This window comes from Hermetia illucens, chromosome 6, assembly GCF_905115235.1.
Source record: "Hermetia illucens chromosome 6, iHerIll2.2.curated.20191125, whole genome shotgun sequence".
Classification (NCBI taxonomy): Eukaryota; Metazoa; Arthropoda; class Insecta; order Diptera; family Stratiomyidae; genus Hermetia; species Hermetia illucens.
The window spans coordinates 54,325,685-54,397,773 of NC_051854.1; positions in this window are offsets into that span (position 1 = coordinate 54,325,685).

Consider the following 72,089-nt stretch of genomic DNA (forward strand, 5'->3'; position numbering starts at 1 on the left):
ATTTGCTTGGATAAATGAGCTCGATGGGACTTCTATTTTCTATTACCTATGTTTTGCACCCTATCGACTGAATACACCTAGAATTGCCAAGATTTGCAGCTAAGCTCCTTTTGAATTTACATATATTCCATGTACTTATAGTTGCCTTTGTTTATCATTCAGGGTATGTTGTGTGGGTTTTCTCTATAATAGGATATTCGATTCTTATAGTCTCCTATGTAGAATGTAGAGCGTTAAATGCGCCTTCAGAAAACCATTCCCAATTTCTGGCAATGTGTTATTCTATCTAATATTTCCAGACGAAAAAGAACAGTTCAAAATGCGTTCTTAAAACCTTGACTGTAATCTGTAGAATTTAATCCCCAGGAACTCGAGGTTTGGTTGAAAAAAGTGGATGCAAGTTTTGTGAGGTATAAAGTAATACACCCAAGCCCGGAACATTATTACTGGGTCAATGGCAGATGACTCATTTAACGGCTTACGGGAATAGCTAACAATGCACAGCAGTCTGGAAGCGAAAACGAAACAAATCGTGGAGAGTACTCCCATGGGTTGTGTGTATGTGTGTGTGGTGGGGGAGAAGCTATAGCTTCTGAGTACACAGGCCGTGTTGGCCCATTGTACTCAACACCCCCATCTAACGGAACATCTCCGGTTCCTTAACGAATCGCAGGATTTCCAAAGATCTGATGACTGATGCGTCCATAGGCGAGGCATTCACATACGAAATGCTCCGTAGATTCTGCTTCCTCATCACATCATCTTGAATAATTCCTATTCTGAACATATGACCACCTAGTGAATTATGGGCTGTCAGAATGCCCACAATACTCCTGCAAGTGCTCCTGCTTTTCGACAGTATAAACTTTGCTGTATGCATGTTCGGTTCTGACAGAAAAAGTTTGGTGTGTCAAGCGGCATTTAGGCTCTGCCTATTCCCAGTTTTCCAAGGCAGCCTCAGTCAATGCTACTGGTACTCCAGTTGCTGGTTTCGATCCCGGCCTGGGGCAGATTCACTCCTTTTTCGCTAAAGCATTCGAGATTTCATTTCCCTCTACGCCACAGTGATCAGGTACCCAGAGTAGTTCCACCCTATTGAACGTAAAGATAGAGTTGAAACGGTTTCTGCATTCGTGAACGATTTTCGAGGTGATCAAAAGACTACTCAACGCCCTGGCTATCACAGCAGATTGCGGTGCGCTCGTCAATCACCGAATTTGCCGCCTTGGGATCGCATAAACTTCGGCTTGAAAAACCGTTGCATATTGTCCCAAAGGAAAAGCTCACTTCTAATTTTTATTCGAAAGATAGACTGTTTCTGTTTTTGAGCCATCGATGGAGAAGACTTCCATATATACCGTCGCCAATTCCTCTCTGACTTCCCAGTTCTCTCTACGCTTGAGGGTAACTTCATATCTTATACGAAACAGATGTATGGGGACACGAGAATCGGGAGGCGTTGTAAGAACTGGATTCAGTACTCCCAGTAACTCTACAAATGCTCTGTGCCCCCACATCCGTTTTTCCCCAATAGATCTAATCGAATTAGTCTATGAGCACTGCAATGAGTGCTTTCAGGGGCTGCAAATTAAGTAATGCACTTAGAGGTGTGTCGGATGTCGTACTCATGGCATCGGTGATACCCAGACACACAGTTCTTTGCAGTGCGGCTAGTTTACGGTGAAAACCTTTCCGTCTCTCCTTAACCCACCACCCTGTGGATGCATAAGCAAACATCGACCTAATAATAGCAATGTATATCCACATTACCACATGAGGCCTGAGTCCCCATGGCGAGGCAAAGGTCTGTCTGCAGAGCCCATAAGCTGTGAGAGCTCGTTTCAGCTTTACCTCTCATGTTTGTTCCAAAAAAGCCTTTTTTCTAGAGTGACTCCCAGATATTTCACTTCTTCGGAGAGTTGAAGGGGTGCACCCCCACTTCCAGATGTTTCAGCTTTGCATCTGGTATTAAGTGTTCTCCCAGATGTCTCGACCTACTTTGCACAAGTGCCGGACACTGTCCCTGGACGTATATAGAGGTTTCGTCCTCCTCCTCACAAAACCTGCAGGCAGTGTCCTCAGATATCCCTGGCTTCCCTAGGTGATAGTTCAGCTGACAATGACCATTGAGAATTCCAACTATGATTCGGAGATTCTTTTTGGTGAGGGTTAAGCAATCCTTTGTGCGCATGGGTTCGTATCCCCCAATAAGCACCCTGGACTGCTCCATTCCTGGTAGGCCCGCCCAATATAGTTACCTCAACTGTTTCTCTTCATTTCTTAGATTCATAGCTATGAAACCGTTTCCGATTCCACAGAAGGGTTCTGGCCCGTGTAAAGGTATCTCTGCTCCCTTCGTGGCTAGTTCGTCAGCTGCCTCGTTACCTTCCAATCCAGCATGGCCTGGGGACAGAAGGACATCCGGGGATGCCGTTAGGCATGTCCTCATTGCTCCACCGATACACACGCAAGCCAGCCTTTGGAGCTTATGTAATTCCCTGGCTTGTGTGCTGAGTTGGGTTCTTTCTGCCCAGATTACCGCTCCATAGGTAATCATTGGCCTAACTATTGCAGTATATATCCAAAGTAGTATCTTCGGGCTGCAACCCCATTTTTTTCCTGCTATGGATCTGTAAGTCATGAGAGCCCTCGTGGCTTTCCGACAAGTGTTTCCGACATGTGTCTTCCAGAATAATTTTTGGTCTAGCGTGATTCGCAAATATTTGACCTCTATTTCTCGTTTCACCTCCATATCATGTAATGTTATGGCTCTCAGGTGATCCAGCTTATGCCTCCTAGTGAGTGGTATTATGGTGGTTTTGGTTGCGTTGATCCGCAGTCCCACCTTCCTGCACCAGGCGCTAGTAACCCTTAATCCAGTTTGGATTGTATCACATAGGGTATCTTCATATTTGCCCCTACAGATTAAAACAATGTCGTCCGCGTAGCCCTGGACTTGTATTTTTTGTGAATAATACCATTGTTGTTTTCTTTGGATTATTTGAAACACCATGTCTGAGGCACCAAGTGTTTATCAGATCAACAGCACGTTGTATATTTCTATACACCGTTCCAAGACCCCGATCAACAGCAAGCACAGCCACGTCATCAGTATAAGCTTGAGCGTGTATTGGCAAATTTTCCAGTTCGCATAGTAGTGAGTTGATCAACGTATCCCACAGAAGTGGCGAAAACACACCTCCTTGAAGACAGCCTTTCGTTGCTTCTGTTGTTAGATAGCGATCGACACCCACCTCAGCGCACAGCAATCTCTGCGTTAGCACAGCATGGATCCACTTAATTAAAGCATCATCAACATCATGCGCTCTGGCGGCATCACAAAGTTTTTGAAAAGTCGCAAACACCCTTCTCAATGTCCACGAACTCCCCCCATCGTGTACCCACCCTTGAGAGGTGCATCCTCTATTTTTGTAACCAAAGAATGAAGAGTAGACTCATAGGACTTACGCTGGTAAGCATGTTGGTTTTTACTAAGCGCGTTCGACCTAAGTGCCTCTCAACGAATTTGACGCTCAACCAATTTCTCCAAACTTTTCAGCCAGAGCGAAGTCGAACTGATCTGTCTGAAGTTCTTTGGATTAGAATAGTCATCTTTCCCAGGTTTCGATATGAAGACTACCATAACCTTTTACCAAGAGGAAGGCACATAGCAGAGAGCAAGACATCCTCCAAAAATATTTCTTAGAAGTTGCTCTAAGTGCATACGCCTATAGCATTGCTTTATAGATGTCATCCATGCCAGGTGCTTTGCAATGTTCATAGAACAGTCGAACAGCTCTCATCTTTTCATAGATAACAACCGCTTTCGCAGTATTCCAGTTCACTTTGCAGCACTTGTTGTACTTCCAGAAGGGTCTGTACTAATTCTCGTCTAGAGCTCGTGAAAGTACCATCAGGTTTTCTAAGAGAGTCCAAATTGGCGAACTCATCCCTTTTGCAGACTGTTCGCCCGCAATAGTCAGATTGAATTCTAGGTATCGGTGATCTGACAGTCAAACCTTGTCTAGCACGAACCAGTGTGTAATCAACTCTAACTCTTTTGAAGTACAGATTGTGAGGTCAATTACTTCGCTTCTTCTCGGTCTCACGAACGTAGGGGCGCACCCTACGTTTGCAGTCATGAGATCAGCTGAAGTGACGAAATCAAATAGCTTCTCTTCTCTTGGATTGCATTCGCTACTGCTCCAACAAAAATGTTAAACATTTGCATCACAACATATTAAGAGTTCGAAACCACTTGATTCTGCATACGCCACCAGATCCCTAAGTTCTCGCATTGGTGGAGGATACAAAGAATCATAGGGTACATAAGCGGAGGAACTATGATGTTTTCCCTCTTGCCATTAATCTGATATTGTACGATGACCGTAACTAAACCCTAGGAACAGAACTGACTCAGCATGGTCAGCAACCGTCTTAACATCAGAACACAAGCTCTCGGTCGTATGGATCTATCATCGTTGAAGATCCTAGTCCCCTTTACTGATCCAATGCTGCAGATTCTGTTAAACCGAACCCACGGCTCCTGCACCAGAAAGATGTAGGGGCAGTCCTGCAGCTTTGCCAGTCTTGCTGCTAACAGATAGGAGAAGGTTTTGGCATGCTGCAGGTTGATTTGACCAATCTTTATGTTTTTCGACATAAACTTAGTCTAATATATTATGGAAAACAGTTAGAAGCGTATACCGTAGTTTGTGTGTGACGTGGGTTCCCCCGCAGGTACCGCCAAAGACTCGATCCTCCCCCTGTTTAATTTCTCTGAGAAAAGCCGCATTTGGAGGTACCGCAGTTCCCATGTCCTCATCCATGAAAAATCTCATCTCACCCCGCAGAGCATTCGTCTGTTTTCACTTAGTACCTTGACTGGTTTGCGGTGTCCTGTTTGCATAGGTTCGATCACTCGAACTGGCATCAAGTCAGTTCCGATCAAGTCTCTGGCTTCCCTTTCGTCCGCCTGTTGCTTGAAAGGTGTAGGAGAAGTTACTAGCAGGTAGGATTCACTCTGTAGTCCCTTCACCAATGCAAATCCCCATACGGGGGTTCCGCCACAGTATGCACTATCTTCTGCTGCAAATTGCTTTACATTGTGTGAGTCGAAGACCATCATTGTTCTTCGCTCTCTAAATGGAGATGATGCTGTACAATTTCCTGATATGATTGAATTTCAATCTATCTAGGAAAAAGTGGAGCACCATTTAATTTCCCAGAGCACATTTAGACTCTTTTGGTCCAGTTCGAATACCAAGTTGAAACCCTCGACGTGGCATTCATGAACTTTACCTTCCAGTGTCCAAAGTCCATGCCCGGGTTCCGTTTACCCAACATGCGGATGATGTCCCCTACCTTCCATCGAGGGCCCGGTAACCTACATCTGACATGTTCTGTCCTGCGTAGCTCAGTGTTCACAATAGCGAACTGCTATATTCATCAGCTAATGTTAGCGACTTTAGGTCAAGAATACTGGATTTTAAACGAGCCAAAAATGGCACAACTTATTACAAAAGCAATGCAGAACCATAAGCCCAATTGATGGGAAGCCTACCATCTTCTAGAGTGATCCTAAATCAACCATTTTGGGAAACCGGATTGGATTTTGGTCAATAAGAATCAAATACTCGAACGATGACGGAACGAAGGCTACCAAATTGTACGTTGCTATGCTACGCATCTGGAGTGAGTAAGCGACCTACCCATCAACACGATTCATAGCAGCATTCAATCAATTTTTATGAGAGAGAAGAGGAAATTGTAAAGTCATTTACAGCAATTGCGTAGCTAACTTGATAGCAGGAATACAAACTATGACAAGCAAGCATGGTCACATCGAGTGGCATCATATTCCATCAAGTAGTTTCCATTTATTTTGATTATGGGAGTCGGAATAAAATCGGAAAAAAGAAACCTAGTAAAACCCTTCAGAGAATCTCTCTTAAACTTTGAAGAGATGTACACTACTCTGGCTCAAATTGATGCATGCTCCAGCAGCAGGCCCATTAAGTAACGATGTGAATGATGGAGATGAGTTCACTTCTGGATATATTCTAATCGTTTGCGCTACTAGACGAAGTACCAGAAAACGTCAGGGAGCTATGATGATGCCAAGTAACACAGTAACTGTCAACAAACTGCTGTAGTCGGTAACAGGAATACCTTTCCAGACTGCGTCCATGGTTAAAGTCAATCACCAATCTACAACCATGCACGCTGATATTGGTGAAAAGTGAGAACACTATTCCCTTATGGCACGGATAATTGGTCATATCACTGCGGAGTGGTCATATCACTAGACCTCCAGCAGTGAAATTGTGTCCTTTATTAATAAATGACGAATACCCACGAGAAGTAATAAACCTAATGAATGAGGTCAATAGTGAGGATCCAGGTAAAATAACAATTTTCCAGGTAAAACAACAATTTTTATTTACAAAAAGAGCATCATAATAAACTTATAGCTAACTTAGGGACTACCTTAACAGTTAAACTTAATCTAAGGTATAATATAAAGCTTAACTTAACTTCTTACTAACAGGTTATGTAGAAAAAAGAAAATATATACATTGCACTTTGGAGGAAAAGTTGGAAAAAACCTCCACTCGTTGAGTTCGAAGAAGGTTAAATAGTGAGGATCACCACGACACTTAAAAAGACGATGAGGAATGACCAATCATTCTAATATACTCCCGTGGGTACCTCTTATACTAGTAATCATGATATCACTTTGCGGTTCATCAAATCGTGAGCATGGAAAATTAAAGTGGAAGCTTCTACTTAGAGGAACTAGAAAACGTGGTAATAAATAGAGGAATATTCAAGCTTAACATTCAAATGCCTTGGGCGAGATTCAAACCGACAGCATCAAAATTAAAAGCGTAATTTAAAACATGACGAGATCGTATGAACATAACAAACGGATGATGCAGGACATAAGTTGCGAGAGACTTAACCGTTAGCTAATATAAGTGACAACATTTAGTATCGATCAGAGTTGATACAATTCCTGATATCACGGCAAAATAGGGGAATCCTGGGAAAGGTTTTCACCGCTGCTTTTGGAGCCAGGTGACGTCCATCAGGAGATTAGGTGTCTCTCATTTAATCAGCTCAACATATTAAACATAGCAAAACATGAAGGAAAGGTTTTATTAAACCCGAGATACCCGAGATTAAAGAAAATATCCTCACACTAAACTATGGCGAACAAATGTATTTTGAAATTAGCCGAGGAGAACTAGACAATAGCTTCGGCTTGAATGCTAAAATTTACATGATTCAATTACAGACACATTATAATTATTATTATTCTGTTAAGGGAAAGTCGCACCGCGACCTTAAAGAACTATTGTGCCCCATTTGCTGGTTATAGTGTACCTATTAATCATAATATCTCAAGCAAGTCTATAACCGTCAGGAACTTTAGAATATTCACTACTTCCATATCTTTCAACTTTACATCTGGTATTAAGTGTTCTCCCACATGCCTCGACCTACTTTGCACAAGTGGCGGGCACTGTCCCAGGACTTGTGGGGAGGTTCCATTACACTCCACACAAAACGTGCAGGCAGTGTCCCAAGGTGATAAGTTTAGCCGACAATGACCAGTGAGAATTCCTATTATGATTCGGAAGTTCTTTTTGGTGAGGTATAAGCAATCCTTTGTGTGTATGGGTTTGTATCCCCCCATAAGCACTCTGGACTGCTCCATCTCTGGTAGGCCTGCCCAGTATAGTTCCCTTAACCATTCGTCTTCATTTTTTAATGTCATAGCCATGAGCCCGTTTCCGATTCCACAGAAGGGTTCTGGCCCGTGTAAACGCGTCTCTGCTCCCTTCTTGACTAATTCGTCCACTGCTTCAATGCTTTCCAATCCAACATGGCTTGGAACCCAAAGTATCCAGACCTTTTTGGACGAGCGGAGCGTATTGAATCTCTCAAGGCATTTCCATACCAGTTTAGAGTTCACCTAGTTGAACCTAAGTGCCTTGATCGCTGCTTGGCTGTCGGTGAGAATAGCAATGTTCTGCCCCCGTAGTTCCTTTGGAGATCAAAGGAGGCACTTTGTAATATTCAAACATTCACTTTCAAATGCCTACGATGAATTTGAAAAAAATATACACGTCAAGCATTTGGGTATTTACAACAACGTCACTAACGATCCCATACGCTATGGTTAATGGACAACGGAGCGAAATCATCCTTAAGGACGAAAGAATCATCCGATTGACATCAAACTGTCCACTATTAACAAACAGCAAATCTACTTTAAGTCGTTCGTGGCAACCACCAATTAATCAGTAGTAAGTGAAACATTGCCCTCACTTAATGAATCAACCCTCATTAATGCAAAAGAATTCTGTTCGATACTAAGGTAGGAAACGTATAAAAACCAGTTAATCCAGAATAAGAAATAGGCAGAAGTGCATCTCCACGCCCGTAGCTTCTCGGTACGTTAAACTAGTATGGTATGGGGAATGCTCAAGGAGCAGGTAATCAACCCTCCGCATTCCGCAAAATTTAGATAATCAACAATTTTTCTGCTCCATGACAAAATTATCATATTGGACATTTTTTTTGGGAGTACGATATATGAATGTTGAACGTTGAAGGTTTACGCGCAGAGTGTTGGACTGCCGCAACGGTACCCCGTCGGACTACCAACTAAACGTCTCCTTATCATCAGAGAACTAGCTTGGAACCGTTTGACACATTACTCCGCTTTAGCCCTAACACTTTCCGGTTTTAAGAGCTTTCAAATCAGGGAATTCCTTTCACCAACGGAGAGGGAGGAAGGGAGTTGTAAGTTCAGGGAAACCCTTGAGATCCGGTCCTCTGTCGGTCGAGTTCAATCTTCTTCGCATTAAGAAGAGCCCAAACATAATAGGTAACACGACTACATCAGCCAGCGCTTTTCAGAATCTCTCTGACAATGTTGTCTAGTGAGAGCTCGTCTTTGTCGGCATAAAGCTGCGGACGAAAGTCGTCCCACCTTTCACTAGAGAAAAAGGTGTGTTCGGCGTCGTCCGCCACTCCATTGCAGAACACACAATCAGGAGATCGTGCCTTCCCAATCTTGTGCATGTAAGACTGAAAACCTCCATGCCCACTTAGAAGTTCATCATCGTCATCAAGGGCGTAACAACCGGTATCCGGTCTAGGCCTGCCATAATAAGCAATTGCAGACATCCCGATTTTGCGCCGAGGTCCACCACTCAGGCAGGATCTGCCTCGTCTTCTTTTTCAACCATAGATATTGCCCTTATAGACTTTCCGGGCTGGATCATCCTCATCCATACGGATTAAGTGGCCCGCCCACCGCAACATATTGAGCCGGATTTTAGCTACAACCTGATGGTGATGGTATCGCTCACAGATTTCGTCACTATGTAGGCTACGGAATCGTCCATCCTCATGTAGAGGGCAACATATTCTTCGCAGGATTCTTTTCTCAAATGTGGCCGAGAGTTCGTAATTTTTCTTGCTAAGAAACCAAAACAAGATGACAAGATCATTGTCTTGTACAGTAAGAGTCTTGACACTATGGTGAGACGTTTCGAGCGGAACAGTTTTTGGAAGCTGAAATATGCTCTGTTGGCTGCCAACAACTGTGCGCGGATTTCATCGTCGTAGCTGTTATCGGTTGTTATTTTTGACCCTAGCTAAGAGAAATTATCAGCGGTTCCAAAGTTGTAGTTTCCTATGTTCATTCTTCCCGTTTGACCAGTGCGGTTTGATGTTGTTGGCTTTCGGTGCTGACGTTGCCACCATATATTTTCTCTTATCTTGATTGATGTGCAGCCCAAGATCTCGTGCCGTCTGCTCGAGTCATTGTTCCCACGATGTTGATATTATCACCTGTAGCTGACTATATTATGAGAACCCACTCAAGACGCCAAATTTGTTTGACTTCCAAAGCCAGTGGCTCATAATTCATCTTCTTCTCCATGTATTTTCGTTCAAGGTTGCTATTATGGCGGATAGCAACATCAATAATATACGCGGACCGACCTGTCTTGTCAGCTAACAGCACCTCCGGCTCGTTGTGCGATATGTGGCGATCAGTTAGAACTTATCGGGCCGAATATATGCTAAAAGCAGTACTATCAAGTACTGCTTGCGCCTCAGATCAACAAACCGCAAATGCTCTCGTGATCATGCCATGCTTGTATGCAAAGTTTTGATGAATCACCTGACATATAGCTTGATGATTCTTCGTGAATTGCACCGGTGCCATAACAGTACAGCCAGAAATGAGATGGCCCAACATCTCTAACGTCGAACCACATCTTCTGCACTGATCGTTCTCCATCCGCTCTTTCATTATGAGCCTTTTATAGGCTCGGGTGGCGACCACGCGATCTTGAATGGCACACATGAACCCCTCCGTCTCAACAACGAACCATGCAGCCATCTGTCTGACAAATGTAAATTGACAAATGGCTACCAAAGACAATTCACGTGTTTACCGTACATTATTTTCGACTTCCAGCTATCGCCCTTGGCCTGACTTCACCCCACTCGGAGGATAGAAAGATTAATCCTTTAATTGAAGAGCAGTCAGTTTACAGTCTGCCTTATAAACAGTCGCATGCAAGGGAGACAGTCGCCTGATTTTTGCTGTAAAAGCAAAGCGCGAAACTAGTCAACTTGGGGGTGATATCGTGCTGCCACGTCAACCACGGGTTTGCCGCGGATGTCACTAGGCGGGTTCATCCGCTCCACGGCAGAGTTTGGATGATGCTTTCAGAGTTTGGACATAATAGTCCATATCCGCCGCTGGACATCCTGAGTGGTTTTCATCCATGGTAATATTCCCAATGCATAAGCCACTGAAGGGATAGCGATACATTCAAAGGGCTTATTTTTTCCTTCCCCGAGAAATTCGATTTTAGTACCAGCTTCACAGATGGCAGGAATTCGTAGAGCGTCTTTCAGGTCACCAACCCGAGCGTGGATTCCTTGCACAATTCCTAGGTATTTGTGGAAGCCTGTCTCGGTCACAGCTTCAATTTGTTCGTGATGACCTTTGCGGATGGCTTGGATTCGCCACTTGTCTAATCTGAATTCCATTCCAATATCACGGCTTACACGCAGCATACTTCTAACGTGGTCAGTACCAGCATATAGCTTGATGTCATCTAAGTACATCGGATGTGTCAGCTAGCACGTAGCAAGTAGGCCCATCTATGTACATCGGGTGTGTCAGCTTTCACTAAGCACGTAGGCCATATTTGATTGTAAAGTTATGCGCCCTAGCATCATTTAGCAGCCATGGTAAGCAGTTCAGTGCCATGCGAAATTAAAGGGGACTCAACGGATCCCCCTGGAAGATGCCTCTCCGATTGGCACTGAGATTTTAGTACCCTCAGATGAGTGCACTGATAAGGTGGTATGCCACTCGTCCATGACTGTCGCCAAAAACTTTATTAGTTTGGGATTAATTCGATACAGATGTAGAACATGCCATTGATAATCGATATATAAACTAAAGAGGATTATCTGGCCTTGTCCTACAACTACCGAGTCTATAATATGTTGCTCTTCGCAATCCTTTGACCCAACTCCGCAGCCGTTCTGCCCCTCGGACAGAATATTGTTGGTCTCGAAGTGCGCATTGATCGTTCCACTAATAATGGACGCTATGCATTTGAAGAGGGTTGCTCAGCAAGAAATCCGCCTTGTGTCCGCCGGATCCTGCACTGTATCCATTTTTGGGACAATGTAGGTAATACCCGCTGGGAAGAAAGGTAGAAATTCATCAGGCTAACTAACGACCTGATGTATGCTGGGATAGCTGAGCGGTTAGAGCCCAAGGCTATAGCACGGAAGGTCGCGGTGCAAATTTCACTGGTGGCAGTGGAATTTGTATGGTGATTTGACGTTGGATACCAGTCAAATCAGCTGTGAATGAGTACCTGAGTAAAATCAGGATAATTATCTCGGGTCAGCGCCACATTGCCTCCTACAGGGTACTGTAATCCTGTAGTCTACCGTCACGGTCTTGAATGAAGTGTTCTAATACACTTCAAGGCCCTGATCCAATTGGATTGTTGCGCCAACGATTGTGATTATTATTATTACCGACCGAATATACTGATCAATTTTTTATACCAATAATTCTGCAGCCGATTCAGACCTGGTCCCCTCAAGTACTTCGAGCGGTTCGTGGCTCTTTGAAACTTCTCTTCGGTAAAATGCGCAAAATTCATGCCAGCCGTAATGGCATGGTGGGTGCCTTCGGCGGTGATCCAGCATGCTGTGCGGGTAACCCCCCAAAGTCCACCTCAATACTCTTGTTGGGATTCGTTCAGAATGCAATGAGTATACATTGCATTCTGAACTCGCCTGGAGTGATTTTCGCTATACCGTCGTAACCGAGTGGATACGACAGAAAGTTTCTGCTTTAGTCTGTCCAGAATTTCAACTACAAACGTCCCATGGGAAATGTCATAGCTCCTATAAACTCGCTACACTTTATTTTTCACATATCTGCTGGCATTGCCAGTGCTGATTCAAATCAATCTAGCAATGTCCTGCCTTAGTGAATCCCGCCGACGTTCTAAACGAATTTTCCATGGTGGACCTGTTCGGTCACTCAAACCAATAAGGCGAAAGCGAATCTTTTGATAGTTTAGTCTTACAGCCATAACTGCACCCCAATACACAAATGATTTTAGTTGCAGCAGCGACACATCAGAACACAGCCAACATGCAACATCATCATTGATTTGAAATAGAATTCTCGGGGTTATTGGAGATGCATAGAGCGTGGGAATACCTGGTCTATGCCAAGGATCCATTTCTTCCTTCTATATATGCTCTTTGGAATTCGTCCCAAAACTAAGAAGCGACTTCAGCTGGACGGTGAAGAAGAGTGCTTCGACGAGTACTGAAACTGTGGCCTGCAATGAGGTGTGGTGTGTTGATACCCGCCTCTACTTCCATCGACTCTGGTCACCAGTTTCCGGGATGATCTCAAGTGGAACACGCTTCCTGATGATGGTCGCGATTGTGTCGCTACAAGTAATAAAGCGCAGTCACGTGCCCGTATTGCGAGAAACACACGACTTATGTCTGGTACGACAAGGGCGGTAAGATGTTGTACCTTCCCTCGCCGTTATTTCGTAGTATGAGCGGATGATAAAGAGGTTCATTTCCGCAGTCCACTTCATCCACTGCTTACGCGAGCCTGCTGATATGTTTGCCACAGATTGTGCCGAAACAGCTGCAGCAGGCGGAGCCATGCTCGCAGTGACCGTGGAGTCTAGAAGTCGAACCGCCCCAAGAGTAGCAGTTTCGACGCCGTGCTTTCCATAATGGGACCTCGACCCAGTCACAAAGTTAAACAACTCTCGCCAGTTATCTGTACCGGGTCACAAATTCCTCTCTCTCCGCATTTTTGGGTTTGCATTTTATACCTAATTGTCAGGTGTAGAGACAGCTTCGTCATTGAGTAGTCTGCAAGATTGCAAAATTTCTTCACTGTCCTCACCTACTCCCTGAGACGCTGGGGTGGCGTACAATCATTCATTATGAGCTAGATGCAAATGGAACAAATACCCACTCAAATATTCCTATACAAGAACTACCAACATCTTTCATACCTGAAACGTTTAGCTTCCGTTTTCCCGACTTGTTTAATGGCTCGACAGACAAAACAGGCCCAATAACCATGGTGGCTAGGAGCACAAAATTTTCTTGGATGAGGTATAGCTCGGCTCTCACGACTAGCAACTTATGATGTTCATTTAGTAACTCTGAACCGTGGTTCGTTACAAAGCGTCCCGCGATGAGCTTCTTACACAGTTTCACAGTCCTTAAACGTAGCATTCACAAGAAAATTTTCACAGTATTTCGTGCTTCCTTCGTGTGCCTACTTTGGTTCAATCTAGTTTCATTCCAAGGACCCACTCTGTCCCACTATCCCCACTTCTCTTAAGAAGTGTTTATTATCTCACACGATAAATTAATCTTAATATTTTGCTATGGAAGGGTATACAGGAGTGAAACGCAATTCTCTGCTGGCGCAGTTTATGTTAATGTCATCTCCGAAATTTCACTACTTCGTATTACCGTATGTTTTCGACTGTTTTGCATTTTTCCACTTTTAAAAATTGTCACCTTGCGAACATGTTTACGACTCTAGAAATAGAACCTCCAAGGAATACATAATGCTTCCGAATCCTCCCCCTCTGCAACTATTTCGCATGGGAGAACCGAGAATATGTTTGGGAAAATAAAGAAACTTTGAATGAATTCCATTCCTTATTGAAAAGAGGAGCTGGTTTCATGAAATAACCGCTGGATTCGTTTAAAAATGACAAAAATTGCAAGGATTGCATAGAGGTACGCCCTTGATGATTCCCCCTTTGAAAAATGCAGCCTGAAATGATTGCCAGTGAGCAAGGAAGCTTCCTGGGTGGATGATGGCTTCCTTCATTTTGCTTGCCTAGTTGGCGCTACTCGTAAATTTTCTACTTCCTTCAGAATACGAAGTAACATCCGGAAAGAGTGTTAAGTATTTTGATCACAGATCGTGGTAACATATGCAAGTTAAATATTGTCAACCGAAGCATTTCCTTCAGTTTATTCCTATTCAGGACAACATCCTAGACACAAATCTTCTTCATGTCTCCTTATCAGCTCCAGACCGTAGCAATTCTAAGCAAATAAATGGCAAAAGTCAGGACCAACGCACACCTAACATAATTTGCTCCTTATTGGCTTAAACTGTCTGCTTCCTGCTCCACTTCCAGGATTTCCTTAAAAACGTTTTCCTCGCCATCTTGGCATGTGGCACGTTAGAGATAAACTCTGGCCGTAGTGCAGTCTCGCTGATTCCCCAACACTTACATCCCCCCTACCCCATATGCGAGTGGATAGGACTCTCAGCACTACCAATAGAAACTCCGGAGGTGGAAATGTATTCATAGAATATTTATTCTGAAGGTCGATTTCACCGTCGAGTCGTTTGCGTTCTTTGTTTTTAATGAAAGCCATTTTTTGAAAGTATGTCGAGTGCTACCGTGAAATAAGAAAAATGTTAAGAGCGTTATGATAACTGTCATAAAATGTTTATTAACTGTCTTCATGATGAAAACTCGTTTTGGCAGAGTAAGGAGCTGGTGGGTGAGCTAGAGTTCCTCAACAGCAACAATTCTAGATTGTTTTTCGCCTGACTTTATTATTCTTCCTGCAATGTGAGTCTCTCTGCCGTCTTGCCAGGATGGCAATAGGATGACATTGGTATAAGTGAATGTTATGCTTTTTGGATTGTTTTCAATGGAACGCTTGAATAGGGAAACAACAGTGGGAAATGTCTTGTGCCTCATTTGCGTGATATTGATTTCGAATGCAGACGACGGAATGGGTAATGCGCACTTTGTTCACTCTAATTATGATAAAGTGGAGATAAATTGGTATCCAGTGAGAGCCTTTTTATACCTGAGTGAGCCTCGTTTATTTACATTCTCTCAAAATGATTTAAGGAAATATCAGGAAATTGTGAAATGCTGGCTCCTGGAACCGGTTGGAATTCTGAATTAGATTCTTAGGATATATGATAACTTGATAAGATACAGCACTGATTATTAGAACGAAACGTCTACCGGCGGATAAAAATTACTCAATAGTGGGAACCTGTTGCTTGTAACCTGTATGAATTGTAACATCAAATGTTACAAGCACATGGGAGGGAGTACAACTAGTTCCATCGATAGACCCGTTCAGAGGAAGTTCGATTCTTCGCACATTCGCACATTTACGGGCAGAAGATTCCATGATTGAGAGTGGTACCTCAAATCTAGAGAGTGTGGCGAGAGGATACGGAAAGGAAAAAAGTTCGACGCGGAAGGAATGCCGGAATATGTTATTCATTGGGATATAAGGACCACGATAAGTTGCCATACGGAAAGGCCCAGCATAAAAGGGAAATTAAGGCATCGGACGAGAAAATAAGCCAGACAACATATGTAACGCGCATTCAAAACACGGGAGGGGAGAAACCCGGGAAGAGGTTGCATGAACGGCTAGTCAGAATACCGGAATCTCGTGCTTCCGGTATAAAGGTTTTGTGTTCATCTTAAGCAAGAAACTTCAAGGCAAATTTTTCTATCCGCATATAGCTACATGGTGCTCCGAGCTCGAATAACAACACCACCCAGAATTCCCTCTGACAATCAGGTGAGAGTTAACACTGAAGCCATCCACAACACAACCCTCCGCGACACATACAAGAGGGAAATGGATGCAGCAATAACCGCAGTCAACAGAGATCCTGGAGATGAAGCAACAACAAATGATCTCCACATTCACATGAAGAACGTTATCATTGATACGGCCACAAACATACTTGGCCCCAGCCGCAAAAAGAGTCGGAACGGCTGGTTTGACGATGAATGTAAGCTAGCAACGGAACGAAAGAATGCCGAATACCGAGTAATGTTACATTCTCACAGAACGCGGGCACGCGCAGAGACTTATCACAAACTCCGTCGAGCGGAGAAACGAGTTCATAGACGGAAAAAGGGAGCCTGGGAGAACGAACAGGTCTGTACAGGGAGCAACCGCACCAGGCGCGGAAGTCTTACCATCAACACCGCGATGTTCATCCTGCCGAGAGAAAGAGGGAAATCTGATTTCCGAAAGAATGGGGATATTGGAGCGATGGGTTGAGTACTTTGCTGAACTACTGAACCACCAGAACATTGGCGAGTTGGAGATCCCGCCAACTGAAGACGGCGGACTAATACTGCCACCACCAAGTATAGAAGAAACAGTCCGTGCAATTCATCGCCTTAGAAATCATAAATCGCCAGGAACCAATGGAATTACAGCCGAATTAATTAAATATGGAGGCGACCAATTACACCAAGTGGTTCATCAACTTGTGCTCAAGGTGTGGGATAGTGAATCAATGCCTGACGATTGGCAGAGAGGCATTATTTGTATCATACGTAAAAAGGGAGATATCACACAATGCAGCAATTATAGAAGTATGATATTGCTGAGTACCATCTATAAGATATTCTGAGCTATCTTACCGGATAGCCCCACACGCCCAGAAAATCATTGGTTCCTACCAAAGAGGCTTCACTCCAGGCAAATCAGCAACAGATCAGATTTTATTGGTGCGGCAAGCGATGGAAAAACTGTTGGAATATGGATATCGGTTTCACCATCTAAGACATCGACTTTAAAGCCGCCTATGATAGCACAGCCGGGGTGAAACTGTACACGGCCATGAGAGAATTCGGTATCCCAACTAAACTGATAACACTGACTAGGCTGACCGTGACCAATGTGCTAGGCCAGATAAAAGCAACAGGATCACTCTCAAGACCATTCGACATCAACAACGGTCTACGACAAGGGGATGCGCTATCATGCTTCCTCTTTAACCTGGCCCCCGAGAAAGTGATATGTGATGTTGAGGTATGCAAGGGGTACGATCTTCTTTAAGTCCACCCAACTACTGGAATATGCTGACGATATCAACATCATGGGAAGAACCACCCGAGACGTACAAACTGCCTTCATACAGATCGAGCAGGCGGCGCGAGATCTTGGGCTACACATCAATGAAGGCAAGACAAATTATATGGTGGCAGCGTCAGCACTAAAAACCAACCAACCAATAACATCAAACCGCACTGGTCAAACGGGAAGAATAAAGATAAGAGACTACAACTTTGAGACCGTTGATAATTTATCCTATCTAGGGTCGGAAATCACAACCGATAACAGCTACAATGATGAAATCCGCGCATATGTTTTCCTCGGAGAGAAAAATTGCGAATTCTTGGCCACATCCGAGGGAAGAATCCTCCGAAGAATTTTGTACCCCCTACATGAGGATGGACGATTCCGCAGCCTACGTTACGACAAAATCTGTAAGCGATACCATGATCGTCAGGTTGTGGATAAAATCCGGCTCAATAGGTTACGGTGGGCGGGTCACTTAATGCGTATGGATGAGGATGATTCAGCCCGGAAAGTATATAAGGGCAAAATCTATGGTACGAAAAGAAAAGAAGACGAGGCAGACCCTGACTGAGATGGAGCCATGGCGTTGGTCAGGACGTCGGACAGCTTTTAGGGATATCGAATTGGTGGACCTCGGCGCGAAACCGGTATGTCTGGAGTTCCTTATTCAGGCAGGCCTGGACCGGATACCGCTTGTTGCACCGTTGATGATGATGATCATGATGATGATGATGTATATAGCTACAAATCCAACATATTCCTTCATATTTTTCCAAACTACAAGGGATACGTACATATTACAGCCATAGATATTATCTTCACCCTAAACAAACAAACTACCTATTGCCGAATACTGTACATATATGTATATGCACGTATTTAAATTGATCGTGCCCATATTTCCGATTTACTTAGTGCGCAAACTCCATTAGCACCCAAATACTATGTACCCACATACTGACATGTCTGCTTGAAGTAATTGATATTCATATACAAATGACTAAAAAGCTAAAAAAATATGTAATTATTTGCGAACCCATTCATATGAAATCACTTCGTTGTGGTATTGACAAATTGACATGTGATGATGACGTCATACACGTTGTAGAATGCACGAAATTCACAAAACATGGTAAAGTTTTACACCTATAACTTTGTTAATGATAGTTGGATTTTCCTCAAAGTTGATCAAATTGCTCATTATGTTATCTTTTACACCCGTGCCATGTACTTCTGGGGTGGACATAAGGGTGGTTGCCGGGTAATTTTCTAAAATGTGGAAATATACTGTTATTAATTTTATTTGTGCAGATATCGGAACCGGATGTATTTTGAGGCCTAGATTTTGTAGAGATGCACTACTGTGATTTTTTTCAGATTTTTCGGTTGGTAAGTTCTGGGAATGAGACCTATTACACTTTTTTACTTTTCACCCGATATCAAACATGGAATCAGTTTCGAAAAGTACTGATTGAGCCCTTTTATTTGATACCCCCATATACACATTTCATGAAAAAAATTTTGCACCCTCTATTCACATGTATGGGGAGAAGCCCCCACCCCCGTGCGCCACTTGCTGCATGTAGAGGGAACAACAAATCACACGCCTTTACCAATTTTCGTGACAATCAGGCTAGCCGTTTCCGAATGAATCGGGTGTGACAGACAGACAGACGGACAGACAAACAGACTCAAAGCAAGATCAACCATTGATGCCATCAAATTGGTTACTGGCTTGGCCGAAGATGCAATTCACGGAAAGGGTAGTACCAGCAAATATTGCGTGGTAGTAACCCTGGACGTGAAAAATGCATTCAATTCGGTCAATTGGAATCTAATACGCAAATCCCTAGCGAAGGTTGGTATTCCCGCCTATCTCGCTGCTATCGCCGATAGTTACTTAACTGAAAGGAGGCACTGATGGCACTGATGACGGACCCCAGGAGTATGTTTTTCCACGGGTGTCCCACAGGGCTCCGCATTGGGCCCACTACTGTGGAACATCATGTACAACGATGTACTTAATCTTCCCCTTGACGACATAGCATTAGTTGTTGTCGCAAAGCATCTCGAAGATGCTGAGTTATACTCAAGCGAGGCAATCAGTGCTGTCAAATGCTGGTTGGAGAGCTCTGGTCTGACGCTTGCGGAGGAAAAAACAGAAGCGGTCCTCATCACGAAGCGGCGGAAGAGAAATTACGCCTATGTTAGAATCGGGAATCATATGATCACTTCCCAGGCGATCATCAAATACTCGGGGGTGGTGGTAGACAGTAAGCTTAGCTATAAGCAACACGTACAGTATGTTTTGATAAATCATCCACTGCCAGTATGGCCGTGGCGAGGATGATGCCGAACGTGGAAGGGCCACGGCATACCTCTAGGTTGCTTATAGCCAGGGTGGTGACCTCAATCATGCTCTATGCGACCCCAATTTGGAGCGAGGCATTGCGGATGTCAGTTAACACTAGCAAACTGAATGCAGTCTACAGGAGGACAGCTCTAAGAGTATGCTCTGCCTTCAGGACTGTCTCAAATCATGCAGCATTCGTCATCTCTGGAATAATGCCGATTGACATCTTGGCAGATGAGATGGCGAATATATACCATGCGAAGCCAATCTCTCCCTTATTGCAGACGAAGAACACTGAGAGGGAGAGATCCATAAATACATGGCGCTCGGGAAATGGTCGGTGGACTCACAGGCTCATTCCTGCCATCAAGGAGTGGTTGGAGAGGCGACACCGTGAGATTAATTATAATCTCACCCAGTTTCTCACGGGACATGGAGGATATCTCCAATACCTTCACAGGTTTAAATTGGAGAACTCACCCGACTGTCCAAATTGTGAGGGAGTCCCAGAGGACCCAGAGCATGTATTCTTCCATTGTCCGAGATTTGTGGAAGAAAGGAGGAATCTAGAGGAGACTCTAGGAGAGGTGCTGGTACCAGAAAATCTAGTGCCGAAAATGCTAGCACATCAAGAGAATTGGGATGCGGTCAATTCCATGATCGCATCTATTCAAGATAAATTGCGAAAAGCAGAGGAAAGGAGAAAAGCGCGGTCACGTGCGACGCGTATAGAAGAAATGGGATTAAGCTAAAGTGAGCTGACTCCGCCCCGTGATGTAATACCTTATGGTGGTTCCGCGGGGCAGGGAGGGAGTCGTGGCTGGTTTTAATGGGTAAAAATTCCACACGCTGGTGTGTCCAGACCAGTGTCTTTTGAAGATTTCCACCTCCTCAAAAAAAAAAAAGATAAACAGACGGACAGACAGACATCGATTTGATTGGGTTTACACAAAACCTTAAAAAAAGTTCAGCTCCCAAGAATGTTAAGCAATTATATAACCTATTTGCCGGAGAAAGGTAGCATTTCGGAAAAGGAGTGAAGGTTCTTTGCTTTGCTAACCTAATCAGTAGTGGACCAAGCGCCCGCGTTAATCCGAGCGGAGCCAGGAGCTGAAAAACAGACTAAAGAAGGCAGGATTTGTCGTAGACAATAGTAAAATGGTGCATTAGACATCATGGATGATAGAAACATCCTTTATGGACCTAGCATCGATGATTCAGTGTGAGCTACGCCGATAAAACTCGCTTATGAACGTTTTATTCAAAATTTTTTTGTATTCAAAACTTCGAAGTGTTTTCCCACAACCCATGTTTTCAAAGTCGGCGCCCCTTATAATTTCAAAATTACTGCACTGATCCTTTTGAAATTTTGCACATTATTTCGCACCCAAGCAAGGTAGAGTTTTTTTTTTTCAAATTTGTTGAAAATTTTTAATTTTTGCAATAATAAATTAGCTGACTTTTTTCCGCAAAAATCGCGTTTTCACTTCGAAGTATTCCCACGTTATGGGGGATAACGCAGTTCCACTTTTTTGGAGACGCTTTGATATTTTTTCATGAAAATTTTGCACGATATTCCTTGAGTACCACACCTTAAGATACTATTGGCTTTAATAATTAGATTTTAACTGTGTCATAAAGAAAAATCACAAAATTGTGCCTTGTTTTGCACGAATTAACGTTCAGGGGAGTCTGAGGGAGTGGAAGGAATTATGGTCCTGCACTTGTCAAATATGAGCAAATGCTGAGTGCTCTGATTCTGCTTCCAAGAGAACTTTGATTGAAAATCAATGCAATGGACTCCTTCCATCCAGTTTTCTAAGAGAGTCCAAGTTTTTAAAGACTGCACACTTGAGGTCTCCCTTTCCTCTTCCAGTCCGCCACACGCCTTACGTTCTTAAAGAATCTCGGTTAGAATTTCTCTCTCTCTCTCGTGTTCACGGCCAGATTTCCTGAAGTTTAATCTGTCTTCATTCTTCTTGTTTTTACAATCACGATTTAGAAGTTGATAGTTCATACACTATACCTATATACGCTACTAGATTCCTAAGTTATGTTGCCCTCGGAAGACAGAATAGGTACAGAGATGCAACTATCGTATTTCCCCCTTGCAACTAATCTATTATAATATTTTAGGATGGCCGCAACCAGATCCTGGAAGCAAAATTGTGGGTGATTGATTCTAATAAAGATAAACTCTTGATGCTTCATTCGAAAAACTGATCCGATACCACAGTCTTATTAAATCTTATTCACGGCTCTTGCACCAGCCTTGCTGCCAGCAGGAAATTAGAGGCACTTATTGAAAATTTATATGTAATAGAGGAGGGTTAGAAGCGTGTGCCATGGTCTGTGTTGTACCAGGTTTCAATGTCACTCTACGGTAAGCGATGCGTTTCCCCCGCGATCAACTTCTCTGAGCAGCAGTGCCCATCCCCAAACCCACCAAGAATATCGTCACTTCACATACAGCATTCTTCTGTTCTTCAGACTCTTTTATTTCAACCGAACACCAAGCCGACCCTCCTTGGAATTCTTGATGTCTACCATATATAATAGTATAGTATCTTCTATGCGACATGTTCTGTCCCGGTTAATTCGTTGTTCTGGATTTTGAGTCCGCCCTCATAACTACGGAATAGCTGGCATTATATGTTGGAGCCATTTTAAGCCAGCCATATTGATGCACACCAAATAGAGGAGTCCATTACAAAACCGTGATTATTAAGTCTTGGCTTCGGTCCAGGTTCTAAATTTTTTTTCCACAGACATTGGTATTTTCAAATCTTTAGAGGAAAATTTCACGCAGTGGTCGGAAATGAGATCTGTGTATGTATACGTCCCTTACTTTTTCACTTTCGTATTAGCATTCCTAAAGAGGGACCAAGCTTTACCGAGTTCTCTATCATGCAACCCATGTGCATATTCAAGGCTCTTCGCCTTTTTCCGCAGTACTTTTGTCCACTTGGCTCGGTCCATATGGATCCCCTTCCACATTTCGGCATTATTTCGGTTGCCTCAACATCAGTTAGTTCTACCTCTACCTAGCAGAGGGTTTTTACCGGCAGGGTTTGGCTCGTATTCCTTCCTTCCTTAGTGGCTGAAGTTTCCTTCTGCCGAGCCTCTTTCTTCCGCTTTCTGGGCGAATTAGGTAGTAATGCCGCGGTACGGCCAATTTTTTCCATAAAGTGCAGGCTTGTTACTGAAATGAAGAGAACGCCTATTTGTGGTGAGACCTTCAAAATCCGTGCCTTGGCCACTGTTAGTATTTTGTTCCTTTTCGAATTCATTGCACCGAAGGTCCTGATAGTCAATCTACAGCTTCGCCTTAGTCCCATACTGGTAAATATATGTAGCAATTTCCTTTCAACATTGTAATTTATTCACTAGCGATACACGACATTCAAACAAGGACCTTTTCGAATTTTCAAGATAAACGGTGTGTCATACCCTCCCATAACTAAATGCCTCTCACGTGAGTGTGTGTACTTATGTATATCGAAAGCTTTCTGGGAAAAGTATGTACAAATCCAATTATTTTCTCTCTTTTCGTTCACTTTCAAAATTTCGTTTTATTAAAGCGAATAAACAAATGAACACACGAACATTTTTAAATAAATAAAATCCTTCTTTCAGGATAAATTGTGACTGCTTCAAGGTATGCAAGTAAATAAAGGCTTTTGTGAAGAAAATCAGTTTAACGCGTTTTTTTTTAAACCTTGGATCCTCCATATCTCTGAATATATTATTACAATACACTCAAGAAAATCGGCTTGAAAGGTTAAAAGGTTGCACATCAGTTATTGTGTGTATCCTTCCATAAAACAGACATAATTAAGGCTTCAAAAATGAAATAAGGACTTTTTATTCAACTTTCATTTTATGCTCACTTCGAATAGCATTCTCCTCTGTTGGGTGTACTTTTCTTTTCTAGGAAAACGACCTGCATGACTATTTTCACTTCCAAAAAGATTTTTTTTTAAAATGCAGATGCTATTTCTTTAGTTTATTTGTGAAAGATATTTACGATAGTTACTCGTGAATTTTAGGATACAGAAGAAATATTTCCTTGGTGGATATTACGATTTGAAGAGCGTTCAAGTACCACCAAAACTCTAGTTTTTGAGGGACTTTAGAAGACATGACTATAATTTTTTTTATTAATCGCGTGTTAGATAGATTAATTTCATTGTGTGAAACTTTAAACGCTTGCCTTTCTGCAGACTTTAAAAGTAATGTTTAACATGTATAACAGAAATCTCTTACGGAACGGTTGAAGCCTCAACTGTGTGCAAGTGATGAGCCTACTACAAAGGAGCAGCACAAAGGCAAATACAAACGTCCATGACTATTTTTTAATTATTCTGGTAAAAGAAGTTGTTTTCGTGTTTCCGCGAAGGTCGGGAACTTTCCTTACTATTGGCGTTCCCGAACCCGATGTTAAGAAGGTTTGGGAGCAAATGAGCTACCGGCTCTACAACGGGCGAGGGACCGTCCCGTTGCAAGTGTCGGCTCCTAAAACCATTGAAGGAGACGCGCAGCCCTCGACATCTCCACCTGGAGCGTAGATGAAGTACCATATTTCCCAAATAAATTTGTAGCATTGCTATGTGGCCACTGCACTTATCAGTCGTCGGATCAATAACCGCAAGATATTTATATACAAGAACCATGGGTTGTTGGTGGGATAATCAGAGGCCTAAACTTCCAACATGCTGACCTGCTGTATGCCAAGGCAATTGATCGACCCCGCTCCTGCGTGGTTGTCTCAAAAGACTTCCAGGCTAATTTGGTTAACGACCTATGTGATGACGACACCACATCGACTAAACTAACTACGAAAAGTTAACCTAGAGATAAAGAGATACTATGGTGCTCTGCATATTTCCGGTATGACGCAGAAAAAGTTCCCAGAAGAACATTCATACGAGCTATCCAATATGTCAAAAGTAAAGGCATGGGGTAATAGCGGGATGTGACGTTCACACTCCCCACATACGATGGGAAGTTCCAGCATCAATGCAAGAGGATCGAGACTACTGGAACATCTGGTAGGAACCGATCTTCAGATCCTTAATTTGGGCAATAAACCCAATTTCTTGAATGTGGTCAGGCGAGAGGTCATCGTCATCACGGTGGTATTGCCTGACACTGCGGCTCTGGTCGAAGAGTATCAAACGATATCACTTTCACAGATCACATACGCATTGATTTCGTAATGGATATATGTCCACCTCCACCCACTCCATTTCGGAATCCGCGAAAGACAGATTGGGCGACGTACAAAATAGAACTGAGCGCCCGAGTCTCATTCCCTGGGAGGTGCATCAAATCCATTGCTGGAATTGAGAAGACAACTCGGATGATCACAGCTAATATGGAAGAAAGCTGTCCACTCAAGACACCAATGAAGGGTAAAACACCATGGTGGAACTGGGATTTGGCAAAACGCTGAAGAACGAGGAGGATGCTTCCCAACCGTGCTCTGAAGTGTGATTCCGCCGTTGGCTGGAATCGCTATAAAGGGACACAGCAGGCTCTAAAGAAGAGCATAAGATCGGCTAAACGATCATCATGGAGACATTTTTGCGAAAAGACTGCGGTTGTGGTTTTATTGGCCTAAAATGGTTTCCCAGGTCAAGGACTATATCCGCAATTGTGAAACGTGCAAGACATCAAAAGCTCCCAACCAAACGCTCCAGGCTCTAATGGGAATAGCGCTCATCTCCGATCGGGTATTTCAACGATTTGATCGGCCCATACCCCAGATCTCGCGCCGGAAATATAGGAGCAATAGTCGTTCTCGATTCTCTCTCGAAGTTTTCCGTTCAAATCCGTGGCTTTCAATGATCTTCCGAACCAGTATGGCATTCAACACATTACACTGCTTTATACTCCCCGCAAGCAATCGCCTCTGAGAGAGTAAATCGTTCACTGTTGGCTGCTATACGCGCTTATATCGGTCCTGATCAAAGAGATTAGGATAACAAGCTGTCATCCATCAACTTTGCCTTTCGTTCAGCGAAACACGTCTCGATAGGGACTTCCCCATATCACGTCGTTTTTGGGCAAAGCATGGTCACCCACGGGAGTACCTACGCCCTTTTACGAAGCCTGAACGCCTTGCATGATGCGACCTTGGGGGTCTGTTCTCAGGATAAACTTGCTATTCTGGGAGCAGAGGTTCAGGGGCGCATCCCCGAAGCAAGAGAGACCCAAGAAAAGGGTTAGAACTTACGATCCCGAGCTCATGACTTTCAAGTCGGAGATATTGTGTATAGGCGGCTCTTCAATTTAAGCAGTGCAGCAAAGCGGTACAATGCCAAATTGGATAGGAAATTCGTGAAAGCGAAGGACCTCGGTAGAGTCGAAACGGTTCAATACGAGTTGGAGGACATGGAGGGTCGTAACCTGGGCGTCGATCACGCGAAGGACCTTAAAGCCTAACTCATGTGTGGATCTTGGCTGCCTTTCCTCGTAAGCACGCCAATACTCAGTCGCTTATCAGCAGTGATTGTCTTACTGATCTTCAGCTGTCTTTCCTCGTGCGGGTCTCGGAAACCCAGCTGGCCTGTAGTGACCGCGGCTTAATTTACTCAAATAATGCATTTCATAATGTGCAATTACCCTAATGTTCGCCGCAGATTGCACATTATTGAATGCATTCGCGCGAATTAATCTTGACAGAAGCGAATGATTTGCCGCATCCGCAGGCGTATGCGCATGTTGCTGCAACATGAACTGAGCAGAGTTCAAAGCAACGTAGCGGCGAGTGAGGCCATTTCATTGGCAGCAGAAGAATGTCTGCGGAAAAAGGAAAGAATCGCACCATTCGAATCTGAAGCCAGTTGATGTGGAGTTGTAATCAGGGGCTGCTGAAACTTGATGAGCGGAACACTCAAACATCGCTGGTAATGAGGAAGATGACAGACTCGCTCGCCGAATGTCTGGATCCACAATGGTCGGGCTAGAACCACCTTTTGGCATCCGGCCATCCACTGTCAAGTCAACTCTGAAGACATAAAACCTTGGTAGGGCTTTTAACGGGACACTACCACATGGAAAAAATTGGGGTGATGATTTCGGCTATGTGCAGTCAATATAAGGAGGAGGAGGAGACGGCCCTGCATTATAAAAAAGGGACGAAGACGGCTACGTTTTCGTACCAGAACAGAGGCAACTCATCAGACGCTGCCCCACCTCTGCCGTGGGAGCACCTGGTTGGACCTAAGTGCCTTCATCTGCTTTATGTAATTTCTTTAGTTGTTAAAGGAGGCACTATGGCATATACTTCTGCCTAGAATATGCTAACGTGCTTATCCATTTTGTTCTAAGTATATTTTCCTTGGATTAACACCCCGGCGTCTGCTCCCTCTGCTGTGAGGGATCCGTCAGTGTTCCAAGTAAGCAGTTGCCGGTTTAATCCATATGTCACAGCCACGCTCTCCCAGTTTGTTCTATCACTCCAACGCGTTTCAAACTTCTTGTCGAAATTAAGCCTCGTTGTGATACTATCCCTTGATGTCAATAATTCGGGGTGCTGCCTAGAAAGAATATCAATGTTCTTTCGATGTAGCCAGCTCCTCATCTCACTGATAACCCCGGCCATCCCGAAGAATGCTCCCCTTGCCTGCATTTGTATGTGCAGATGGAAAGGGGTTAATCCCAAAAGGACCTCCAGGGATGCCGTTGTGCACGTTTTCATTTCTCTACTGATAAACAGGCAAGCCAGTCTTTGGAGTTTCTGTGAATCATTGGCTAGTGACCTAAGTTCTGCTCTTTCTGCTCCGATTGGCACCCCGTGAGTAAAGATAGGCCTTATTATTGCAGCGTATAGTGTAGTCTCTTCGGGGTGCAACTCCTTTTTTTTCCTGCTATGGAAGGTAACCTGCATGTCTTCAGAGCCCTCGTAGCTTTCCGACAAGTGTTTTCGACATGCGAGTTCCAGAGTAATTTTTGGTCTAATGTAATTCAAATATCGCACCTGAATTACTTCTTCCTGGAGGGGAAGTTGTTAAGCGGTTCGTCCCAGGTATTGAGTTCTACGTAAAAGAGAGAGAAAGACGAAAATCTGACAATCTTTTGGCATTTGGGAAAAATCAACACCAATAGGAGAACCAACAGGTCTATGAACTCGAAAAGTGTAGGGAGCAACCGCAACAGGCGCGGAAGTTTTACCAACAAGTGGCATGATGAAGCCTTATACACCTCCATGCTCATCCCACCGAAACAAAGATGAAAAACTGATTTCCGGCAGAATGGGCATATTGGAGCGATGGGTTGAGTATTTTGATAAACTGCTCAACAACCAGAATATTGCCGAGCTGAAGATCCCGCCAACTGAAGACGACGGACAAATATTGCCACCAAATATAGAGGAAATAGTCCATCCAATTTATCGGTTTAAAAATCATAAGTCGCCAGAAGCCGATGGAATTACAGTCAAATTGGTTAAATATGGGGGCGAGCAATCACACCAAGCGGTTTATAAACTTACACTCAAGGTATGGGACAGCGAATCCATGCCTGGCGACTGGCAAAGAGGCATTATCTGCCCCACACATCAAAAGGGAGATATCACACAATGCAGCAATTATAGAGGTTTCACGTTGCTGAGTACTACCTATAAGATATTCTCCGCTATCCGGATAGCCCCATACGCCCAGAACATCATTGGCCCATACCAAAGAGGCTTCACTCCAGCAGATTTTCTCTGTGCGGCGAACGATGAAAAAACTGTCGGAATGTGGACACCACCATCTATTCCTCGACTTTAAAGCCGACTATGAGAACACAACCATGGTAAAACTGTATGTGGCCATGAGAGAATTCGGTGTCACGACGAAATTGATAAGACTACGAAAAGTGGATGCCCTATCATGCGTCCTCTTTAACCTGGCTCTCGAGAAAGTGATCCATGATGCTGAGGTAAATGCAAGAGGTACGATCCTCTTTAAGTCCACCCAACTACTGGCCTATGCTGACGATAACGACATAATGTAAAGAACCACCCGAGACGTACAAACTGCCTTCATCCAGATCGAGCAGGTGGCGCGAGATCTCGGGCTGCACATCAATGAAGGCAAGACAAAATATATGGTGGCAACTTCAGCACTGAAAACCAACCAACCAACAACATCAAATTGCACTGGTCAAACGGGAAGAATAAAGATAGGAGACTACAACTTTGAGACCGTTGAAAAATTTCTCCAATCTAGGGTCGAAAATCACTACCGATAGCAGCTATGCTGATGAAATCTGCACACGGTTGTTGTCAGCCAACAAAGCCTATTTCAGCTTACAAAACCTATTCCGCTCGAAACGTCTCACCATAGGGTCAAAGCTCTTACTGTACAAGACAATGATCTTACCAGTCCTTATGTATTCCTCGGACACTTGGGTTCTTAGCAAGAAGAATTGCGAACTCTTGGTCACGTTCGAGATGGTGCATGGCGGAGGTCAGCACGCCATACAGCTTTTAGAGATATCGAATTCGGGATGTCTGGAGTTCCTTATTAAGGCAGGCCTGGACCGGATACCGGTTGTTGCACCATTGGTGATGGCGATTCAACGTCTAAAGAGTAAGAAGTTGTCAAAACCGAAAGTTCAATATATTGTTTACCGCATGTTAATAATACTAAGTCGTTTACTACTACACTAAGGGTGTAAAAACTTGTACATGGAAATAAAGGATTTAAACTCTCTAAGTGGTAAGAAGTCACAAACTTCGAATCCACCCGCGAACATGAACAATCTGGTCGCAGCCGAGGCGCGGGTTTTGGACGCCTCACCACATTCATGCCCCCTTATGGATAAATCTATAGAAGGTAGCATACATTTCGACTCAATCGAAAGCTTGCATTTAACGCCAACAGCGAAGCTAGCCAGAAAGGAAAGCACCGAAAGTCTCAACTTGTGAGAAACTGGAAATCTTACTACGGGCGTACCTCTGCGGTACTAAAGCCCAAATTTACTCGCAAAAGGAAGAGGAAGGCTCGGCAGAAGGGAACTTCGACCACTAAGGAGGGGGGACTATAGGCTGAATCCTGCCTGTCAGAACCTTCTTCTTCACCCTTGTAGGTAGAAGTAGAAGAAAGCGAAGCTGGTGACGTGGAAGCTACTGGTTTGACGCCGGTATGTGGGAATGGACTCAAGCGGCCCGGACACCGTTAACCTCGAAAGACCCCAAGCGGCGGCAGAAGAAGGCGCTGCGAAGGAGGATGAACAACCGTGGCAAAGAGGACATGGCTGAAGACAGCGCGGTAATGTCCAGAGAAATCGGACCCAAGGAAACGGAATCTTCGGTGAAAGGTGGGGATAAACTGGTAACCCCGGTGGGATTTACACTGGATGCACCAGAGTCTTCTGTCAACGGTAGTGCGCGCAAGAAGCGTAACACAAACACATCTGCGGTGCCAACGGTTAATGTGCTCCGCAACAGCGCCTACATCCACGCATCCCGCGGGGATTAGGACACTAGCCTCATAGAATGCCAAACAATTATAACCGGACATCGGTATTTAGTTGCAACTCCTTATCGACGCGATGATATCAAGTTAGGTAACTGTTATCATAAAGCATTATGGCATTTTTTGGCGAGGAGGAAAGTTGGGCGCAGGATGCTAAAATCAGTTAATTTGAGAGAATTTGAGTCTGGACCACAGATGAAAATTCTAAGTAAGTTGCTAGGAGATACTAGCAGAGAGGTATATTGCCCTCTGCACCTAAGTGCATTACGTCAAAATGAATTAGTCTAAATGAAGTAATTCACTGCCGGCCAAAATTATGGAACCATATTTTCAATATTTTTATTAGAATATCCAAGTTTGGACTTGAAACTCCATGCCAGATGCGGTTGAGATCGGAAAACTAGAACAAATTTGAAATTTTGTAGCGTCAGATCCCATGGACCCTAACAAGGCTGATAGTCCGGGCCTATAGTGAAAATAATGCGGAAAATTTGACAAAACTCCAGGGCGCCTTCTTACTTCAGAACTCTTGAAAATGAGCAAGGGTTTCACATTTTGTGATTAAAATACCTTTTCGATTCGGATAGCTTTTAACTCACATCTGGAACTGTTCATTAAACTTTAGTAGCATCATTTAGCATTATCAGCTACGTGCCTTTTCGCAGAGAGGGTCTGCTATCGTCGACGCGAATCCTCGAGTCAAGGACCAAGCAGTACGTTCCATCATCGCTCTTTGGCAGACCTGGGAAACCAAGGTACATACGTCTGGGAATTGGTTCAAGAAACCAGAGTGGAAGTTTCCGGGTTAGATGGAATCTCCACAGGGAAAACTCCATCGTTTGACAGGAAGACAGTTGGAATTAGAATTGAAAAGAATTTAGTTTGGCGAACCCATGTCTCAGTCCAATCTTAGCTGAGTTATTGATTCGTGAAGGGGAAATTGCTAAGTGGTTCCTTGCATATAACACGATCCCTGCTACTCTATATTTGGTTCTGCGCAGAAACGAGGGAGAGTTCGAGGAAAATCTGACAATCTTTTTGAATTCTTGAAAAAAGGCGCTGAAATGGGTAAAGAAAAGTAAGAACACCTGTTCGGAATCAAGTACGAAAATCCGACGATTACATATCCGAGTACTGGGACTCATAATGGAGGTTTAATCCGGAATATACTGATCACAAGGTCCATTAAATATTACCTTTTGAGTGGCCGTAAAGATGCAACCAAAATTATTCTCCGAAATATGTTCAGTGCTACAAACTCGATGTCTAATCTAATCAATCTTAAACAATTTCTAAGTTCTTTTCATACGTATGCGTTTTCTTACCCGTGATGGAAAACACATGAGTATGCCGGTGTCAGTTTGGATTCCACTTGTTTCACCAAATTTCTCTCACCCTCCATCGTCATAGACTCAGTCCCTCGTGTTTGGTATTGGGATTTCATCCCTCCATGCAAAAGATTCTATTGTTTCCGATTGAGTGCGTTCTCTGGTTCGCGGCACCTGGCCACCGCAGATTTGCTTCCACAAACTGTTATCGACCTATTTCCGCTCACACCACTGAAAATGTTGAAATATGTTGTATTCTTTATTCATAATTTTCCTCACTTTCCAAACAAAAATTATTATTATACTGATGTTCTTGGACTATGTTGCTGAGCAAAAACTTTGGTTTTGGTACGGTCTTTTTTTCAACAAGCACTCACGGAAAAGCGGGAAAAAGAAGTGGGCAAAGACTCCTTTTTTCCCGCTTTCGCGTTAGCATTACTATGAAAGGGAGTAGCTTCATTGAGATTTAATTACCTTCGAACAAAACCGGTTCTAGCCTCAGTGAAAACCGTTTCGGGAGGGGGGAGGGTACGAATACACTTAAAATAGTCGGGGACGAAAAATTCTGAACACCGATATTATTTCAATAAACGCCTAAAATTCTTGAAAAAGGAGAAAATTTGGTGCAAACCAGAATGGAAAAGGGCCGAAAAGTAGAAGATTCCTAGAATCGGAAGGCCATATACGCGAAATTACGAAGAATTCATAGAAAGGAAAAAGCCCTAGTGATTTCTAGAGAGAAAATTCCCATAGAAAGGTATGCAAGTAGAGGAATGGAAACAGTCAGAAAATATTCCGAACGATCCGTCTTCCGGTAAAAAAATTGATTCCAGATGTGTTTATCAATTAGACATAGTTCTAGACAGTTCTGTAGTATTTAAAAACATATTCGTTTCGGTGCTTGCGGCAGTTGACTGTCATCCACGTCTATCAAGCAAAACATCCTATCTTCCTGCTGTTCACTACTTACCAAGTGCTTGGACTGCTTTACTTCTCCGCATTTAGGATCCGATGGGGAAATCACATGCAGCCATAAGTATCAAACCAACACCCTGTCACCAGTTTCCTATTCAGACAGGCTTATTCAAATTAGTCTATTGATTCTGAACTGTTTGCATCTGTGCAAGGGCTTCCGGTTTTGAAAGCTAATTCCAAGGGACACTGATCGATCTAAACTTGATTTAAGCCCATTGCATGCATTGCATTGCTTTGTAGGCATTTCGATTGTTTACTGCATATTATGAACCATTTCCATTGTATAAGGGAATATTGCGATGCGATGTACAGGGACCGGTTTCCTGGAGAAGAGCCGCTACACCATATATTATAGTGGCCATTCAGTAAACCATGTGCTGCTTAGTCAGCCAAAAAATGAAACCTGCTGTTATCGGCTTTGAAAATATAAGCGAAAGGCTATGCACTCTGCGTTTGCAAGGCAAGTTTAGAAATATAAGCCTCATAAACATTCCCGCCCCTACAGAGGAGACTGCAGAGTCGGAGAAGAAAACCTTCTACGAGGCAGTTGAGCGGACCCTCGAAGCCTGCCCCAAGTATGATATCAAAATCATGCTTGGAGATTTCAACAGTCAGGTGGGGACGGAGCCCGTATTCAGGCGATCCGTCAGTTCCCATAACTTACACTGGGATACCAATGATAACGGACTGCGCATTATTCAGTTAGCAGTATTGAACGAAATGGTTGTTGACAGTACCTGGTTTGCGCGGGAAGTGGTCCACAAGCATATGTGGGGCTCTCCAGATGGGACCACTTTCAACCAAATTGACAACGTGCTGATTGAACACCGCCACCTCTCAGCCTTGATGAATGTCAGAACATATAGGGGGGCCAATATAGACTCGGATCACTATCTCGTCGGCATGGTGCTCCGAGCTCGAATTACGACACCACCTACAATCCCATCTGACAATCAGGTGAGAGTAATTACTGAAGCCATCCACAACACAGCCCCCCGCGACACGTATAAGAGGGAAATGGATACCGCAATAACCACAGTCAACAGAGGTCCTGGAGATGAAGCATCAACAACTGATCTTCACAACCACCTGAAGAACGCCACCACCAAGTATAGGAGAAAGAGTCCGTGCAATTCATCGGCTAAAAAATCATAAGTCGCCAGGAGCCGATGGAATTACAGGTGAATTGGTTAAATATGGAGGCGACCAGTTACATCAAGTGGTTCATCAACTTGTACTCAAGGTATGAGACAGCGAATCAATGCCTGACGATTGGCAATGAGGCATTATCTGTCTCATACATGAAAACGGAGATGTCACAAAGTGCAGCAATTATAGAGGTATCACGTTGCTGAGTACCATCTATAAGATATTCTCCACTATCTTGCTAGGCTGGATAGCCTCATACGCCCAGAACATCATTGGCCCATACCAAAGAGGCTTCACTCCAGGCAAATCAGCAACAGATCAGATTTTCTCTGTGCGGCAAGCGATGGAAAAACTGTTGGAATATGGACAACAGTTGCACCATCTATTCATCGACTTTAAAGCCGCCTATGATAGCATAGCCAGGGTAAAACTGTACACGGCCATGGGAGAATTCGGTATCCCGACGAAATTGATAAGACTGACTAGGCTGACCCTGACAAATGTGCGAGGCCAGATAAAAGCAGCGGGATCACTCTCAAGACCATTTGACATCAACAACGGTCTACGACAAGGGGATGCCCTATCATGCGTCCTCTTTAACCTGGCCCTCGAGAAAGTAATCCGCGATGTTGATGTAAATGCAAGAGATACGATCCCCTTTAAGTCCACCCAACTACTGAGCTATGCTATCGATATCTACTCATGGGAAGAACCACCCGAGACGTACAAACTGCCTTCATCCAGATCGAGCAGGCGGCGCGAGATCTTGGGCTGCATATCAATGAAGGCAAGACAAAGTATATGGTGGCAACGTCAGTCCCGAAGACGAACCAACGAACAACATCAAACCGCACTGGCGAAACAGGAGAAAAAAGGATAGGAGACAACAACTTTGAGATCGTTGATAATTTGTCCTATCTAGGGTTGAAAATCAAAACCGATAACAGCTACGATGAGGAAATCCGCGCACGGTTGTTGTCAGCCAACAGAGCCTATTTCAGCTTACAAAAACTGGTCCGCTCGAAACGTCTCACCACAGGGTCAAAGCTCTTACTGTACAAGACAATGATCTTACCAGTCCTCATGTATTCCTCGGAGACTTGGGTTCTTAGCAAGAAGAATTACGGACTCTTGGCCGCGTTCGAGAGAAGAATCCTCCGAAGAATTTTTGGCCCCCTACATGAGGATGGACGATTCCGTAGCCCACATTACGACGAAATCTATGAGCGATACCGTGACCGTCCGGTTGTGGGTAAAATCCGGCTCAATAGGTTACGGTGGGCGGGTCACTTAATCCGTATGGATGAGGATGATCCCACCCGGAAAGTCTATAAGGGCAATATCTACGGTACAAAAAGAAGACGAGGCAGACCCTGCCTAAGATGAAGCGATGGCGTAGGCGAATTGGTAAACCTCTGCACAAAACCGGGATGTCTGGAGTTCCTTATTAAGGCAAGCCTTGACCGGATACCGGTTGTTGCGCCGCTGATGATGATGAAGGGAATATTATTGTCGATCCTCGTTTCTGGATGGCAACATCAAGAATCACAGGTGACTATTTATGTGCAGGTTGGAAGTAGAGCTTTTATAATGGATTATTGTAATTTACCTTGACAGAAGTAAAATGAATATCCTTGTCCAAGTGGAGAGTACTTCAAATTGCGTATGGCCTAGTTTGTAAGTGATTAGTTAGAAGGATGATTTAAATGCCCTGAACCGAATGACATTCTGTTCATGATTCCATAATATATATAGATTATGCAAAACCTGTAATTGTTACTCGTTTCGGGCAATATTCTAAATAGTCCCTCTTTTCCTTGAAACTATTCTATTTTAAACTTTACAATACCCATCTCACTGCGTCCTCAGTCCTCAGAAATGACAATCGAGCTAATAAATTCAAACTAATATTCAAGCGTCTGTTTAATCTACCCAAGTGTATCACGGACCTGTGAACCTTTCATGATCCAGTACTTTGAACAACAGAGGAAATTTAAATATCGTAAATTTCCTGGAAATTTACGAGATTATTTATCTTATCAGTGCATCAACCAGGCTCTTCAGTTGACAATTTTGCAGCATATAAGTATGAGTGCGGCATTGAGGTTACCGGGATAATTTCCTTGCCGGTTATTCAGTCAGAAGAATACAAATCGCGGGTTACAGTACAGGGCTCCGAAAACCTAGCACCATCAGTTTTTGGGAGTGGGCAACGACCACAGTGGGTCAGATGATGTAAGACCCAGCCACCAATCAAGTCCTAGGAAACAAGATCATGGAGTTTTGCGAATTGACAAAAGAACGCCTGAATATTAATCAAAATATAAGACCCATTTTGAGCGGCACCAGTTTGATTGCAAGGCCGAGGACGTGAAGGGGTCAAGGAAAAACGTGTCCTTAGCGCAGAACACATCAAAGTGTTGCGTACCACAGATGTGTTGGTCTTGTTTCTTGCGCGCATTACCGCTGACTCAAGAATTTTATGCTTCTCCCATTAGTCTCGAGGTGGTTGCCAGAATGTCTTAAATTTCCGTCATAAAGGATTCCGCTTTATTATATCTAATTTCTCTAGTCATTTCCACACCTGGCGATGCAGCAACCTTTCCTTCTTTAAAACATGATCACCGCCTACCAATAAAATAAAGGATTTGAAGCAGAGCTTAGCTAAGTTCAGACAGGAAAGATTAGAGGCAGTAAGAGAGGAGGTTCATCAGTTACACTTACATAGGATTCGTCTCCTTACAAGATAATAACTTATCCCTGACTTTCAGTGCATATGTCAAAGAATTTATACACAAGTTAATGAAGATATTTTCGCCGTTAACAGTAAGTCGCGGATTAATTAGCAGCAATGGAATAAAATAATCAGTATTTATATGCCTGGTGTTGCTAATTTTGGGAAAGAATATCAGGTAAGTGCTAATGCTCAGTTGAATTTACAGCTACCTTTAGCAGACCGAATGATGGATGAAGAAGCCACCCTCAGCTAGCAAAAAAAAACCAAAGTCTTGACGTCCTGGATAAGAGATGCAGCATAAGATTGGATACCTTTATCCAAAAACCCCAATTTCGTCAACAGACTCTCTCTACTGAAAATTTAAACAATCTATCATTGAACCTTACAAAGCAAAAAGGAAAGCAAAATACACAAAGCTCATCGATCAAAAATAATCCTTAAGTCCTTTGAAATTTAAACTTTCTCTTGAAAAACTTTCAACACTTTCCCTTGGGCCCTAGAAATTTCCAAAACAGGAAAAGCACCCGAAACTTTTCTCATTCATTGATCCCGCTTAGTAAAATTTTAATGACATCGTTGACTTTCGGCCATTTCACGGTTTTGAACTGCTTCATTAATTTCTACCATCATCGCCTACTTAATATTCCAATCGTTGACTTTACATAATTTCACGAGAAGTTAACCTGGAGGATAAATAAAAAACCAAACACGGAAGTATGAACAGGATGGTTGGGAATGATGGTGATGGTAATTGCGGTGGTGGTAAAGAAGTGCTAACTCATCGTGGGATCATAAATAAAGTTTCAGTGAATTGTCTTTAAGGCAATTTGAAGTAATATTATATTTCCCGGATTGGAAGAAGACAAGCATTTCGTGAAAATTGCTCTTGTTCTTGGTAGCACAAGATGTCTTTCTAACATACTATATTTTTGCGCTGATAAAATCTAAACAATTTTCATGTTATCTACGTTTTGTAATACTTGCAACATCATTTAACGAAAACCACATTCAGAAAGTATTATTATTATTCTGTTCAGGGGAAGTCGCACCGCATCGTTAAAGAACTATTGTGCCGCTTTTACTGGTTATAGTGTACATCACAGTGTCTGAAGCAAGTCTATAACCGTTAGCCATTTTAGTAAATTCCCTACTTCCAAATCTTTTAACCTTGCATCTGGTATAAAGTGCCTCGACCTATTTTGCAAAAGAACCGGCCACTATCCCAGAACGTGTATAGGTGTTTCATGACACTACACAGAACCTGCAGGCAGTATCCGTAGATATCCTTAGTTTTCCTAGAGGATAGTTTAGCCAACAGTGGCCAGTGAGAATTCCCACTATGATTAGGAGGTTCTTTTTGGTAAGGTTTAAGCAATTCTTTGTAAGCTTCGTATCCTCCAATAAGCACCTTGGACTGCTCGACTCCTAGTAGGCCAGCCCAGTAAAGTTCCATCAACCGTTCTTCTTCATTTTTTAATGTCATAGCCATAACCCCGCTTCCGATTTCACAGAAGGGTTCTGGCCCATGTAATAGGCGTCCCTGCTCCCTTCTTCTCTAGTTCGTCCACTGCCTCATTGCCTTCCAACCCAACGTGGCGTGGAACCGAGACTATCCAGACCTTGTTGAACGAGCCGAGCGTATTCAGCCTATCAATGCATTACCATGCCAGTTTATATGATAGTTTACCTGGTTGGACCTAAGTGCCTTGATCGCTGCTTGGCTATCGGTGAGAATAGCAATGTTCTGGCCCATGTAATTCCTTTGGAAATTAAAGGAAGCACATCTGTCTATGGCACATATTTCCGCCTGGAATATGCTAGTGTACCTGCCCATTGGCTCAAAGTACATTTTTCTAGCACCAATGACACCGGCACCCGCTCCCTCAGTTTGTTTTGCTACTCCGAAGTGTTTCAAACTTTTTATCGAAATGAAACCTCGTTGTCATGTAATCCCTTGGTATCAATAATTCGGGATACCGCCCAGAAAGAGTATCAATCTTTCTTCCTTCCTTCCTTCTTCCTTCGATTAAGGCCGCTCCCCGCCTCACTGATACTCCTGACCATCCTGAATATTGCCCTCCTTGTCTGCATTTATATGTGCAGATGGAGAGGAGTTAATCCCAGAAGGACCTCCAAGGCCGTTAGGTGTGCTCATTGCCTCACTGATGCACACGCAAGCCAATTTTTGGGGTTTGTGTAACTCCCTGGCTTATGTGCTGAGTTCAGTTCTTCGTACCCAGATTACGGCCCCACAGATAATCATTACCCTTATAATTGTAGTGTATATCCAAAGTGGTATCTTTGCGCGGCAACTTCTTTTTTCCAGTTATGGGCCTAGAAGTCATTAGAGCCTTCGCAGCTTTCCGACACGCGTAATTTTTGGTCTAGCGTGATTCACAAATATTCAACAACTTTTTCTCGTTTCCTCTCCATGTCATGTAACCATGTAACCTTATGGTTCTCAGTTGATCAAGATTACGATTACGATTTAAATAATGTCGTCCGCGTAACCCTGGACCTTTATTAAAGTATTTGTTAGCACGTCCCACAGTTCGTCCACTACCACACTCCACACAAGCGGTGATTATACCCCGCCCTGTGGACAGCCTTGAGTAGAATTCATGACAATAAAATTTATTCCTGTCGGTACTTCTATTTACGCACTCTCTAGCATTTTGCCCATCCAGAAGACCAGGGTGTTTCCCACTCACTTGCGGCTCGGGCCTCTTGTATCTCTGTGTGCGATGTGTTGTCGAATGCTCCTTCAATATCCAAAAACGCTCACAATGCTATTTCCTTTTCTTTTCTATGTCATCCCGTCGTACATTCGTTAACTGATGCAAAGCAGTTTCAGTTAATTGTCCCGGTAAGCTTTTTGACACTGATGTAGGGGATTCCGCTTTAGATCGTTAGTTCTAACATAGTTGTCTACGACCTTTCCCACCGTTTTGAGTACGAACGATGTTAGGCAAATTGGTTTGAAAAATTTAGGGTGAAATGGATCCTTTTTACCCTTTTTCGGAATAAAGACTACCCTCCGCTCCCTCGGCATATATTCCAGGGCTATCCTGCCCCTTACCACCCACCGAAGAGACTCTAAGATTATTTCTAGACCTCTCTGGATTAGTGCTGGGAAAATGCCATCTGCTCCGATTTCAGTGGTTTAAAAGTTCTCCCTGCCCACCCTCCCTTCTGAGTATACCTGTTTTGCTAGTTTCCAATTCTCCGTTTTTCCCCTTTTGTTCGTTGCTGGGATGTCAGGCAGAATGCTGTCGCCTGCCGCTGTGGAGTCGCACCCAGGGGAAATGAGTTCTGAGAAGCAGGTAAACCATGTCCTTCTCATTTTAGGCAAATGCCCCATTTTCCTTCTTCAAACAGGCATGGTGCTCTGAGCCCGAATAACAATACCACCTAGAATACCTCTGACAATTAGGTGAGAGCAAACACTGAAGCCATCCACAACACAACCCTCCGCGACACCTATAAGAGGGAAATGGATGCCGCAATAACCGCAGTCAACAGAGGACCTGGAGATGAAGCATCAACAAATGATCTTCACAATCACCTGAAGAACGTTATCATGGATACGGCCACAGACATACTTGGCCCCAGCCGCAAAAGGAGTCGGAACGGCTGGTTTGACGATGAATGTAAGCTAGCAACGGAACGGAAGAATGCCGCATAACAAGTAATGTTGCATTCTCAAAGAACGCGGGCACGCGCAGAGACTTATCACGAACTCCGTCGAGCGGAGAAGCGACTTCACAGACGGAAAAAGGAAGCCTGGGAGAACCAACAAATCTGTGAACTAGAAAAGTACAGGGAGCAACCACACCAGGCGCGAAAGTTTTACCAACAAGTCAGCAGGATGAAGCCTTATACACCTCGATGCTCATCCTGCCGAGAGAAAGAGGGAAATCTGATTTCCGACAGAATGAGCATATTAGAGCGATGGGTTGAGTACTTTGATGAGCTACTGAACAACCAGAACATCGGCGAGTTGGAGGTCCCGCCAACTGAAGACGACGGACAAAAACTGCCACCACCAAGTTTAGGAGAAACAGTCCGTACAATTCATTGGCTAAAAAATCATAAGTCGCCAGAAATCATAAGTCGCCAGGAGCCGATGGAATTACAGCCGAATTGGTTAAATATGGAGGCGACCAGTTACACCAAGTGGTTCATCAACTTGTGCTGAAGGTATGGGACAGTGAATCAATGCCTGACGATTGGCAACGAGGCATTATCTGTCTCACACATAAAAAGGGAGATATCACACAGTGCAGCAATTATAGAGGTATCATGTTGCTGAGTACCATCTACAAGATATTCTCCACTATCTTGCTAGGCCGGATAGGCCCATACGCCCAGAACATCATTGGCCCATACCAAAGAGGCTTCACTCCAGGCAAATCAGCAACAGATCAGATTTTATCGGTGCGGCAAGCGATGCATATGAATATGGACAACAGTTGCACCATCTATTCATCGAATTAAAGCCGCCTATGATAGCATAACCAGGGTAAAACTGTACACGGCCATGGAGAATTTTGAATCCCGACGAAATTAATAAGACTGACTAGGCTGACCCTGACCAATGTGCGAGGCCAGATAAAAGCAGCAGGATCACTCTCAAGATCATTCGACATCAACAACGGTCTACGACAAGGGGATGCCCTATCATGCGTCCTCTTTAACTTGGCCCTCGAGAAAGTGATCCGTGATGCTGAGGTAAATGCAAGAGGTACGATCCTCTTCAAGTCCACCCAACTACTGGCCTATGCTGATGATATCGACATCATGGGAAGAACCACCCGAGATGTACAAACTGCCTTCATCCAGATCGAGCAGGCGGCGCGAGATCTTGGGCTGCACATCAATGAAGACAAGACAAAATATATGGTGACAACGTCAGCACCGAAGACGAATCAACGAGCAACATCAAACTGCACTGGTCAAACACAAACACGAAGAAGAATAAGGATGTAAGAATACAACTTTGAGACCGTTGACAATTTCTCCTATCTAGGGTCGAAAATCACAACCGATAACAACTACGATGATGAAATGCCCGCACGGTTGTTGTCAGCCAACAGAGCCTATTTCAGCTTACAAAGACTGTTCCGCTCGAAACGTCTCACCATAGGGTCAAAGCTCTTACTGTACAAGACTATGATCTTGCCAGTCCTTATGTATTCCTCGGAAACTTGGGTTCTCAGCAAGAAAAATTGCGAACTCTTAGCCGCGTGCGAGAGAAGGATCCTCCGAAGAATTTTTGGCCCCCTACATGAGGATGGACGATTCCGTAGCCTACACAATGACGAAATCCCTGAGCGACACCATGACCGTCCGGTTGTGGATAAAATCCGGCTCAGTAGGTTACGGTGGCCGGGTCACTTAATCCGTATGGATGAGGATGGCCCCACCCGGAAAGTCTATAAGGGCAATATCTATAGTAGAAAAAGAAGACGAGGCAGACCCTGCCTAAGATGGAGCGATGGCGTAGGTCAGGACGCCAGACAGCTTTTAGGGATATCGAATTGGTGAACCTCGGCGCAAAACCGGGATGTCTGGAGTTCCTTATTAAGGCGGGCCTAGACCGGATACCGGTTGTTGCGCCGTTGATGATGATGAAACAGACAGGATATTGCCCCGTCTTTAACTGCAGCCTTGTAAAACCTGGTTGCTTCTGTGATTTTTTCGATCCCTTTACATAATTCCCTGAAGCTGTTCCGTTTTGCTTCATTAATCGCGTTGCAATACGCAGTCAGTCCATTTTTGTACTTTGACCAGTTTCCGGTTTATTTTGCCCTTGTTAAGTGGTTTTCGTACCTCTGTTCTCATTCTACCTAGGTTTCTGTTCCACCATGGTACATCCCTTGATGACTTAACTGTCTTAGCATATGCGTCAATGACGACTGTGTTGGGGTTTTTCACCACTGTTTCTAGTTCCAGGTCGCTGCTGATGACTTAACTGTCTTAGCATATGCGTCAATGACGACTATGTTGAGACTTTTCATCACTGTTTCTAGTTCCAGGTCGCTGCTAATTCATGTGAATCCGTTCTCCTGGGATTCCTTATTATGCTTTTTATTTCGGAATTACCCTCAATGTCGAATCTGATTACTCTGTGATCACACACAGAGGGCTCATCCGACACCCTCCAATTCCGGATGTCGCCTACTGGGAAGTATCTCGATGCCACGACTAACTCTCGAGTGCTCCTCCCGGCTTCCAATGAGACTTGGATAGCCACAAGGTTCCCGGGCAGGAACTCTGAAGGACATATATATTTGAATGCAAGCTCTTGGTTTTTCACAAGGGAATTCCCAAATTGCCTGCATGCTTCCTCCTTGCAAATCGCGAATCTGCCTCCGGTACCCCCAGGGCTCCTAAGCCAGCACTATTCCAATGTTCTCTTTGGAACTTGTCCTTACAATTACCGCAGATGCAGCTTTTACATGTTGAAGGTTTATCTGTTAGTGCTGGCCATTGGCTCCGTTATTGTTTGAAGCTCTTCTCACCTCTCGGAGTATCACCCTCCTTCTCCGACTTGGCGCTTTCATGGGCGTCGCTGTCCATCATAAGCCCCAGTAGTCCTCGGCCTAGGTCGTCCATCTTCTGCTCTTCACTGGGCGGCAGATCTACTTCTCTGACTGATCCAGTCCTTGCCGCCTCTATGGCTTTCGAGAGTTCTTCGGGGACCACGGTATGCTTTTCACCCGGTGTCTCCTCCGAGCTATCTTTGCTCGGCTTTTTGCCGAACTGATAGTTGATATGGTAACTCCGACTTTTGATTGCCTCCAAGAATCGATCATCTACCCTGATCGAAAGGAGTCTACCCTTGTCCTTCATCTTCCTTCTGAAGGCTCTCCATAATCGTGTATGGTGATCCTCATTCTGAGCGATTAGGAGAGAAACTGTCACCATGTGTGCTCTTGATATATCGTCCTCAGCACATGTTGATAGTTCTGCTCCCTCCCAACCTGGCAATTTAGGAACTATGGTAATCCACTATGCAGTGTCTTCCGTCGCGCAATCCACCAGTATATGACGTGGTGGAAAGCGTATCCCGGTGAACACGAGTTTCGCAGTCCATCCCTTGCACATCTGCCTGGCGACAAGGTCCTCGATTGTTTCTTGCTCCTCACGAGTGAGTATTTGCTCGGAAAACATTTTTGGCGGTATGGCCAATCGACTACCCTTGACTGCACTAGCATAGCTAATGGCGGGCTTCCTGATTCCTGCCTTCACCCCTGACCTGCCCAGGTTTTCTCCCCTCTTGGGCTCAGGTTTGGATTTATTGGGATAATTCTCAACATGCGGGCTAATCTCCGCTGCTCGCCGCTCCCTGGGCTCCGAAAAAGGTGGCTTAGGTTTATCCTAAGCCTTCTTTAGGGCTTCTTTTAGTTTCAGGCCTTCGTTCAGATAACGCAGGTCCCATTTAGCACCTGCTGGTCCCACGAGTATGGGGGTTACGAGGTTCGCCGTGCCATTACCCCCACGTAGCATGATAAGGTCAAACCTACTCAATGAGGCACCCAGGTATTAGTGAGGCTTCGTTCGAATACAGACAGTTACCTCCAAATACAAGCTATCCCTTGAGCACGGTTCGCTTGACACCCTGGATTGAGAAGGTGTTTTTCAACTCCCCAGTTTAGATTCGTAGCGTGTTGTTAATAGTAGAGTCACCTCGTACAGACTGTGGCTATCACCGCTCACTAACGATATTAGTAAATGAGAGGCCTGACCCCTGGAAAGCCACACATCACCCTAGAGGAGAGTCGGCTCACCTTCAAAGAGAAACAGGTTGGCTCCAGGGAGCTATATTCCGCGATAATGTATCCTGCAGTGCACTGCTTGACCCCTTCAGATAGTTGAAAGGGCCTTTATTTAGCTTCTGTTTTATCCATAATTGAATCAATTAATTGATAATAAATAAAGCAGTAAGTTTTTGATCTGTTGCGTTCTTATTTTTTGATGATAGGTGTCGTTTCTGATGTAACAAGATTGAATTCATAACTTCTTGCGTCGACCGTTTTCATCTACCCTGTTCCACCGCCTACAAGCAATGCATGCTAACAGTTTCCCAGGTGGCCCGCTGAAATACATATTGCATCTAAATTGAAAATATGCCATTATGTATCTATCATGGGATATGCATAGTGCACATCGTGAAAAGTAAATAAAAGCCAAGCGCACTTTCTAGTTAAGCTGAAGTTACATCCACCACACCACCATCTTGTATACTACACTGACATTTGTAATTCCCAAAGAACCTCCTTATGAATTTTACATTCAAACAGGGTTTCCATCTAAAGCATGTTTGTACGAGATACTGTCCGGATGTTTTTTGGAAGTCGTTTTTCCTTTTCCTTATTACGAATCCTTTCTTATCAACAGCAATAAGGAGCTGCTTTGAATATCGGTCACGTTTAGACCGTTGCGTCAAGTGGTAACATCTCGAAAGGATTTTTTCAATCGAATCTTTCGACCGTAATCGTTCCGTCCTCGATTGCATGGAAACAGATTCATACGGTGTTGGGACGAATATGTCGAATCTGATTCCTTCTACAGGCACACCTATCTTTTCCTATAAGGAATGATAATACCAGAAATCTGCTTGGCATAGAGCGCCGACCCGACCTAGAATCCGTTCTATCGACGATAACTTTATTTACAGGATTTTGTGCTTCAGACAAAATCATTGAGATATGTGGTAGCCAGAGAAGGATCAAGAGGAGGAGGGTACCTAAAATGTTTTCCATGTTGATGCTTCTACTCAGAATAGACAGGTTTCACACAAACTCTTATATTTTACTACATTTAATATGCTTACGGAAAATAGTACGTATGAGTGGGATGCTGGCGGCTCTGAAAATTTAACTTCGTGTCTCTGAGTAGGCGCCAAGTGCTGTTTTTGTGTTTCGTATATTTAATAATTTATTATTAGATCCTGTAGACTTCAGGACACGCTTTCTTCTAATTTCTATCAATGAAGCCGATTTTCAGAACATATTCATGCGATACATAGAATATAGCCTTCGAAATTGAATACTTAATGGAGTCCTTTTTAAGGTTTTGTGTGAAAGTGGCCATTTTTTCGCGGGACTATTTTCAGAGCCCACCCAACCGAAGAATCTGAAAATAACCAGCAGTAAGATAAGCTATGATATAGAGCATCAAGTTTGGTAGAAATCGCACCATTACTAACAAAGTTATAATGGGTTAAATTTGTCACTTCAGTACAACTTTGAATATTCGTAGCGCGCGAATATGAATATTTTGACAAAGTTGCGTAAACGCGATGGCGGGTTCTCGCACGACCTTCGTACGGTGGGCGCCGGAAACTGTTGGAAGGACTAGAAGTGAACAAGCCTCGGCAAAGTGCAAATTTATCCGCCCACCAAGATCAGTTTGCATGCTGCTCATATTTTATAAGCAAGCGCATCTGGCGATGCAAAAGTTGATAATAGGACCTTAAGCTTCAAGTTTGAGAATTCTGAATACCTTAGCGACTTTTAATTCCAATTCAGACCTTTAGCCCCGTGACTGAGCTACCCACAGGTAGACTTTTTTCCCTGATAATGGACTTAGACTATCCAAACAGGATGATAGAAAAGGGAAAGGTGCTGATGCCAGGCGCATTATCAGGCGAAATGTTGACATCAAGTCGAAGGGCAGTGGGCGTCGGACGCAGCACAGCTAGCACGAGCCGCCTCCGAAATCGTGAACGACGAGTGTCCCGCATTTAAAAGCATACGAAGGCCCGATGAAATCCAGTATCAGAAGGATTCTAAACATGATTGGCGAGAATAAGGAGGCCGGTCAACCATGACGAGCAGGACGAAAAGGACTTCGCATAAATATCAGCCGATCGTTAAGAAATATAATAACAAACGCGTCGGAAACCAGCAAAAAACAAGACTTACTGACTTCAAATTCAACCGACCTCATGGGGAGATCGAGCATGAAAACAAATAGAATAAAATTTTCAATAGCTCGAAATTCCAAAGGCCGGCCAATAGAGCACGCATCATGAAAACATTTATAACTCCCTTTGCGACAAACAGGTATCGGAGGTATAGGCCGGAGTTGAGGTAAGCCTTTCGAAACTGGTGATCGAGTTATTCCTGGGTGGCAACTGCTTCAATTTATTGTACGGCACCAAAAGCAGTGATGAACGTGGAGTGGAGAATGTATCCTCATCAGGAATAGCCTACACGATTTTGTATGTCATGCCCTGAGTTTCAGCGACGAACTGCAGTGAAACTTGGGCGGGCGGGAGCGGAACATATACAAATTTCTTCAATTCACATAACTCACGACTGGTCAGCGTCACCAGGACAACCACAATATCTGACATTCGTCATAGCAATGAGGAAGGCAAGCCCGTTGATAAGCTGTGCTGCCAATGTGAGAAACACGCTTTCGGGCACTTCCAAAATCATTAATACAAACCTATCGATGTGGAACAGGGGTGGTATACCAACTTTCCAACTTCATATTGCCCTACTAATTGAAACGGAACGGTCAGTGGGAAGAACTGGATGGCGCCTGCCACAGTTGGATGTTTTTCAGTCAAAGTCTCCCTGTAGGGGTCGCCTATTTTTCAGAGATCTCAAGGAGATTGACTAAAGGAACTATGGCGAAGTCATTAAGGGAGAGGATTTCAGAATAAATTTTTTTTATTGCATAGGTCGTTAAACTGAACTGAAAAAAATTGCAGCTGGTGTACCACTGTTTCTTCTGTATACCAATAATATACCTCGCTGTGAAGAAGCAAAAATAGCGACATTTGTGGATCTCATTGATACCCTTATTACGGGTAAAACTATGGATTACGCTAAGCTCAGCCCGAAAAGACAAATTCTAGGAAAAAAGGCCCAGTTAAATACTGTAGGGGAAGAATTCCCAGCTGACCGTCGACAACAACTTGCTAATCTACAAGCAGCTTCTAAGGGTCATGGACGTGCCGCATCCAGTTCTGGGTCTGTGCCAAAGAATCCAACCAGAAAGTCATGCAAACACTCCAAAATAAAGTGCTTAGAAGCATGGTGGACGCTCCCTGGTTTATTCGTAATGAGGAACTGCATAGGAACCTGAAAATTTTCTAGTTTAGTGAAATCACCAAGCAATTAAGGATAGCCAACGACTACTTTCACATGAAAATTGAAAATTGACTGATATCTTTAATAAAAGGAGGAGACTGGAAAGATTAAAGCCAAGTGACTTCCGAACATGAAGGATTCCTAATGACATAGGCTACTGAGGAACAGCCAGCTCTTCAGTGAAGGCAACTAAAGTGCTGGGGTTGACCACAGAGTCTTCTCCCAATAACAGCGAAACTTAAATATTAAAAAAAAGTTGCTGGATGGTGAAATCTCAGTCGCAGATTGGCGGAAATAATTTAAGTGAGTACAAATCCCACATTTTTGGGTATCGTGAACCCTGGGGTTAGTCTACCTCTTTAGCAAAAAAAATAGATCGAACGAAAAGGCAGCTGATGCTATTTGCCACCAAGACAATGCTACCCACTTACTTCTTTGGCTAAATAAATGGATGTTGAAACTGTTTATCCGGCTATGACTTGAAGACTAAACATAACATAGAACTGAGGGTTAAGAAGGACTATATAGGATATTTGTGTGGAAATGGATTGCAATCACACACATCACAGTCATACGAAGTACCGTGGGAACTCTGATACTTAAGAATGGACTAAGCCCTGGACACGTGGAACTTCAAGTGAAGTTTTGCTGGCTTGCAAGACTGACGACGCCTTGCAATGTTAAGACACAGTATTCTTTATTGACGTATCGAAGATGGTCTGTGAAGTCGTTGCGAGAGTTTTTCGTATACGCAAAGTGTAGCCGAGTTGCAAGTTCTTCCAGGACTCGGCAGTGTATTCCAAGCAGAGGTTCTGGTGATACTGGATGCATGTCGATGCCTGAGGTATGACTGACTTTGCACTCAGGGGCGACATCCTTCAGACTAGTAAAGCAATGCAAGGAAACGTTAAACAGCGAGGTCAGCATATTCACAGTTACTCTTCACTGGGTTTCCGATCATAGGAACATAGAAAGGAATGAGGGGGTCGACGGGCTAGTCTGGCGAGGCTCTGCTCTTGACAGTCTCTGTGGGCGCAGTAGACTTCCCGCTGGCAACTGTGAAGAGTAAATTTTACTTATCCTACTTAACAGCAGTTAACTTCAGGTGGCCAAGGTGCACTAGAACCAAAAATTTGGTCCACCTACAACCTAAAATCAATCACATGAGATTTTGGACCATAGGTAAACAAATACTTACAAGATTATGACAGTTTGCAGTGAGCACTGACCAATAGCGCCAAATGCCGGATTGTCGGAGCTGCAGAGAGCAGGGAGAAAACCCCAGGCACTTCCCTTGTGATTGTCTAGAGCTGTACTATGGACACCAGGCAAACAATTCATTGATGTACTGCGGAGGGGAACTTCGTCATTACGGGCTAGATATCTTCTGACTTGATTCTGCTCACCTTGTCTTTCCCACAGCAGTCATGATGTTCGGAATTTGGGGCAGCAAAACAGCGCACCATATTGCTCACTAAGCTTCACGGAGCCGCCATTTAAAATAATCTAACCACCTATCGATCACGCATTATCCTTCCAGAAGAGGCCCCTTGGGCTTTTCTCTCCTCCTTCGAACCCGAAATCAGATGCTAACGAGGTCACTAGAGAAGCCACTCATTTATATCCCACAGTGTTTGAACGTTTGCCTTGGTTCTCCGCGGTGAACCAAACTATAGGGTTCCTCTTTAAGAAGATTGCCTGGCCCACATACTAGGACCCCCGCAATACACAACTGACGAACCTCTATACCAATTGCTCGACTTCTCTATTATCTTTCACCTGTGCTTCGTCTGGATTGGATGCGGCAGTTTTTTCGGTTCAGCTGAAGTAGATATGTTCTCAAGCCACGTTGCTTGAGTCGGCCTTTTAGTTATTTCTCATCGACTGCGATGTTAGCGGGACTTAGCTAGTGAATTCTCGTCAGCGCAAATTACATGACCATAATATTGAATACGCCTTTCTCGAAAATTTTCTACTATTGGTGCAAAGTCATATTAATCAGGGATGTCTTCATTTTGAATATGTTCTGCACTGATCCAAAACAACGTGTTTTTTCTGTGAACGTGACGTTTCGTTCATAGTTTTTCCTAGTCACCTGGCACTCAGGGCCATAGAACGCGGCAGGGCGGACTACACTGTGGTAGATTTTGGATTTGAGCGCCAGTTATGGAACGCAATATCAGCCAAACTTCACGGATGCGGAGAGCAATTTTATAACGCAGTTCACTGTTGACTGCTAGCAAAGTTCCGAGATACTTAAAGCGGCCGGTTCTTGGCAGGTCGTTATCGCTAACAGTGACAGTACCGGTTGCCAAAAACGCAATAAATTCTAAGAAGTAACGTGACATCCTTAAGGCACTGAAAAATTGTTGGAATATTCCGTGTTTATTTTTTGGATATTAATAATAATAATAATAATAATCGTTGGCGCAACAATCCATGTTGGATCAGGGCCTTGAAGTGTGTTAGAGCACTTCATTCAAGACCGTAACGGTACACTACAGTATACTGTAGGAGGCAATGTGGTCAGCATTGCGCTCGCCCGAGATTATTACCCTGATTTGACTCAGGTACTCATTCACAGCTGAGTCGACTGGTGTCCGACATCCAATCACGATAACAAATTCCTCTGCCCCCAGCGAGATTTGAACCGCGACCTTCCGTACGACCTGGCTAGACAGTGAAGCATGGGGTAATATTGGAGCAGCGCAGGGATACATCTTTGATACGCGAATGTTGTTGCGACACTGGTTGCCATACGTACGGTCAAACAAATTTGGCACACACTGACTGAGCAGCTGTGAAGCGTTGCAAAAAATCAAAATCATAACTTTGAGGTTGGTGAAATTGTGGGGTAGTAGAAGCCGGTGGTGAAATTTGACACCATGATAGAAACGAAGATGAGCTTCTTCGAGCAGATTCGGCTGCAGCTAAAATGTTGGCGATTTGTCGGCTGATATTCAATGTCGGAAGGTGATGGAAATAAGGAAGCTCTCGCTTGTGAAGGGAGAGCCTGTGCTCTCAGTGCATGGCACCAATCAAGGGTAAGAGAACGGAGGGATCGATGTACCACGCACCTCACCGCGCAGCCATGTAGCTCTCGTTCAATCAGAAGCATGATTAAGTTGACTACTACTTAACCTAGCTGCTCAGCAGATACGTGTATTTTCAATCATACCTGCAACCCATTGGGGAATCACGGTCGCCCGCCTGCATTTACTGATATGTAGATTTATGCCTGCCACATATTTTTCGCCTGTCGGAGAAAGGGTACCAAGTATCTTCGGGCACTGGAATTATGGTCAGGCTAAGGAAACCCGTTGGGCAAAGGAGGAGATGGACAGGAGGGATGGCAGCGCTCTCTAAACCACAGGATATGTGGTCCTACACTGGCCTAGGCCTGGCCTGATGTAATGTGTCAAACAGTTCCGTGTTAGTTTCCTAGGCGTAGACAGTCTGCGTAATACGGGAATCCGGCACTTTGTTCGTAAATGCATTTCACTTCCACACCTCCAAAAAAACACAAATCTGCATGACTTCCAAATGAAGGTATGGCAATGTATCGCCAGAGGGAGATGAATACTCAAAAGTTGCACGTTGCCAGTCCACAAATTTCTTTCCCTTTCGGTTGCGTTTTACGACAAGCAGAGAATATTTGGATACTGCAGCAAAAATGCACTCCCAAAAGCTTGATTATTTATTCAAGCCGAATTTCCATCAGTAATGAAGTGATTATGTAGTTGCATATATGGCTGATCTTCCTTTAAGTAGAATGCAAGTTATATTGGCTCCGTGCATCTCTCACCTTCATGTTACGCACGGTAATTGAAATATAGGCGTGTACCAAGCATGAGTTATATATACTTCTAATATGAATAACCCAGAGCATCCATTCCCTCTATTGTCAGGAAGGGGATGATGTCATCTGGGCGCGCGGATTTGTATGTATGGAACGAGTTAAGTACCCAAGTTGAGTACCCAGTAGTTTATATAGTGCCCTTTAACCGTAATTTTGAGGCCTACCTGCTTGGAAATCAAAGGAATGTTCAAAAGTCAATCTATCGGCAAGTCTATCGTACTTGACAAACTAAAAACCGGTTAAACTTCTCATCATCATCATCAACGGTGCAACAACCGGTATCCGGTCTAGGCCTGCCTTAATAAGGAACTCCAGACATCCCGGTTTTGAGCCGAGGTCTAGCAATTCGATACTCCTTAAAAGTTGTCTGGCGTCCAGGCCTACACCGTCGTTCCATCTCAGGCAGGGTCTGCCTCGTATTCTTTTTCTACCGTAGATATTTCCCTTATAAACTTTCCGGGCTGGATCATCCTCATCCAAACGGTGACGGTCATGGTATCGCTCATAGATTTCGTCGTTATGTAGGCTACGGAATCATCCATCCTTAAGTAGGGAGCCAAACATTTTTCGGAGGATTCTTCTCTCGAACGCGGCCAAGAATTCGCAGTTTTTTGTTAAGATCCCAAGTTTCCGAGGAATACATGAGGACTGGCAAGGCCATAGTCTCGTACAGTAAGAGCTTTGCCCCTATGGTGAGAAGTTTCGAGCGGAACAGTTTTTGTAAGCTGAAATAGGCACTGTTGGCTGACAACAACCGTGCGCGGATTTCATCATCGTAGCTGTTATCGGTAGTGATTTTCGACCCTAGATAGGAGACATTTTTCAACGGTCTCAAAATTGTAGTCTCCTATCTTTATTCTTCCCGTTTGACCACTTCGGGTGATGTTGTTGGTTGGTTGGTTTTCGGTGCTGATGTTGCCACCATATATTTTGTCTTGCCTTCATTGATGTGCAGCCCAAGATCTCGCGCCAATCACCGCCTGCTCGATCTGGATGAAGGCAGTTTGTACGTACGGTCAAACTTATACTTATACTAAAATACTCCTAAATGCTCCGCCACACTAAAATACAGTATGCCATTGCTTTCACTTGTCAACTGGGTGTGCGACATACTAACTATATTAATAATAGGCGATCATCGTAACCCTTCAGCTGTAATTCTTCAAATGCGTGAAACTATAAAGCTCCCGTTTCCAAAGTGGGCAGTAAATGAAACAAGTTCCGATGGTCCGTCCACACGTAAATACCACGTAAAGTTTACTATAGATAAACTTTACGTCATATTCTATTTCACTTTGAATTCACCCATTTGGTTCTCCTCAGTCCTTTCAACTAGAAAATTTGAAAGAACTGTTCAAAAATTCTTTTTTACCGAATTATTGTTCCTCAAAATCAAATTAGGGGAAGGCAGGATACGCGCTTGAAATGGCATATTCAGTTCCTTTTACATAATGGCACATTTAAAAATTCAATGTCTCCACATTTTAAGGCTCTTCTGAGGATCAATGTTTAGAGCGCTGGGAGTGGGGGACGACCTGCTAAAACTGAATAAAATAGAAAAGCAAATAATGTATGCAGATTATACAGCATGGACGTAAAATGCTAAGTGCTTTTTCATTGTTTTTGCCATGTTAGAAATATTCACTTCCTTCCCTGCAGCAAATACACTTACTTTGCGACTATGTCTCTCCTCTCTTTTGCCGGTGCTTCTAACGAGGAAAATATGATTTACATGGTTGAAAGTATGTGTATAAGATGGAAATAGGTAGTAAAAGCAAACACACCTGAGAGGGTTTCCTTATTTGGCTATAATGCAAGTGGAAGGGAAGCCACTCGGGATGGAGGAAATTACGAGATGAATGTTATTGGGAATGAAATGCATGAAAAAATATGGTTAGGTGTAATTTTCAAAGCATTGAATTACCGAAACCGTCATGAAAGTGAAAAGATAAGTTCTTCGGGGTTAATCTGTCTGGAGACGATTGTATTTTGGGGGAGATGAGAATTTAGTGGTTGTGACTATACCATTTACAAGGATCGGCAGGGAAAAATTGAAGGAATTGGGTGAAGATAGATTTTACTAGGCATGTGTATGGCTTTTGGATGTAATCGCATTCCAAAACGTTGGGCAAATACTGCTAGCTTCTGCATGGTCGTCGTCCTTTTATTATTCTGCAAACGATGCATTTAGCAACTTTGCTCTTTTGACGTATTTGCGATGCAGTTCAATTGCTTTTCTCATCATCGTCAATATAATAATTATTATAATTATCTATTTTCGAAAGTTACCATACATTGACATCCCCCAATACCGACCACATCAACAAGCTACGGATCATTTTGGAACAGTAAGCAGAGTTTAGGTCATTGCTGTACCTGCTCTTCATTGATTTGGAGAAAGCTCTCGGTAGCGTAAATAGGGAGTGTATCTGGAGTGCTCTATGCAAGAGGGGCATTCCAGAGAAATCAATAGCTATTATCAGAGCAACATATAATGCTGCAAAATCTCGCGTGCTGCACCGAGGCAAAATCTCAGTTTATTTTGAAGTCCAAAGCGGAATCCGCCAGGGTTGCGACATTATTTTTTCATGTTATCTGTGACGGTACGTAGGTGTGGTTGACGCGCTACACCCCACCAATGAGTGAATGGCGAACGTATATATATATATATATATACGTACCAGGTTTATCCTCACCTGAGTTGCAAACGCAGAGCTGCATGCGACCAGGCGCGTGTCATGGGTTGCGGATAATGACATGACCCACCGGGTCAGCTACGAATATCGCAAGTTAATCTTGTAAATAAGTAGCCGCGGACAAGCAGAACGTTTTCCTTTGTGTTCGTCCTTCCTTACCGAATCTTCCCGTTCAGGGGGAGTAAACCTCCTTAACAAATCCGTAATACGGGGTGAAGGGATCGACGCGCCTATCGGATGAATTGCAGTGACGTTACACTGTATTTCAGCGACTCCCCTCCAAATACCTTCCCTACCTTTGGAGGTAACCATGGGACATTGCAACATTGGGGCTCTGTTGCAGGGTTGACTGCCTCCCCAACACTCGTGGGAACAGAATTGGAGAAAACATTTCAAATTCTTTTAATGGGACCCCAGGGACACGAAGACAGTACCCAACACGGTTAAGGGTGGTTCAACAACATCAGAGCGGCTCTTCGCCCTTGGATGTTTTGGCGGTTATGCCGTCAACCACCAGGGACGGGAGACCTAGGCGTCGTATGATTTGGACGAACCAACCTAACGAATTTATCGTCCGCGCCTACTACCGTGTCACGGATTTGGAACGGAATCCATCAGGGTACAGACATCGACTCCATGACGCGTCCATAACCCGCTTCCCGGAACTAACTCATGTTCCGGAGCAGAACGTTGTCAATCAATGCCGGGTGATAGTGAATAACAACCGAGTTGCCTTACCAACTAGGCAACAAATCTTCCAAGAGGTTTCACTTGAGCTCGGGATGGAGTCATCAAATTATCGGACTAGTCAAAGGAGCAACACAAGTACTCCACCTGTAAGGCACTCCATGAATCCAGTAGTCAGGAGAAGCTTAGTAACTGGGGATGTCGACCGAATTTATAATGAGGCTTTGACCGCATTCCAGGTCGCATTCACAGAGTATGCTGAGATTCTCCCAGACGCTAGGCCAAAGATCCCAAAACTGAAGTTTACTTCGGCAACTACTAACATCATTGCTGCCGTTGACAGAATTGTGTGTGACGCAAGCACTCCTTGGAAATCCATCACCAAGAGTGCACAGATGCGTTGCGAACATCATGGGAAACTACCATCTGTCCAATGATATGCCAATCGAAGAAATCCTCGAGGTGCTGAAGCAGAAACTTGCGGTATGCTCCAATCGCATCCGTAGATATCAGAAAAGCTTTCAGCGAAGGACAGACAACGCCTTGTTCTTCCAGAACCAACGGGGATTCTACAAAAATCTCACCAACTCAGATAGGGAAAGTAACCTCGATCTGGATCAGGCAGAAGACTTCTGGAGAAGTGTTTGGAGCGAATCCAGCTGTTGCAATTTAGAAGCAGCGTGGCTCCCACACCTTATGCGTTCATGCGAGGCTCTCCCCGAAATGACCATGCCTGACGTAACTGAAGTCGACGTTGAAGCAGCCCTTGACAAGACAGGTAACTGGAAGGCGCCAGGAGTTGACAAGATTCACAACTTCTGGCTGAAGCGGTTCAAGAGCACTCACAGGATATTGGCAAATCAATTTAACCAGATGATTGCCGATCCTGATTTAGTTCCACCATTTTTCACCAAGGGGATAACTTTCCTCATCCCCAAGGAACAGGGTGTCTCTTGCCCTTCAAAATGTCGACCAATTACTTGTCTTCCTACCATCCACAAGATCTTCACTTCAGTTCTGTGCGCGAACATCTCAAAACATCTTGATGTTCATAAATTGATAGCTGAGGAGCAAAAAGGATGCGCAAAAGGCACCCGAGGCTGCAAAGAACAGCTTATAATCGATACGGTAGCTGTAAAGCAGGCTGCCCATCAGAAACGAAACATCTCGACAGCCTACATCGATTATAAATCAGCCTTTGACTCCATATCACATTCGTGGTTACTACAAGTGTTACGCTTGTATAAAATCAACCCGAATGTCGTTCTTCTACTGAGAACAGTAATGAAGAATTGGAGCACGAAGTTATCGGTATCTTCGCAAACATCAGGAGAGATACCAATCAGGCGTGGCATTTTCCAAGGCGACTCTCTAAGCCCACTGTGGTTTTGTTTGGCTTTGAATCCGCTATCCCATCTTTTGCATGAAAGCAAATATGGGCTCCAAGTCAAGCATGGCATATTGTCGAAATGTACATTAAGTCATTTGATGTACATTGACGACATCAAATTGTATGTCAAAGACAAGAACCAACTTCGCTCCTTGCTGTACATCACCATCCAGTTTAGCAGGGATATCGGCATGCACTTGGGTTTGGAAAAATGTTGCATAAAAACAATTGTTCGGGGAAAACACACCGACAACGAAGGATATAGCCGAAATAACATCCGAATTGAGGGCATGGATTCGGACGACGTCTACAAATACCTCGGCATATTGCAAGCAACAACACCTGCTGTGGCAGTAATCAAATCTAAGTTGCTGGGGGAATTTGAACGGCGTCTGGATCTTGTCCTTAAAACTGAGCTGTACGGGAAAAACAAGATCATGGCAATCAACACCTTCGCCATTCCCGTCCTTCTATACACTTTCGGTGTGATATAGTGGAGTAATACTGATTTAGAATCTGCCAATAGACGGGTAAGGGTAGTTCTTGCAAACAACAACATGCACAATAGAGCTGCCGAAAAATTGAGGATCACTATCCCACGTCATCAGGGAGGAAGGGGGGTACTTGATTTAAAAACGTTGCACTACAATCAAGTGCATTCTCTTCGTGAGTTTTTCTATGAGAAACAGTCCTCTAGCCAAATACATCAGGCTACCGTCATGGCAGATAATAAATTATCTCCTTTGAACTTGAGAAGCAGAGAATGGGATCCCATGTCGAATGTTACTTCAGTCCAACAGAAGATCGATATGTGGAAAGCGAAACCCATTCACGGAGGTCATATCAAAAATTTGTTGTTGTCAGGCATTGACATCGACGCCTCCAACAAATGGTTGGCTAATGGTGTACTGTTCTATGAGACCGAAGCATTTCTAACTTCAATTCAGGATGCTTCGCTCCCAACAAAAAATTATAAACGGTACATTCTTCACGACTCCTCAATCACCAACTCCAGTTGTAGGTTATGCAACTGTGAAGAGGAGACCATCCAGCACATAACATCTGCGTGCAGGATGTTGAGCGGTACCGAGTACACCAATCGTCATAACTCCGTCTGCAAGATTCTCCATCAAAACCTTGCGTTGAAGTATAACTTAGCGGCAACCTACCATCCTTACTATAAGTATACTCTACAGAGAATCTTGGAAAATGATCGGGTCAAACTACTGTGGGATCACACTATTGCCACCGACCACAGTGTTAATCATAACAGACCCGATCTAGTTCTGCTTTTGAAGGAAGAACGAGTGTGCTTTATAATCGATGTAGCCATACCGTTGAACCGGAACAATGTTGAAAAACAGCACGAAAAAATCCGGAACTACGGCCCCTTGGCAGACGATATGAAGCAGACTTGGAGACTACAAAAGATCGAAGTAGTCCCAGTAGTAATTTCAGCGACGGGATTAGTCCCGCAGAACTTACATAAAGCGCTGAAAACGCTCGATCTTAGGGCTGGACTATACATGGAGATGCAAAAAGCGGTTATCCTTGCAACCTGTGCTATAGTCCGAAGAGTCCTGTCCGGTAACAATCTGACCTAATGGGTTTCAGTCTTGATCCGCACTGTCTTCGATATAAGATCCATGTCTCTGTAGTGTAGAATCACCGCGTCATTGGCTGAAGTGTTTGCGACAATCGGGATGTAGTAATACATTTTCGCATGGTCGCACACACTTTGCGTTAAAACGCATCATCGCTGTGATGCGGGCCTTTGGATGTTGCCTTCAGCTCATCCTTAGGTTGGTCGCCCCTCGGTCCGGTTGGGCGGGAAGAGGGTCTGTGGGCTTTTTGAACTATATTAATGTTGAAAATAACGTTGAAATATTTTTCAATAAAAAAAATTACTGGAAGTTGGTCAATCTATGCACTTTAAGATAATATAATGATCCGTTAAAAAGGCTTTGTAATTTTCTAGCTGGTTTGACGATGAGTGTAAGTTGGCAACGGAACGGAAGAATGCCGCATACCAAGTAATGTTGCATTCTCAAAGAACGTGGGCACGCACAGAGACTTATCACGAACTCCGTCGAGCGGAGAAGCGACTTCACAGACGAAAAAAGAAAGCCTGGAAGAACCAGCAAGTCTGTGAACTAGAAAAGTACAGGGAGCAGCCGCACCAGGCGCGCAAGTTTTACCAAAAAGTCAGCAGGATAAAGCCTTATACACCTCCATGGTCATCCTGCAGAGACAAAGAGGGAAATCTGATTTCCGACAGAATGGGTATATTAGAGCGATGGGCTGAGTACTTTGATTAGCTACTGAACAACTAGAAGAGTTGGAGGTCCCGCCAACTGAAGACGACGGATAAGTACTGCCACCACCAAGTATAGGAGGAACAGTCCGCAATACATCGGCTAAAAAATCATAAGTCGCCAGGAGCCGATGGAATTACAGCCGAATTGGTCAAATATGGAGGCGACCAGTTACACCAAGTGAGGGAGATATCACACAGTGCAGCAATTATAGAGGTATCACGTTGCTGAGTATCATTTATAAGATACTCTCCGCTGTCTTGCTAGGCCGGATATCCCCATTCGCCCAGAACATCATTGGCCCATACCAAAGAGGCTTCACTCCAGGCAAATCAGCAACAGATCAGATTTGCTCTGTGTGGCAAGCGATGGAAAAACTAATGGAATATGGACACCAGTTCCACCATCTATTCATCGACTTTAAAGCCGCCTATGATACCATAGCCAGGGTAAAACTGTACACGGCCATGAGAGAATTTGGTACCCCGACGAAATTGATAAGACTGACTAGGCTGACCCTGACCAATGTGCGAAGCCAGATAAAAGCAGAAGGATTGCTCTCAAGACCATTCGACATCAACAACGGTCTAAAGGGATAAAGGGATGCCCTATCATGCGTCCTCTTTAACGTGACCCTCGAGAAAGTGATCCGTGATGCTGAGGTAAATGCAAGAGGTACGATCCTCTTTAAGTCCTCCCAAATTACTGGCCTATGCTGTCGATATCAACATCATGGGAAGAACCAATCGAGACGTACAAACTGCCTTCATCCAGATGGACAGACGCCAATCGGCGCGAGATCTTGGACTGCACATCAATGAAAGCAAGATAAAGTATATGGTGGCAACGTCAGCACCGAAAACCAACCAACCAACAACATCAAACCGCACTGGTCAAACGGGAAGAATAAGGATAGAATAATACAACTTTGAGACCATTGATAATTTCTCTTATCTAGGGTCGAAAATCACAACCGATAACAGCTACAATGATGAAATCCGCGCACGGTTGTTGTCAGCCAGCAGAGCCTATTTCAGCTTACAAAAACTGTTCCGCTCGAAACGTCTCACCATAGGGTCAAAGTTCTTACTGCTGAAGACAGTGATCTTGCCAGTCCTCATGTATTCCTCGGAGACTAGGGTTCTTAGCAAGATGAATTGCAAACTCTTGGCCGCGTTCGAGAGAAGAATCTTCCGAAGAATTTTTGGCCCCCCACATGAGGATGGACAATTCCGTAACCTACATAACGACGAAATCTATGAGCGATACCATGATCGTACCGTTGTGGATAAAATCCGGCTCAATAGGTTACGGTGGGCGGATCACTTAACCCGTATGGATGAGGATGATCCAGCCCGGAAAGTCTTTAAGGGCAATATCTATGGTAGAAAAAGTAGATGAGGCAGACCCTGCCTAAAATGGAGCGATGGCGTAGGTCAGGACCCCAGACAGCTTTTAGAGATATCGAATTGGTGGACCTCGTTGCAAAACCGGGATGTCTGGAGTTCCTTATTAAGGCGGCCCTAGACCGGATACCGGTAGTTGCGTCGTTGATGGTGATGATGAATTTTCTTGATAAAAATTCTGGAAAATAACCCATGTTTGAGCACAACATTTAAAAGTTAAAGAATAAAGATCCAAAAATATCCATATTTTTCAAGTAAACTGTACTCCTTAGTATTATTATAATAGATGCAAATTGTATATTGAAATCGTATTTCGATATCTGCACCGATCAATAAATTGACACCTTTAATATTACTAATCTCTTGTTGAACGTTCATTCACACAACATTAAACATACATATCTACCTTGCTGTTGTTTGAGTAATACTCCTCATCGTTTACTCACCTGAATGTTTGTTTGATTGCAGCAAAGTGCATTCTCCACATCTAAACGTTCTCGCCACGATCGAATTACTCAAAATTACACTTATCGTAACTAGCCAGCTATCCAGTGGCTCGACGCAATTGCACATTGTCAATGTCAGCAATGAATGCTTGTATATGGTTAATTAGATCGATATATGTACACATTCGTTATTCATATTGCCTGTGAATTTACATCAGAGGAAGATATTATTCGGATGGTGTAGTAATAATAATGGTGTCAAGAGAAGTTGCATCACGCCAAGAGCTATTGTACTTTTTGAGGTATTATGTAAAGCAAAACCTTATTAAAATCGGTTTACTGTCTGTCTGTTCGCCTGTCCGTCTCTCTGTCTGTCTGTTCGCCACAGGCATTTTTCTCGGAGACAGTTTAACCGATTGACACCAAATTCCGTGTAAAAATGGGACCCGTGAACACTCACGTATACAGTGAGTTACATCCTTTTACGTCGAAGTTAAGGGGGTTTCCCATACATACAAAAGGGATGTAAATTTTTTTTCCAAATATAGTCATGTGGGATATCAAATGGAAGGTCTTGATTAGTACTTTTCAATGCAGGTCCTTGCTTTGCCACTTGTTCGAAAGGCTGGGAGTGGGAGATATCGAAAGTGACGATTTCTTCAACGCACCCATTCTCAGAAACTACTCAATCGAAAAGTTTGAAAAAAAATCAAGAGGCTGCCACTATATGGTGCCTAGGCTCCGAAATACTGCCACACTGATGTCTATTCAAATAAAGTTAATAATAGTATATTACTACAATTTTTAATAATTGGCTGCAAAACCCCCCTTGAGTTCATCCTAGCACCACGAAATGCAGTAACATAGGCTATAGAGCATGATCCTACCAAGTTTGATGATTTCACCTGAAATGTTCCATACAAATCCGTCCCGACGTTTTCAAATACCACTGCTAGACTTTCACACTCGGATGGAAAATCCGTCATCTTCGGGACAACTGCCTCTCTCTACACCCCCCTTTTCCATGTATGCAGCCTCCCCTTAAATTCGACGTAACGGAATGTAACTTACTGCATGCGTGAACGTTCACAGTTCCCACCTTTCCACCAATTTGGTGTCAATCGCTGCTACACTCTCCGAGAAAAATGCGTATGACGGACAGACAGACAGACGGACACAAGGCAAGAGACCCGCACTTCAGAAGCCGAAATCTAAAAGAACACCAGGATCGTCTGCAAAAGCGATGGATGAGCAAACATTCATGGAAGTGTGGCTAGACTTGCCTAGCAAAGCAGGCACCTCCACGGATAGAGCTCTCCATGCCATACAGGGCATCTCTAAAGCATGTGACGCATCGATACTTAGGAGATGCTCATTCCTCACTGGAAGACCCAATTATTGATGGAATAGTGAAGTTGCAAGCCTTCGATCGATTTGCTATAGGGCCAAACGAACGGCTCAGAGGGCAATAGGTAGGATCGATCAGGGGCAAAAGGATCATGCCTATAGGGAAGCTCGCAAGAACCTCAAGCTCGCCTTCTAGCGGAGTAAGAGGGAATGTTTTAAGGAGCTCTGTTCGGAAGCGGACATAAATCCGTGGGGTAGCGCAGATCACGTACCCCTACACTCTTGTTGAAAATAATCAGGCGTTATTTCCCCAGTAACAGGGGGGGTACTGATACTTTCCAGCGCCCGGAATGTGACGCCGATTCCAGCAGTCACCACGGACGAGCTGCTCGAAATCTGCAGTCGAATAGGCAACAACAAAGCCCCGGGTCTAAACGGCATACCTAATAAGGCTCTCAAACTTGCCGTCAAATATAGACCGGATATGTTCGCGGAGCTGTTCAAAACGTGCATGTCCAAGGGTATCATTCCTGCACCATGGAAGCAGCAGAAGCTGTAACTGCTGTCTAAGGCTAGCAAACCTACAGGGAAACCGTTCTCTTATAGACCCATATGTCTTCTAGACACTATGGGGAAAATGTTGCAGCGGATTATTTATAACAGATTACCCCCAGTCGTCGAGAGCCGGGGGGGCCTTTCAGATAGGCAGTATGGGTTCCGTAAAGCCAGACCAACCATTGATGCCATCAAAATGTTTGCTGCAATTCACGGAAGGGGTTGTACCAGCAAATATTGGGTGGTGGTGACCCTAGATGTGAGGAATGTATTCAACTCGGCCAATTGAAACCTTATACGAAAGTCTCGGGCAACGGTTGGTGTTCCCATCTACCTCGCTGCTAATATCGATAGCTACTTGCATGAGCGGACATTCTGGTATAACACCGATAATGGACCCAAGGAGTAAGTTGTCTTCGCGGGTGTCCCACAGGGCTTTGTACTGGGCCCACTACTGTGGAACAGTATATATAATGATGTACTTAACCTTCCAGTTCCGGAGGAGGCCACAGTGGTGGGTTACGCCGGTGATATAGCACTGGTTGTGGTCGCAAAGCATCTCAAGGATGCTGAATTGTACTCAAGCGAAGCAATCAGTGTTGTTAAGGCTTGGCTAGAGAGTGCTGGACTAGCACTCGCTGAGGAAAAGATGGAAGCGGTCCTTATCACTAAGCGCCGCAAAAGAAATTATGCCTGCATTAGAATCGGGAATCGTATCATCACTTCCAAGCCGGCCATCGAATACTTGGGAGTGATGATAGACGGTAAACTTAATTTTAAGCAGATATAGAGCATCCGCCACTAGTATTGCTCTGGCAAGGATGATGCCGAACGTAGGAGGACCGCGGCATACTTGCAGGCTGCTCATAGCCCGGGTGGTGAGCTTTATCATGCTCTATGCAGTCCCAGTTTGGGGAGAAGCGCTGCAGGTTTTAGGCAATGCATATGAACTGAGTATGGTTTACAGAAGAACGTCCTTAAGGGTGCGTTCTGTCTTCAGGATCGTCTAAGACGATGCAGCATTCGTCATCTCGGGAACGATGCCGGTTGACATCCTGGCAACCGAAATGATGAACATTTTGAACACCAGGTCCATCTCTTTCTTATAAGCAGATGGCGACAGTGATGGAATCAGTCAAAAAAGGGTTCTTGGACTTACGGGTTGATCCCTTCCATCGGAGCGTAACTGGGGAAAAAGCATGGAGATCAATTATAATCTCACCCAGTTTTTCACCGGCCATGGAGGATACCATCAATACCTGTACAGGTTTAAATTGGACACCTCACCTAATTTTCCAAACTGCGACGGGGTCCCAGAGGACCCAGCGGTGCCAGCGATGTGAAAAGCAGAATAAGTGAGGAAGGCGCGGTTACGAACCCTGCGGGTAGACGGAAGGAGACCTAGCTAAAGTAAACTAACTCCGCCCCATGATGTAATACCTAGTTAGTTAGTTTAGTTAACTGGAGGGAGACGCAGCTCCGAGCACTGAGGCCATTGTTAGGCCCATTGTACTATCCCCGTAAGTTGCCTATTTAATGGTTTCTCGCCTACGGTGTTTAGGCTTTAGCGAATCTTAGAACATTCTCCAGAGGCAGAGAGTGTGAAGATTCTTCATTGAAGAAAACCTTGCCAAGATATCTTCGTCTGAGATCTGAGGATGCCGGGCAGCTGCATAAAAAGCGCAGGCCCGTCTCCTCCTCCTCCTCACATTGGCTGCACACAGCCGAAACCACTACCCCAATCTTTTCCATGCGGTAGTTTAAGGGGCAGTGTCCCGTCAAAAGCCCTACTAGGGTTTTCTTGTCCCACTTCTTAAGGGACTACAAAAAGGGCCCCTCTAGTGGCCCTAGGCTCTTTCACAAGGATTTTCGCTTGCCGGCAAGAGTCCAAATTTCTCCACTCGGTTGCGTAAATCTTTGCAATTTCACCCTTCAGAGTAGACTTGACAGTAGATGGTCGGATTCCAAGAGCTGGTTCTGGCCCCACCATTGAGGATCCAGACCCTCGGCGAGCCAGTCTGTCAGCCTCCTCATTACCGGCAGTGCCCCGGAACCCACATCAGGAATGTTTCGTCCAGTCGGCCAAGTTTCAGCAGCACCCGATGACAACTCCACACCAACTGGCTTGATATGTTGTTACCATTTAGTGCTGATAATGCCGGCCGACTGTAGCAACAGATTCGAATGGTGCGACCTCTCCATTTTTGTCGCAGACATTCTTCTGCTGCCAATGAAATGGCATATATCTCCGCCTGGAATATGGTAGTCATTTTTCCGAGGGATCGGGCCAGTTCTATAATCGGATTCTCCGAGAACACTCCTGCGCCCGATCCATCCTCCATGACTGACCCGTCGGTGAAGATTATTAGGTCTGTAATCTGAAAAGACTCATGGCCACTTGTCGACCATTCTTCTTTTTCGGTGATTACAACAGTGTATATCTTTTCAAAGACGAATCTGGAAACCATATGACCGGTCGGCATCAAGGCTACCGGATGTTTTTCAAGGAATTTCCAGATAGACGCATGACCGTTTGATTGGCCGCCTTTTCACACCCCAATGGTATCGAGCTTATATGCAGCGTTGGCCGCTTTCCGTTTCACCTCCAAGTGAATGGGGGGTAAATTTAGGATAGCTTCAAGTGCCGCTGTCGGCGTAGTACTCATTGCTCCAGTAATACTAGGCAACCAAGTCACTGAATCTGCGTTAGCAGCTTGCTGCTGTTAGCAAAGTTCAGTCTTGGCCACCAAACGATGCATGCATACATCAAAATGGGTTTTATTATGGATGTATACATCCAGTATATCCGTTTAGGTGAAAGTCCCCAGGTCTTACCTATCGCATTCCCACAGCACCAGAGCAATCTGCAGGATTTCTGATGTTGATCCTTCCACGTTAACTTGGAGTCGAAATGTACTCCTAAGTACTTGACTGTTCGTGTCAGCTGGATTCCCGCCCCTGCTAAGGTGGGTAGCGTATAGCTGCCCCACATACTGTGTCCGCAAACGTGCCGGTAATTATTACGGCTAGGTCGTCCGCAAATGCTTGCGCGAAGACTCTTTTATCCTCCAGGAGCCACAGCAGGGTATCCATCACCAAGAGCCATAACAGTGGAGAGAGAACCCCTCCCTGTGGGCAGCCCCTGAGACATCCTGCTTCAATGGACTTCTGGCCGACCGATATGTGGATTTTTCTCCACTCTAGCATGTGAAGGGTCCAACTGATTAGCAGCGGTTCGATTCCATGCTGTCTTGCCGCATCACAAATTGCCGCGAATGAGGCATAATTGAAGGCACCTTCGATGTCCATGAATGCGCCTAAGGCGTATTCTTTTTCGGACATCGTCTTTTCAATTTTTGCCGTAAGTTGATGGAGTGCCATCTCCGTGGATTTGCCTTTCTGGTAGGCATCTTGCCTATGGTGAAGTGGCCACTTAGGAATGTGTGTATCCCTTATGAACCGATCTACTAGCTTTTCTAGTCCTTTAGTAGAAAGGACGTTAGGCTGATCGGTCGAAAGCTTTTTGCGTCTGTTTAGGTGGGTTTTCCTGGTTTGGGAATGAACGACACCTTAACATCCCGCCATTTAATTGGAGTGTAAGCGTGTGCTAGGCATGCACGATATATATTCCGAATGTGTAGACCCAGGGCATCCATTCCTTCTATTACTAGCGCAGGGATGATGCCATCTGGACCTGAAGACTTGTATTTATGGAACGAGTTAAATGCCCATTTCACTCACTCCAGTGATACTACTTTGCATGCCAGATTCCAGTCTCTCGATTGAGGGCTGTATGCACCTGTTGGCCCCGAGATTAGATTTTGGATGCTGCCTGGGAAGTGTACTTTAAGCAAATGATTTGCCGTTTCTTCATCATTTTCTGTGTACTTCCCATTCTGTAAACGGAAATAACCCAGTTTCTGGCTACATTTTTTGACCAGAATCCGCTTCAGCTTTGAGGTTGCCTCAAGAGAGTTAGTCTCTTCGCAAAAGTGTCTCCAAGATGATCGTTTAGCCGATCTAATGCTCTTCTTTAGAGCCTTCTGTGCCTCTTTATAGCGATTCCAGCTAGTGCTTGATTCGCCCTTCAGAGCACGATTAAGGAGCATGCTTGTCGTTCTCCTCTGTTTTGCCAAATCCGAGTTCCACCATGGTGTTTTACCCTTCTTTAGCATATTGAGTGGACAGCTTTCTTCGAAAGCTTCTCTCATGCTAGTTGTGATCATCTGGGTTGTCTTCTCAATTCCAACAATGGATTTGATGCGCTTCCCAGGGATTGTGACTCAGGCGCTCAATTCTATTTGATACATCACCCAATCTATCTTCCTCGGATTCCGCAATGGAGTGGGTGGAGGTGGATCCAGGCCCATAACGAAATCAATGCGTCTGTGATCCGAGAGTGTGCTATCGTTTGATACTCTCCACTCTCCGATCAGAGCCGCGATGTCAGGAGATGCCACCGTGATGTCGATGACCTCTCGCCTGACCACATTGAAGGAAGTGGGTTCATTACCCACATTTAGGATATGCAAATCGGTTCCTACTAGATACTCCAGTAGTCTCGATCCTCTTGCATTTATAATATGTTCGAACTTCCCCAGCATATGTGGTGAGCGTTGACATCACATCCTGCTATTACTCCCATACCTCTACTTTTGGCATATTGGATAGCTTTGATGAATGTTCCACTGGGAACGTCTTCTGCGTCGTAGGGAAAATATGCAGAGCACCATAGTATCTCTTTATCTCCCTGTTGATTTTTATGGTTAGCTTAGCCGATGTGGTGTCGCCATCACATAGATCGTTAACCAGGTTAGCCTGGAAGTCTTTGGAGACTACTATGCAGGTGCGGGGTCGATCGCTTCCATTGGCATACAATAGGTCAGGAGGTTGAAAGTTTAGGCCCCTGACTGCCCCACCAACAACCCACGGTTCTTGTATGAGGTATATAAATGTCTTGCAGCTATTGATCCGACGACTGATAAGTGCAGTCCCCGCTTTACAATGCTGCAAATTTACTTGGGGGATGTGGCACCTCATCTACGTTTCAGATGTAGATGCCGGGGCTGCATGTCTCCTTCAATAGTTTTAGGAGCCGACACTTGTAACGTGACGGTCCCCAGCCCATAGTAGAGCCGGCAACCCGATTTTTCCCGAACCTTCTTAACATCGGGTTCGGGAACGCCGATAGTGAGAAAAGTTCCCGGCCTATCGGTTCTCTCTCCTCTTTTGCTGCCTAGCAGCAACCAGGTGGAAGTGTTAAGGTTGTTCTGTACACCAAATTGTTCCAGAACCCCAACACCATTTCACTCTTCTTCTGCAAGCCAGAGAAAGCACTTTCTGATCGATGGAAGCTCAGAGACTCTTTTCAAGGTTAGTCGCCCAACCTCCCACACATCGTTAAGGGAGGAGCAGTACTGCCTGAGCCACTCGTTCGTGTCTTCGTCGGCAAAGTTCAGCCGTAACGTTTTACGGTATACACCTACCGACTCAAAACAAAGCTTAATGCCTTGCACGGACGCAGTCCTTACAGCTAGGAGGAGTTTCCTCCTAGGCTGTTCGCACTGCTCAGTATCGTAGCCGGATGGATTAGAGTCGCCCTACATAGATAGCGTTGACTGCAAATGAAGGCCGAGCCCTCTTTGCTGCCTTTTGTGTCGAAGAGTTAGGATCGTCCGAGGAACGCTGCCGCTTCGGTTTCCGCTTAGCGGGCGGTTTGCCCGAAAGCGGTTTGCCCGAAGGCAGTTTGCTGTCCGTGGACAGGTGCAAGACTTTAGCCTCAGCAAGTGGCACCGATTGGAGCCTGGGGTCAGGAGTACTGACAGAGGGGGCCTACTTCGGCTCGTCCGTTAAGGACTGGGTCCCAATTGGATTGGTTCCCACTTGAATAAGTGGAGAATCTGAGTCTATACTCAGGTTCTCCATCGATGAGCTCAGGGTTGCCCCTTCACTCGGGGTTGGGTCGGCACGATCGAAGTTTAACTGTGTTTGCTTAATAGGTTTATGTTTTGGTTTTTTTGTTTTTCTATAGTTGGCTGCCGTGGCCTCAATTTTTCCGGGGAAAGTAAGTCGATCTCGGCAGACCCCCTTTTTGCCGAGACAAGGCTAGTTGAAACTTTTTAGTGCTTAAAAATCCCACATTCTGGCGTGCCCAGGCCAAAGTCTTTTGAAGATTTCCACAACCTTACAAAAAAAAAAACGGACAGACAGACAGCAAAGCGATTTTAATAAGGTTTTGTTTTACATAAAACCTTAAAAACTAAGGACAGCCTACACACGGGTGCATGCAGGCCTCCTAGAAGAACACACTGAGAATGACCCAATTTTAATAAGAATTTACTTTCAGCAAAACCTCAAAAAGAATTTTAAACAAAGATATCAATATCGGTTAGAATGGCTGCAGAAGTGGGGGCTAATTACTTCGTGGTAGCTGATTAATTTCCCATTTTTTTCGAGATAATTTATACATTTCTATCCAATAATTTTCCGAGCTTCCACTGTTGACTCGCATAAATCAAGTCATATCAAAGTGCAATCTGCACTATCCGATTACGTATCGAAAGGAAATTTCAACTCCGTTTGCCATTCACCGATCGAGAGAGCAATCAAATCTAAGCACGCGGACAGTGGGAACTTGCACCTGAACAACCCAGTAATCTGTAATCGGCTTCGTGAAACCTGTTCTTGAGTCTTTGCCTAATTTCGGTGCAGGGACGTCCACGATGTCAGCAGCTTAGCCAGTGGACAAATGCTTCGGAAACATGCGTGACTGCAAGATGCAATTGCATAAAGAAATGCTCATTGCAGCGATCAATCGATTGGGATGCATATTTGGAGTTTGCCGCGCACTCGACTCAAAACGTAATTATATCGAGCAATTGCATTATTTACAGAATTGCAGGCAAAATATTAATCGTGACTGCATTTATTGCACAAATATCTTCTAGTGAAAAAAGCCGGGGCGCAGGTGAAAACAGTCGATCAAATGACACTGGCGGGCGTTGGTCGGTGTGTGAATGTAACTGAACCCGGTAAGTGAGCAATCACCGGCGATTGTAATAATGATGGCGCCATATCCATCACCGCAGTCCACGATGGAGGGATCGGATCAGCTGCCGCGAGTTCTAGTAGGCTACCGTGTCGTCCGGTTCTACGCGATTCCTAGAGGAGAAGACTTCACAAAACCCTTGAGAGGATCAGATACTGCTAGTGAAAGGACATTTCAATCGGCATCCCTTCAAACTAACATTTGTAGCAGCATCTTCGTCTGGATTGAACTAAAGCGTAAAGTGATACTTAAATCGTTCCAAGAGCTCTATAGTGACGCCATGGGGTATGAATCTCCTGTTAAATCTAACATGGTCGCTGACCGGACTGTTCAAGTGTTAGTCCTCGAGAGTGAGTATCCAACATGTGACGAAACGATGATGGGCTATGGAAAGGAAAAAATGGTCAGGAACTCGCCTGCACAATTCCATACCAACGAAGGAAGTTCTTCAACCCGACTTCGTAGAAAACCCTTGAGGAGGCAACATTGTGTTGATTTTCCATTAGACTGTGGGGGAACACATTTTGACGAGGACTGTGCGGAAAAGGACTCGTACGTAGGCGATCATAGTGAATCAAGTTTTGCCCCCAATCGATACCACCATCGTTCCGTAGTTTCGCGTGAAGTAATGTCCATCGTGTCATGTATCGGTGGGCGAAACATTTCAGTGGAAGACTTACCGCTTCCTCCCTCTATAACGAACAGTACAACAACAGCGACTGTAGGAGTTCTGACTCGCTCAATTAAATCTCAGCATCCGGATGTGCTCGTTTTGCCATACTTGCTTCATTGGAAATCTAAGAAATATAATCGCGGAAACATAGTTCAAACTTTAAGATGTCTTCTGCGTCATGTGACACGTCTCAAATCACGAACAAAGGACACTTCGACAATTACTCATTATATACGCTATCCTGTTGGTCGTTCATGGAACCGTAATTGTCCTTACACAATCGACTTTCAGGTTTTGGCTACTTTGGTGTGGCATTTAATGGATTCCATAACATTAAGCGGAGCTGGCAACGAAGAAGGATTACCAGGAAGTCCGCATGAGAACGAAACGATGGTAAGTAAATAATTGATTGTCGTATATTTTAGGAAGTGTTTGCTTGGTAGAGTTGTAATTTATAAAATGGGAGAAAGAGTGTGACATGTGAGTCGTGGACTCATTACATAATAAAACATATTTATCAAGCAAATATAGGGTACCGGTCCTTCCAACAAATACTAACTATATGTTTGCATTCATTTAAGGGTTGAAGGTCTCCTTATAGGAATGGTCTGTAATTTCTGAATAGTGTTGATCCGCACACTAGATTCATAATCGAAAGTATTCAGCATTTTAAAAAGGTAATTAACGAAAGCTAAATAGATTGCCGCTGGTAATTGGGGGTAGCAAATTGTGTCACTATTTGATCACACTTCACACTTATTGAAAATAGTCATGAAGCCTACGTTTGATAGATATTGACAGAGTAGCTTATTATCTTTAGTTTGGGGTTGCGCTCACAGCTTCTCTCATAGGTAAGCTTAATTTTTTATACTATTAAATGGCATATTACACCGTCAGATGAACACCATTTTGTGGGAAAAGAAATGTCGTTCAAACATCGCGGTTTGATGCCAGGATATGATGGGTATCTCCCAAATGGTATTACAAATTGATGTCAGACTGAGAACTTTCTGTCCGAATTTACTTGCTTCTCTTTCCAAAGCAAGAGCTACCCGGCGAGAGAGCAAATAGATATCATCTTTGTAGTCGAGGTGTTCTTGAGAAAAATTAATGGTCCATTGAACTGTTCTACATTCTCCGGACAGCATGAAGGACATCACCGATAACAAGAGGCAATAATATCGGTGGAAAAATGTAAACCTAGCGGACTCCGCTTTGGACCTCAAATTTTTTGTGTGAAATGGGTAACAAAAAATCGCAAAACCTGTTTTACCACTGGGTATACTACGTTCAACTTCCCCAGATTTTGCACGGCATCTCAGCTTTCAATCCCTTCTTTTCATTGATCCACTTTCATGATTCCACAGACAATCAGATCTTGAGGTACTCCTTCGACCGGCTACGATGCTTCCGAGAAAAGAGCATTTTTGGTCACGGTCCAACAATCACCAATATTTGCAGGCTGGTTGCTCAAGGTATCTGCCGTATGATCAACAAGATAGTTGTCCCGCTAACAAACGACCACTAGATCATAAAAGTAGTCGATGTTAAACTTGGGGTAGCAGCCCTCCTCCAACTCTGCGATAAGTGGCGAATTGAATACCCAAGCGAAAGTAACAATAATAAATGGGGCCAAGTCCGGTTGTGAAAGGAAGAGGGATGGGTAGCTTCAGTCTAAATGACTGTACGCCACCGCAGCGACTCAGAGGCTAGGTAAGGAAAGTACGGTAACTTTGCAGTCTTGTAGATTATCAACTGAGGAAGCTATAATCACACTTCGCAGTTAGGGATAAAATGCAAATCCATCCAATGGAAAGAAGGAGAAACTTGAGGTCCGGTATGGATTACTAGCGGGAGTCTACTGACTTGATGACTGAGCCGGGCGCCCGTAACGGATAGTACGTGGGGTGGTTCAATGTCTAGGCGCCACGATGACCAGGACCAATGTTCCGCCTGCTGCAACTGTTCCGCCACAATCTGCGGCGATCAGCAGGTTCGCGTAAACAGTGGACGAAATGGACTGAGGAAGTGAACCTCTTTATCATT